This window comes from Lactuca serriola, chromosome 4, assembly GCF_051521515.1.
Source record: "Lactuca serriola cultivar US96UC23 chromosome 4, Lser_US96UC23_V15, whole genome shotgun sequence".
NCBI lineage: Eukaryota > Viridiplantae > Streptophyta > Magnoliopsida > Asterales > Asteraceae > Lactuca > Lactuca serriola.
The window spans coordinates 68,006,161-68,077,935 of NC_136411.1; the positions used below are offsets into that span (position 1 = coordinate 68,006,161).

Below are 71,775 nucleotides of genomic sequence, written 5' to 3' on the forward strand. Positions count from 1 at the left end.
GATCATAACTTCTTCATACGAAGTTAGATTTAGGCGTTCTTTATACCCATAAATTCATTATCACCACTACTACAACTTTCATCAAGGTTATTTATCCTAAATAATCTTTTATCAAAAACGTTATTTTTTTAAAGTTCTATATAGTCTGTAACACGTACGACTAACAATTATCCTAATTAATTATTCAATAAATGGATAATTATTTATTATAATCAATTAAATCATCTAGTCCTCATACATTACAATTATCTCCCACTTAGGATGATAAAATCAGAGAATAAGTATGATCATTGTCGCTCGCTTCCAGTTTTCCTAAGTAAGAATTGACATTATACTGTTCATCCACAGTACTAATTCGTCTCATTCTATTGTTTCGTACTAAACATAACATCCTAGGTTCTTTTATGAGAGCTTATCAGCATGTCGACATAATTTCATAATCGAATCATCAAATCTGTTGAGCCAAACACTCTTCATTATTGGATTTTCTCACACGATCAATCCCCTTATCAATAGGGATTAAATGACAAAGTTCACGAACCTACGTGTTTCGTGTTCCTTTTGGGTTTCGACTTTGTCGTACTATAACAATTTTTGCATTGTCACTAGTGTAAGTATTCTCAACAAATCAGAGAATAATCAAAACCCTTACTCATTTATGATAATAAGTCTTACGAAAAAGTTCTCTATAGACCAATTTTCATATATGTAATGCCAAGAAGACATACTTTATCACTTAGTCAACTATAACTCACAACACATCAGTACAACCTAATTCAGAAAAATTTACTGCGGTGGCATAATGGCATTGTAACCATGTTAGCCAAAATTTTGTCAATCTAGATCCCATATCCCGGTAATCATTTACCATTACCCCATGAGCCCTATCTCACCGCATCGATGTTTAGTCTATGAGGATGTTCTAATCGGTGGACAACTGTCACAATTAGACCGTGGGCCAAGACCACAACCCAAAAACTCCTCATCACACCTGAAAACTATAACAATCTTGCCATTAAGTGCCCGGATAACCTTATCGATTAGCATATTTCACAAATCTTATGTCCCACTTCCTTATCTGGTGAGGAAGACAATTTTGTTGCTGCTGATGATGATGAAGAAGAAGAAGACAAAGAAGAGGAACCATAAAACCTTCCTCCAATGGGTGGAGCCAGCTCTTCTCATATGATGTGGGATACCCACCATACCATCAGCAATATATGGACCAATTTCAAGCACTCAACACCCTCTTTGACACATATGATTAAAGGTTTCGAACCTTTGAGACTCACCATATGAGTTATGATCAACGTCTTAGCGCCTACGATCAATAAGATTATACATTTTCTAGTTAATTTTAGAAAAGAAAATATTATAATTTAATTAATGAAATGATTTTTTTTATATTACAATTTTTCATTCCATTCCATTAATAGATGTGAAATTAATAAAATTAAAGTAATAAGACTTCTTAAAGAATTGGCTATTTCTTTAATTTATGGCAAACCTATGAGATCTATTTTCATTTTTTTTAATTCCAATGGAATCAATATTCAATTATTTCATAATTCCATCATACCAAACAACCTTCATGAATCTCATCTTTTGTATATTTTCATTTAATATATATATATATATATATATATATATATATATATATATATATATATATATATATATATATATATATATATATATATGCATTTGATAGATGCATATATTATAGATCATCGACTGTGCATTTGATAATACAAATATTTTTTTTTATATGTAGTGTTATATTGATAGTGTGACATCGATTTGGATTCATCTTCATTTTGTAGTAATTTGAGTTAATATTAACTAAAACAAAATCGATTAATTTGATCGATTAAATTTAATCAACAACGAGTAACATATTCGAATCAAATCTTTTATGAATTCAAGGTTTTTTTATTATTTTAAATCGACTATGCATCTAATAGATGCATTACTATTTTTTTTCATGAGATATCGATTTGGATTCAACTTCATTTTTTCAGAAATTTGTTAATCAACATCAATTAACATATTTGAATCAAATCTTTCACGAATTCATTTTCATTTTATCGACTATGAAGACTATGCATTTGATAAATGCATAACTTGTTTCTATAAGATATAAATATTGATTTAAATAATCGATTAATTAAAATCGATTTAGTATATTGTGTTTCCTGATTCACCCCGAATTGAAATTAAAACGTTTTTTATTTAATCTATTGGAATTTGATATTATTAAAATCTTAGCGCTATTAATCGGTTCATTGAATTCGGTCCCTAAAGGTGGTTCGTCAAAGATCTTCTTTGCGCAGAAGCATTTATATAGCTAAAATCTTTACAAATATATGTTGTTTTAAATATAACAATAATGTTGTTGTTAAATTTGATATAATAATTCATATACTAAGTTGATATAATATATTGATTATTTTGAATTATATAATAATATATACATCTATTAATAATGCATAATCTCAATCCTTTAAATGGTCTCTATCTGTGGGTTACTCATGAATAAAATTAAATATAATATATGGTTTAATGTTATTTATAGTTGTTGTTATTGTTAATTAATTGTTTAAAATTTATTTGCTTAAAGTTTAAATTTCTATCATTATCTTTACTATCTTATAAAAGAAATCTCACTATTTCTAAAAATAGATTGAATATAATAATATTATTTTTTTAAGACGTTCAAATCATTAAACTAATAGTACAAGTAGTCATCAATAAAATAATATTAAATTTTAGCCTGTGTTTTGAATCCTTATATTTCTCAACAAATTCTATCTCCTTCCCTGAATTTTGAATAATTCAAAATTTGAAACCACCAGAAAATACATGTTGATTTAAATATCCCTTCTGCAGATGGCTCTTTCTTACATCCCCTACTATAAAGTCTACCGTGAATCTATTGTTAATGGAGGTTTTACAACATTTTGCAAAGTATAGCATGTTATATTTTTGATGTTGAAGATCTGAAATTCTATCATAGTTAGGCAAGAATCCTCTTCTTGAATCCTTTTTTTCTCTCTAAACACAATGATGATCTCGAATCATTCAGGTTATCTTGCACCCCTATATTCTCACATGTCTTCACCAATAACATCAGCCACCATTGTATTCACAAGATCAACCATCATCGCTGTCAAAACCATCAGACACCACCGCATTAGGCGACTCCTTCCTATTACTTCTTATTTGTCTGTATCTTGAGTTGGAATCGCAAATTAAAACACCTAGATCTTATTTGGAGTTGTTATTTGCTACACATCAAATGATAGAGCTTCAAGATTTTGTTTACCTCTCCCCTTATTTAGACATATGATCAAATTGTATGTGATTTTTTGGTAACAGAAAGCTCGGATTTCTGTTGTTGCAGATATGTCAACAAAGTGTTTTCATTGCTCCGCTTTCAGGTGACATTTTTGACCTAGACATGCTTTGATTTCAAAAAACTTGATTTTTTTTTATCTTCTTATGGATGTGATGGTTCTGGGAATGGTAGAAAACCTCACTCTCAATCCACGAACCCTAATCTTCTCCATCTATCTGAGAATACCTTGCTTTCTATTTCCTCACTTCCTCACCCGCCTCAACTCATTGAAAATTGACCATTAGCCCATCAGAAAGTCTATACGACTCTTCTTCCCTTGATAATTAACTTTCAGACAAGTGAAACTGGTAAATCCCATTCTTAGTTTTTTTTTTTTTTTTTTTTTTTTTTTTTTTTTTTTTTTTTTTTTTTTGTCGCTTCAGTCTAAGAATTAGGGTTTTTATTACTTTATATTTGATCTTCTTTTATGATTAATGATATTAGGTCTTCATTGTTAAATTTATTATTATGTATGTAGAAGGCTTCTTGCTGAAGCTGCCCTAGGATGTCTAGAAACTTGAAAAAAAGGTCGTATAAACCATAGTGTTGGTCATTGAAGATGAATGGATTGGAAATTTGATTAGAACTTCTGAAAGGGTTGGGGCTAACCATGTAAGGTTGCTAGAAATTCATGTGTATCTTGATCTACATATTCTTTAGGTTCGGACAAACCATTTTGTACAAGAGGCTTTATCAATAACGATATCAATATGCATAAAAAATGGATCAAGAAAATGATTTTGAGATTGGATATGGCAAAGGCCTTATCTTAACAGGTTTATTATTTTAATCCTTACTTGTAATTGATTTCATCATTTTTAACTTTTTGTATTTTTATCTTATAAATATATTGGGTGAAGACTTTATTATATCAGGTTTGTTCCTAAAAAAGTTTTTATTATATTTCTTTAATGTGTTGGCTTTGCAGGTTCAAAGAACTCAACCAAGAGGGCCAGTTAGATCATTGTATTATCATTAGTTTGTATATTTTGGCATCTTACTTTTGCAATAAAGAACGGTTAAACACAAGATTTGACATGATTAAGGTAGTTTGTATATTTTTCATCTTGTTTAGTCTAAAAATGAAACATTTTTCATCATTGGTCCTTATAATATCAAGTTTCATCACATAGATTTCTTGATTACGGTGATTATTGTTCTTATAGATTTTGTTCAATATTTTAAGGTTTCGAGAACCTAAATCAATATGAATCCTTGAATTACATACCATCGTTAAAAATGTTTTAATTTGTGACAAAACTTGGTTTAAAATCACAATGAACAAGTTGACACTTGAGTATTTTGGCATTCTCAAAGGCCTATTTATCGACTTTTAAATCACAATGTCTGATATTTTAAAGGTTTATTTTTATAAACTATTATTTATATATTTTAGCATTTTACTTAGTAGGACATTAAATTAATAAAGGAATTAAGAAAAACGAAAAAAAAGAGGACGATAAACAGTACAAGTGGTTTGGGTATGTATAAATGGAAGTAATAACCATTTAGGGGGTGTTTGGCAAAAAAAACTTATTGCTTATTAGTTTATTAACTTATAAGTTAATAAGTAAGTGTAGGGTAACTTATGAAAAAATTACGTATTAGAGGTTCCCCACTGGAATAAGTTATTTTAATCCAAACACTTTTTTAACTTATAGTGATGTGGAACCTACTAAGTTATTTTAAAAAAACTTAGCCAAACACCCCCTTAATATGGTATGGTAATGCTGTTAAAAAATAGATGTCATTTAATATTCATTTCTCGAAAGTGAACGCAAAATGGTTTCAACTCTAAAGAGATCAAACTATTCGCCGCCCGCCGCTTTGCGCGGGTAGACGGCTAGTAATTATTTAAAACATCAAACAATTTTTTTTAAATGTAACAATATAATCATTTATATAGAATTATTTTTAACATTGTTATTGTAAGTTATTTTAAGCTACTTATTTGAAAATTTTAATAATTATAAAATATCTTTAGGAAATATTTTAGTTAAATAAATATTACAATTTAGTTTTTTCATTTAGCACTACAGTTTATCACATTTAACTATTCACAAAATATTTTGTGGGTTTTTTAAGTGGAACTGAAATTTATGTTGAAGTTGACCCTGTAATGTTATATTTAAATTAACAATTTAAGTATTTTGTCCAAACTATTCAAAAGTTGTAGCTTTAAACTGATAGTGGTTTACATATAACAACATATTAAATCTACTAAATTAAGTTTAATATGTCAAAAGTTAAAAACATAACATTATAAGTAGAAGTAAAAATATTATTTTGATATTGAAATTTAGTTTATTTATGATTACACTTTAGGTTTGATATTTATTTAACCTTATTAACCAACTTCTAATCATTATTTAAAAAACACTACAATTTATCACTTTTAACTATTTACAAAATGTTATTTAGGTTGTTTAAGTTGAACTAAAATCTATATTTAAGTTGATCCCGTAAGGTTATATTTAAATTAAAGATTTAAGTATTTTATACAAATTTTTTCAAAAGTTGTAGCTGTAAAATGTTGATGGTTATATACAACAACATGTTAGACCTAATAAGTTCAGTATAATATGTTGAAAGTTAAAAATATAACTTTATAAGTTGAAGAATATATATTCTTTTAATATTGAAATTTAGTTTATATATGATTACACTTTAGGTTTTATTTTTATTTAACCTTATTAATCAACTTATAATCATTATTATAAAGAAATTGAAAAGTCATGAGAGTTTCAAATAAATGCGGTGAAAGGAAAAATGAATGGGAGTTTCAAATGAATGTGATGAAAGGAAAAATGTTTCCTTTATAAGTATATAATGATATATATATATATATATATATATATATATATATATATATATATATATATATATATATATATATATATATATATATAGGAGTAGGATCAAATGAGAACACCAAAAATGTTGAGAACGCGAGAACAAAGTATATTCATTTGTGATTCCATTTATTTATTTGTGGAGAAACGATAAATTTTTACGCCTTTAATTTCAATTGAAGAGAAAAAACATATTCATGTTGATTGTGCGTAAAAATTTATCATTTCTCCACAAATGAATACATGTAATCACAAATGAATATACTTGTTGTCGCGTTCTCAACCTTTTAGGTGTTCTCATTTGATTTTTTTCTATATATATATATATATATATATATATATATATATATATATATATATATATATATATAGAGAGAGAGAGAGAGAGAGAGAGAGAGAGAGAGAGGTTCCGTTGAGATTAAAAATAAAATAGAGATCTCGAGATTCAACCTCAGCCACGTATTTCACATCTGCCGCAATAACCTTCCGACGTACTGGCGCGGCAGGTCTGGAATAATCATAAATGATTACACAGCACCGCCCATTCATTTATCTTCCGCCACCATCCCCATCACCATAACCGCCACCGCCACCACCCCTACCACCACCTCTGACACCAGCTGACTCCACCACTGTCACCTTCGTTACTTATACCACCGCTATCTTTGTCACCACCACATTTTCTGTCACCAACTGTCGTAATCATATATGATTACTCAGTCTGTGAACAGACATATATGTATAATCATTTATGATTAAACATATATATATATATATATATATATATATATATATATATATATATATAAACGTGCATAATCATATATGATTATACCTCTCTGCCATATAATCATTTATGATTAGGCATAGTCCGCTGCTGCCGGTACGCTGGAGCGTTAGAGCGCCAAGTAAGAAATACGTGACTGAGGTTCAATCTCAAGATCTCTAATTTTTTTTTTAATCTAAAGGGAACCGTCCCATATATATATATATATATATATATATATATATATATATATATATATATATATATATATATATATATATATAGAGAGAGAGAGAGAGAGAGAGAGAGAGAGAGAGGATATAGATCCGGTAAGAAATTTTTTTTGGTAGAAAGGTAAGAAGTTTTTTTTCTACATATTTTTTTGACGAACAAAAGAAATGAATCATTAGATGATTCATTTGTAAGATGATTCACAAGAAAAAATTCCTAACAAAACATCTTTATGATTTATTTTTAAGTAAATTAAGAAAAAAATTCACTTTTGTGACAATTTTAGTGAATAACAACAAAATCATTGTATAAATGAATCATCACGATGTTTTTTTGAGAATTTTTTCTTGTGAATCATTTTACAAATGAATCATCTAATGATTCATTTTGTTTGTTCGCGAAAAAAATATGTAGAAAAAAAACTTTTTACGTTCCAAAAATTTCCTTCTTATTTGATCTTGACTCTCTCTCTCTCTCTCTCTCTCTCTCTATATATATATATATATATATATATATATATATATATATATATATATATATATATATATATATATATATATATTTATTGGAAACACTAACCATCAAATATCTTTCTAAAAATATCCATTCATCTAATAAAAAGAATATACAACATTATTTCCCTAAAATTGCATGGATTATACTTTTCAACAACATTTCACCTAAAATTTAAACACTTTCATTTTGTATCTCTCACCTAACTTGTTAGGATATGGGACCCACGTTTTGCCTAATCCTATATTTTGTATAATTTTGTAACATTTGATTTTAAATAATAAAATTATTCCATTATTAATTAAGATCCAAAATGAAAAGATCCTGTAAAACATAATTCTTGTACTTAATAACTTGTAATACTCATCAAAAGACAAGCGTACATATTACATATATATTCTTATATTCTTATATAATAAAGGAGTCGGCCAAACGTACACGAGAAAGTGACACGGCTTGATGTTATGGTTGATCATAACAAATATATATGCAAAAAAAATAAATATATACCACAAGAATTAATGTGGTTCACAAGATTTGGGCAACGTGATCTATATATCTACATATGAAGTAACGATATTTCTACTGAATTCAGAACATTAGGGTTTACAAGATACACGAAATCTATGTAAATTGAGAAAAGGGGCATAAATATGTATGAGTCAAAACCCCAAAACCCAAGTCAACCTCAAGGAACTCCATAAGAAGGCAGAGTCATAGGCATGTACTTTCCCCTTTTCTATGGTTCAGAATCTATGGTCTCAAATATCTGGTCAATATCTCTAATTTCGAATCTCTTGAATCATTCTCTAATGTAAAATTTGAACATTTCTTAAGTTTCAGGTCCATGGACATATTATACTTCACAACTCAACATTTAAGACATTCACATAATGTTTGGTGAAACTATTATATGTCTTATAGTAGTATGGCAAAGTTGTGTGAATCCATAGCTCACTAGTCAGGTTAAAGTATTATGGACATCATCCTTTATACTCTAACAATATTTTGAGTTATCATAATTAAGTAGTTAGTGAGATCACCCTAATATATACAGCCCCAAGATGTAGTAAGTTTAGTTGACTTGGGCCCATTATGGCCTTAATTTATATAGATTTGTCTATATTCTTATTTGAGATATGCATTTTGGAAGTAAATTTCATATATCGTAAGTATCATACACGTCTTAAAACAACATGATGAACATCTGTTGCTTAGATTTTATATGGCGAACGCTCTCTACTAGCAACCTACTAAAAGATCAAAAGTAAAAACTATATAGTAAAATAATGCAAGCAAATAAAACTGTATGTTAAATTATGAGGTCAGATTGTTCTTTGACATTATTATTACTACTGAAACTCAGGAATGTGGTCCTGCTAGCCCGACCTATAACCAGTTTAGAGTTGAAATGAAAATCTAACAGTTTTGATTAGGGTCGAAATAATAATAATAATAAAAACTAGCTCTATATATTGACCTTGATAACTGTAAACCCCATTACAAAATTAATAAACATCCCTTAATTGTTCGTATGTGGAAAAAGAACAATTGCCCTAATGTTGTGAATCCGTAAATCTTGTGTGTTATTTAGTTTTCTTTCCATCTTATACATTTGTCTATATCTGTTTGTACGTAGATAACCCACATTTACCTAGTGTAAAACACCATCCATATGTGCGTGTACGGCTTAATTAACAAGATACAAATCACTACGCCATCATTAAATGGATTTTATCAAATCAAAGTATAAATACCTCAACAAACTACCTACTTAGAAGTTCATAAGTCAAAATAAACCGTAACAGTGGAAATGGAAATAATCTCAATGTTTGGTGTCTTGTCACTACAAAATATCCAAATTTAAGAACATTTACAGTTCTGTTTTACAATATACAAATTACTACTTGATCCATGAGATTCTATCGGTGTAAGTTATCTTAAACTTCGAACATCATCTTTGCATGTACACATGCCGTATAAATCACTACAACTTCGTTTTCTCACACTTGGACAATTTACCGGAAAAAAAACTTTATATATATATATATATATATATATATATATATATATATATATATATATATATATATATATATATATATATATATATATATTGAGTGAGTGAGTCCATATAAACCCTTTGGTTCTCCTTCTCTAGAACACACACTAAAAATGGAGTCAAGAAAAGAATCCAATCAGCTTCCATCAACAACAGATCACCTGTCAATGTTATGCAACAATGATTTCCAGGTACTGCATTTCTTTAGTAAATATAACTCAATTTTCATAAATCTTTTTAAAGTATTTGAATCAATTGATGAGTACTAAGATCGGATGCATGGATTTTGTTTAACTAATTAACGACAAGCAAACTTATCATACATCTCCAGATACATGCATATACATTAAACAACTCTGGATATAGCCACGAAATGTAATATATATACATTAATACATGTGTGTGCTTATGTGCAGTGTATGTATGTGTATAATAACTTGATATACATATTGTTAGAATTTATGCTTGGTTTTATGTTATTAATTAATATTTGTGTTTGTATGTGTGTTTTTCAAATGTCATTGAAGAACATGTGTGTTTCTAATGCTTTTGTTCTCTAAGAAGAAAATATAAAGTTGTTTTCAGAATTAAACAGCGGTGGTAAAATTCTTAATTACCATCGATGAAGATATCTTCTTTATCATTTTTTGGCATTGTTTTGAATACATGTGTTGATTTTGGGGTTTCCCCTACTAATTGTAATTTCTTTATCAAATGTTCGAGTTTAGTTTACATATTTATTCATATATATTTACTACATATGGTTATTTTTTGTAATTTGTTATTAATTATAAAATGGTATTTTTGGTATATAATTAGTAATTATATAATATTTATTGAATAATTGTTTCATTAAATATTAGAATTCTTTATGAAACACAATGAGTATATCTAGAAAATTGATAGCTATTGAAGCAAACTTTAATTATAAGTGATAGAAAGTTAATATAATTTTTATAATACAAAAAAGGAAGTAAACACCGAATAAAACAGATGTTATTACCTTGCTAAATCTTGCATTTAATAACTATATATTGTTGGTGTTTGTTAGTAAAACTATACTTTTTAAAAAATGAAGTTTCTTTTTTTTTTTTTTTTTTTTATCATTTTCACTCTTATTCAATTTGTCAAATGTAAATTCTATAGTTATTTTAAATTAATTTTTTTTCACATGTCATTTTATGAATTTTTTTATTTTATTAATTTCATGTAATATTTTAATATAATAATTACAATAAATATAATAATAAATAGATATCAATTTATTAATGAACTTACATTTTAATTTCAAAAATCTCAAAATTAAAGCATATTAATTTATTTAATTATTTAACTTAGCACTTGTTTAAATTTAAAAGAGAAAAAACATTTTTATTATAATAATTCAATATTTTTTTTTATTTTTTTATAAATTCAAAGTCAGAATGGTAATTATTTATGTAGTTGACTAACATTTTTGCTTAGACAACTTTAATTTTAGTATAGAAAAAAATAAACGAAAGTCAAAAAAAATTATATTAACTTTGTTTATGTATCAAAAAATGTAAATAAAACTTAAGCAGGTTCTATTCCATAAGAATTATATTATTATTTACTAATTAATTGTCACATTTTATAAGGTTTACAAAGTTATTATGGTTTCAAATATGAAAAAAAAAAGGAATTAACGTTTTTGTTTTTTGGATTGGAAAAATTGATTTCGTCAAAATTAAATGGTTGATGCATGTTTTTGCTCGAAGTCAATTTTGCATACCATGACAATATTGAAATCAAACTTAAAAAACATTAGTGATGCTTGCAAAAATCTATTAAAGTTGTTTTCAATTTTCAAAATTATAAACAATTGCTAATTTTATCATGTTTATGCTTATTTGAAAACATGATCATAGAAACATAAAACAAAAACGTCATCAATTAATTCTTTGACTTTGAGGAAAATTGCATAACTTTTTTTATTTATAAAACACATGAACCATGATGAAGTTCAGCAAGTCTTGAATTATATTGTATGCCCCAAATTGGGAACACACTTATAATTCTTATGATTTGAAAACACTTTTAAAGATTGTATATTCTAAAAAGCTGGCTTAGGATTTGATTGATATGAATATACAAATCCAAGTGGTACCCAAGTTATCATTCTCACTTTTACAATTCACAACGATTATTACTACTATCTAAAAAAGAATTAATATCCAATCAATTAATTGTGACAAAAGATAAAAATTAATGTCATCTAGCTACTTTAATATTATGTTCTATAATGCCCTTCTAAATCATGCATACCCCCATACATATATACCATTTCCGAAAACACTTAGATTTCAAGAAGTGGATGGCAAAAGTCTTTTGGTAAGACTGATATGAAGCACGACATGTTGTGAAAACAAACCTTTCTCGGCATGGCATTGCCAAAGAGAGAAAATCATTTGCATATATATATATATATATATATATATATATATATATATATATATATATATATATATATATATATATATATATATATATATATATATATATATATATAAACTGAAAACGTAAAATATATTATTTTTATTTTATTATTCTATAATGAATTTTATATCTCCAACTTTATGTCATTATTCAACAGTAAATAGATGAATGACCACACGTTAAAACTAATATTAGAATTTATTATAATAATGTACATTCACAAAATTTATAATAGAATAATAACATTCTAATGAATATATGAATATTAAGTATTAACATTAGAATTGCTTCAATAATATATATATATATATATATATATATATATATATATATATAGCATTCATTATAGAATAATAACATAAACATAATGTTTTTATGTTTTCATACTATTTAGTACTTTTATTTGAACTTTTATATATATATATATATATATATATATATATATATATATATATATATTCATTTTAGTGTGGTATTTAATTGTATTTGACCCACGAAAAATAAAGTGAGGAAAAGTGGAGTCAAATTATTTCTTGAGCTTCACACCAAAAAAGATTTTCACTTTCAACGAACACCATCATCGTCTTTTCCGTTTTTTTAATATTTTAAAGATTATCTTCAAAGTAATAAAAATTAAAAAAGAAAGTTTCATGGCTTTCAAAAGTAATCATACACAATTATTCACATGAAGAACATGCGTTACGCCATTGCAATTTGCAATTCTTTCACTGCAATTAGAAACGTACTTGCAATTCTTTCACTGCAATTATGGTAGGTTTAATTTATGTAAGTTATGTTAATGATATATTGGAAATAAAAAATGAAATAAATGACAAGTAGAAAATAAATATATCTCAAAATTATGACAAAATGACATGTGGCCAATTGAATGAGAGAATGACATGTGTCAAAATCATTTTTATTTATTAGGATAGAATACATAAAAATCAAATCTGAATTTAAAATCTTAAAATACAAAAGTATTTAATCTTGTTTAATTAAGAGTGGTGTTTATTCATTCTGATCCATTATATCATGCAGAGTGTTAAAAACAAACTCTTAAACGAGTGCACAAGAGACGGCTCCTTGGATTGGAATGGAAAACCGGCAGTAAAGCAAAAAACCGGAGGATGGAAATCCGGGATGCTCTTGCTTGGTATGTTTTTAAGTCACAAAATTCGAATTCAAACGTAAAATTAAATTTGTGCTTTATGAGCTGTACCTTATGCTGATTTGTTTGTGCAGTGAATGAAGGATTAGCAACACTTGCATTCACAGGAGTGGAAGTGAATATGGTTTTGTTTTCAAAGTCTGCTTTGAGACAATCGAATGCAGAATCAGCCACCATGTTTAGCACTTGGATGGGGAGTGTTTACTTGTTCTCACTTTTGGGTGCTTTCTTTAGTGACTCATATTTGGGAAGATACCTCACTTGTGTCATTTTTCAAGTTATTTTGACCATTGTAAGTCAACCCTTTACCCCATTTCTCCATAACTTCACGTAAACTTATTACAATCCAGTTCTAGTCTCAACCGTTACATCCTTAGAGTCTCAATTCCAATGAGGATTTGACTATTTATTGTCGTTTACTTTATTTACATTTCACATGATGTGATGCTCATGGCAGGAAGGAGACAAGACAGTGTAGGCCAACTCAGATGTTTTGAGACTGTGTTGACTTAAAACTTTTTATTTGGGCTTTTGTTGCAGGGTTTGGTTGCATTGTCATTGACAACTCAAGCGTTTATGTTACAGCCAAAAGGTTGTGGCAAAATAGGAGAAGTATGCAACGCTCATTCATCGGTGGAAAAAGCAATTTTCTATTTATCAATTTACTTAGTTGCCCTTGGAAACGGTGGCGCCGAGCCAGCCCTTGCTACATTTGGTGCTGATCAGTTTGATGAGGAAGATCCAGAAGAAAAGAGGGCGAAAACGACTTTTTTGAGCTACTTCTATGTTGCCCTAAACTTAGGATCTTTGATATCAGAGACGTTATTAGTTTATATTGAAACCATGGGAGAGTACGTGGTGGCTTTTTGGATATCTACAGCATGTGGTTTTATTGCTTTGATGTCGGTTTTGAGTGGGAGTTTTAGATATCGGCATTTTAAGCCTAGTGGTAATCCCATCTCGAGATTCTCTCAAGTTATTGTGGCTTCTATGAGGAAAATTAAGCTTGAGGTGCCATCTAATGGAGATGGGCTCTATGAAGATTATTCTAGAGATGAAGGCGGAACAAGGAGAATATATCACACTAATGACTTCAAGTAAGTTCGGTTTCAGATTAAACGCAATAGATAGCAACATGTTTTGTTAATTTGTTTATAATAGCATCCTACTTTCATTTTTCTATTACTATTTTGAAAAATAAAAATCTATTTCATTTTTCATTTTCCTACTTCCATTTTTCTGAGACTCGTGTATTTTACAGGTTTCTTGATCGCGCATCAATCATGACCCCAGATGACGCCCAAAACCCACACCCATGGAGACTATGCACCATCACCCAAGTCGAAGAAGTAAAATGCGTGCTAAGACTCCTCCCAATATGGCTATGCACCATACTATCATCCGTAGTATTCATACAAATGATTTCTCTATTTGTAGAACAAGGTGCTGCGATGAACAGAGAACTCTCAAACTTCCACATCCCACCCGCAAGCATGACAATCTTTGACATCATAAGCACATCCGCCTTCATCATATGCTATGACAAACTCATCCTCCCTCTATACACCAAAGTAACAAAAACAAAACCAAACCCTCCAACCGAGTTACAAAGAATGGGAATTGGACTTGCTATAGCCACATTAGCCATTATCACAGCTGGTTTTGTCGAACATCACAGACTAAAAAGTAAAGGACCCAAGGAAACAAGCTCTTTGAGTATATTTTGGCAAACACCACAGTATGTGTTGGTGGGGGTTGCTGAGGCGTTTACTTATGTGGCTCAATGGGAGTTTTTTGCAGCTCAAGTTCCGGATAAGTTGAAGAGTATTGGGCTTGGATTGTCTATGTGCTCGTCCGCAATGGGGAGCTATACTAGCAGTATTATATTGTCGGTTGTCATGAAGATTACTTCGAAAGATGGGAAGCCTGGGTGGGTCCCGGCGAACTTGAATGACGGGCATTTGGATCGGTTTTTTTTCCTTTGTGCGGGTTTGACTGCGGTTAATCTTGTGTTGTTTGTTTCATGTGCTAAGAGGTATAAGAATATAGTTGTAGAGAGAAGAGATGAAGCACGTGAAATGGATTGAATTACCTTGTGGTTGTTGTTGTTGTTCTTGTTTAAATAAGATACAAAGAGAGAAAGAAATATAGCATGTTAAATTATAGAGTATATTACCGATTTGGTCTTTCTGGTTGGTGGTTTTAGATCCAAAAATGAATATTTTTTCATTTTTGGTCCCTGAGTTAACATAATGTCGTTTAGTTTGTTAACATTAGCTAAATTAGTAAAGATGGTTTTCACTATGATCAACTTGAGTTCTTCAGATATGATTTAAACAGGAAATAAACCAACGGAATAACTCAAATGAAGCTACATCATTAATATTTATTTTTAATGATAAACCAAGAAAAGTGGTTTCTTCATTTAGATATTTTTGCAGTCAACTCTCTGACCAATTTAGCAGCAACCATGCCAGTCATCCCATCAACAGTATCACGTTGTGGGTTGAACTCGACCACATCAGCACCAACAACATCGGCTTGAAGATTGTGGAGAATGTTGAGAACATCTCGGAATGAGAGACCTCCCGGCTCGATATGGGAAACACCAGGGGCAAATGCCGGATCAAGACAGTCAACGTCTATTGAGATATACACTCCCTTAACACCCTCTCCAAGTTTCTGGATAATAACAATAAACAGTGATTAGGATGAGAATGACATTTACGTCTTTTTGCACAGACAAGAAATCAAGAGCAAGTCCCACTACCAGATTCTCCAAAAAGGGTCGATCTTTTGAAAATGTGCGCATTTCATATTGCTCAACTCCAAATCTTTTCCCTTGTTCACGTCCTTCACTTGTTATTGATCGGATGCCAACCTGAAAAAGGAAACAAGAATTCATAAATAAAAAATAGAAAAGGAACCAAGTTTTGTACTAGTTATTAGTTTAATTTGTTATACTATTTCAAAAGGAATACCTGCAAGAGACGCCTAGCATAACCACCCTCCATAATTCTAGCAAAAGAAGATGCATGTGAATACTTATTTCCTTCAAAGCAATCATAGATATCAGGATGTGCATCAAGGTGAAGAACATCCACAGGTCCTCCAAGCTTCTCAGAAACAGCCCTCACTACAGGATATGATATCGAATGATCACCCCCTAAAACTAAAGGCCTCAATGGACTCTGCAAAAAGACCATATACTTTACCATCTTTTTCTTATTAGGACATATTATACTTTGAAAAATCTAACCAATTGTAACAAGGAAAATTGCTTTTAGATTTTTCACAGAAAAAATGCTGTAATATGAAGAAATGAATATAACAAACAAAGCAGTGAAAAGCAGCTTACTTCTTCCATCACTAGTTTGACAGACTCACTGATGATATTCATCAATCTGTCATCATCTATTCCACAATCTCGAAGCTCTTGAACAGGAACATCACCCACATCTGTTAAAATCCTAGGATCATTCAACTCTTTCCCTGAATCACACAACATGATTAATTCATGTTTTCAAATTACACACCATGACACATTGTAAATGTATTTAATTATCTATACCTTCCTCTGTGGTGGCATTTGTACTTCCACACCAAATGGCCTCTCGAATCCTTGGTGGAGCAAATGCGGGACCCTGAAGAAATGATGAATTGTGTCCAAGAGGAACTCCAAGAAGAGATGCTGAAGCTTTAGCACCACCTAATGCACGAACTAGCTCTCCCTTATAAAAAAATTACATATTGTCAAAACTTAAGTTATAAATGCATAATGAAGTATGGACATACCTTAAGTTTTGCCCTCTCACGAATGAGTGTAAGAGATGCCTCCATGACTCGGTTCTGTCCCTTCTCTATCACATCCTTAGGAACACTGTTTAATGTGTGTAGATAATGAATTCCTCTTCTCCCAATCTTCATCATGTTTGTTGGATAGATATCTGTTGCAGCTACAAGAGAGAACAAGTTAAGTAAAAAAATTTAAGCTGGGAACTATGCTATCTCATTTAGTTAGCCTTTGTATCTCAATTTTAACCAATTTTGGTAAGAAAAAGGGTGAATTTGCAGTTTTGCTATTACTATCTAACATACGGTTGAACTGGGCAGTAGGCCGGGCAAACAAATATTTTCCCCCAAAATGTTCCATTCAGATGTTGAGCAAATTCACCGATTGAACAAGTAATCAATAGTCTTTTAGATTACCTAATGTTCTAATCTCAACTATTTACAGATTAAGAATCACCACATCAAAATTATGGACAAAATTTCCCTTAAACTTTCAAAACGGATAAAGAGTTTAACTGGATCATATACACTACAAAAACAATTACACGCAATTCAAACATGAACGTATTACGTATATCTCGTCACGAAAAAAAATCGATGTTACTGATATACATATGAATCGGTTTCAAAGGTACAGTTCTGTCTCATCTCAAAGAATTTCAACTCGTGAAAGTTAAATTAATTCCACCAAAAGAAAGAAATAGATCAACACATACGAAAAAAAAAAAAAGAAACAGAGCAGACGTAAATCTAACGAAAACTGAAAGGATAAAGGCGTTACCAATAGATTAAAGCGTTATCTAGAGAGAAACTGAGATTCAGAACAGCAGCGGGCGGGTATACAGGTGAAATTTTGGAAAAAAGAAAATTGAGGATTGATTATCTGATATGAAGATGGTGTTTATACATGTGTGTGAGTGTATTGGGGTGTGTGTCTGCGTAAGTTATTGGCGCAATTAAAAAGAATTAGGAAAGTAGAGTGTTTGGTGATATTTTTTAAGGAAAGCAGAAAGAAACAACAAATGGATTAATTGTTGAGGTGGGCACCAAGGGGAATGTTTTTTTTTCTTCTTTTTCATATTAAAAAACTAAAATATAAAATTTAAATTTTGGAAATCAAATCCTTGAGTTTGTATTGAAAAATAAGTTGTATGAAATTATTCAAGTATCTAAATGAATTATTTGTGTTGTATTCTTTACCATCAGTGAAGATATCTAGTCGTATTAATATATCAATTAGTGAAGTCACAATGTCGAATCTTGTAACAAGTTCATTGGAGTAGTTGGTATTCGGACTTGCATTATATGAATAAAAATTTTGGGACTTAATTGCAACTTTCAATAGAAAGCGTTTGTGCGTTTACTATTGATTCTATTGCAAACAATTTTTTCTGAAAAAAAAATGAAAGTACTTTCTACAAAAGGTTGATATAATACGAACTTGTCAACCATGGGCAGAGCTTGATTATTTGGGGGCCGAAAGTATTGTAAACTAGAATTAACGTTTAGTCTCTTGATTTTCATCATGAATTTCTTCATTATCAACCTTTCTTTTGAAGAAAGAATGAATGATTTTCATATTTTCTATTATTGTATCTATAAAAAATCAAAATCAAAAAACAATACATTCAAAATCAATTAATCAGCTATTCAGTAATTTAACTTATATCACATATTAGATTAACATAAGCAAATAAGTAATGTTCATCATTCATCACTAATTAGTTGAACCAAGAAGGCAAGAAGAGAATATTTAACAATGTGTAATTAGTTGATTCCTAAAATTCCAACAACAATTCCAACTTTCTAATTCCAAGTATCTAACAGCCAAGCAAGTACAATAATAGAAATTAGAAAAGAGAGAATGTGAAACATGTAAGAACAATAACCGAAGACCGAAGTGAAAGCATACCTGATTACGTGATTTTCTTCACTTATGTGCTGTGAAACATGAAAGAACAAGCGAACAGCATAATTGCAGTTGCGCAAAACAGCTGAATAGCAGCAGGCAACAACAATGCAACAGGTGATGGTGGTGAATGGCGGAGCGTCGGAGCTGGCAGCTTAGATTTAAGGATTAGCGACTTGTGAAGAATTGAGGATGGGGCGAAAGCTTTACAGATTGAATGATGGTCGATGGAACAATTACTTCTCTATCTCTAGTGGATCGGCTTCTTAGCAAACGAACAATGGATCACAAGGGGCCACAACCCAACCTATAATTCTAAAAATTAAGCATCCGCACTCTATTTCTAGCCCAAAATCTAGGGGGCCACAACCCCTCCTGGCCCCATAAAAGGTAGAACTTACTCCCAAAAGAAGCTAACTTGAAAGAGAAGTGCACACCTAGACTTATAAGCCACCAACTTACAGTACTTTCGAAAAGCTAACTTAAAAGTGTAACGCCCCGACTCTCAGGTAGTACTTTAAATAAAATATTTTGGGTTTTGGCCCTACTCGATGAGTTGGTTGCCCTACTCGTCAAGTAGCAGCGGGTTGGATCGCGAATTGAGTGATCTACTCGGCGAGTCCTTTGTGGGACTCGGCAAGTAGGAGCTGGAAAGTGAAACCCTAATTCCCGGGGTTTGCACCCCTATTTAAAGAAGCTCAAGCCTCTTTCAGTTCCTTGGCAGCCCCCTTTGCATCTCTAACTCGTGTGTGTGTGTGTGCCCATTGTGTGTTGAAGCTTTGAGAGAATATTTTGGTGAAGGAGTTTGGGGAAAACAAGTGATTGAGGAAAGGAGATAGGAGGAGATCCGAATTCTACTTTTGTGGACATCTCTTGGGAAGGTATTAAACCATTACCCTCAGTTATTTCAGTCTAGACCTTATCTTTGAATGAGTTTTAGGGTTTTATAAGGGTATCAAGTTGGTATGACAATCTATGGGCTAGATCTAAAGTTGTAACTTCAGATCTGGATCCTCATTGGATTATATAAGCATAAAGTTCCAGCTTTAGTCAAGGTTCCCTTGGTCCATGAACACCCATTAAAAGTTTGGTTTTGGCATTAAGATCTTGTAAAGCCATGCATGCACGTAAAGTTTGCAACTTTACGTGATAAGCAGGCCTAAGGAAGTTGGATCTGCAATTTGGGGCCTTGCCATGGCTTAAAGACGTCTGCATGTTAAAATGACTGAAGGGACTCGGCGAGTCGCGAAGCCGACTCAGCGAGTCATATGAAGATGTGCATTAAACTCGACGAGTTGGATGAACAACTCGGCGAGTCAGATGAAGAAAGCCGTGAACTCAACGAGTTGTTTGAACAACTCGGCGAGTTAGATGAAGATGGCCATGAAACTCGACGAGTTGAAGAACAACTCGACGAGTCGGATGAGTTTTAGCCAAGGATATGGTTGCATGTATACCCGTCGAGTTGCAAGGAGGAAACTCGACGAGGGGCCTTAAGGTTTGATCGGGATTCGAAGGAACTCGACGAGTCACCCCGATGACTCGGCGAGTTGGAATGTGCTCTAAGGACTCGGCGAGTGGCCGAGTGTACTCGGCGAGTTGAGGTCAACATGGACTGTTGACCTTGACCGAGGACTTTGACCTTGATCAGGAATTTACTAAGGGGGGGTTTATGGAGTGCCTTATAAGGTTAAGGACTTATGAGTATATTGTGCTATGGTTATAGGTGGTGGAGCCTATGTCAAGTGATCCAATAGTTGGAGTTTACCTTTCGAGTCGACATCTGCAAGGTGAGTTATCCTCACTATATCGGTAGGGTCTATGGCACCAAGACCGACCCTTTGATTGTTATTGTTATGGTATGTTGCATGTGATTATGATCCGTTCGATTGGAATCAGGGTAGACAGTATGATACGCTCTTATGATCCTTAGGGATTGGTATGTTAGTGACCTGATTAGGTCAATACTCTAGTTACGAGTGAACTCTATGATTGATGGCCAGTGAGATAGATATGTTTGCTGTGTGTATATGCCAATACATGATAGTATGAGTATATGGTTATTTGCTTGTTGGTTGGGTTGAGGCGGTCCTGCTTTGTGCTGAAGGCTAACACACCCTCTGAGAGGTCCGGGGAGACTGTAGGCCCACGTGACAGACCAGTCATGTCGAAGGGCCGGGATAGATCCAGACAGACTGCAGGCCCAGTAGGGCGGACCAGTCTGGCCGATGGCCCAGTATGTATGTTGTTTGATTGATCGTTATTGTTATGGTTTCTGCTAATGTGGTATTGGTATTTTGAGGGTAGCTCACTAAGCCCTCGGGCTTACAATTTTCAGTTTATTGTTTCAGGTATTTCAGGAGATCGAGGGAAGACGAAGGCGTGACCGTACCGCTCCTCATCCTCATGATCTGTTTTGGGACACTGATGATAAATGAATTGGAAATGTTTTGTAAAAACAATTACTATTTGGTCATTTTGTTAATATTAAAAGTTTAAATTTGGCGTAAATTTTACGGATGTTACAGAAAGAGAAGTGGACACCTAGACTTATTAGCCACCAACTTAAAGTACTTTCGATCGATGTGGGATCATAACAAACTTTTTTATTTTGAATAAACATGAAACCTCCATTTTTCCTTATGTTAACTTGTCTCTTTCACAAGTTATTTTCAAAATTTTAAGATTGTATTCAACCTTCATTCTATAATCATATTCTATATATTTAGGTTTAACAATCCAGTCTATTGATGTAAATCCAATCATCAACTTTATTGTATAATAGTTTAATTTACTTATTTTTAGATCCAAATATAAGAGAAAATAACAAAAATAAGAATTGTTATTAAGTTTTTTTACAAGAACTAGACAAAAATTAAGAATATTCCCCCACCAACCATCAATTTCGTTGTGCCTCACTGTGAAATATTGAAAAAACACAACAAAACCCACAAAAAATCAACAACATGTAATGAGCCTTACAGAATGAACTGATATTTAATGATTTTCTTTTTCATTTGACATTAATTTTTATTGTAAAAACTCTCAACATAAGACTACATTTTTCTTCGATCTGAATCTTGATTTTTTTTCTTTTTTTGATCATCACCGCAAAAGAACTTCAAAAAATTGTTCTTTTAAAAATTGATTTCATAAAAATATGAATGAGTTCGGAGTACCTAAAATAAAAATTTTCTATGCTTTTTTGGTTTCCTACTATTTTTTTTAATTTTTTTGTGGGGACCATACAAAAATTTTGAGTTTTTTTTTAGGAAAAACATCATAAATGGTCCTTGTGTTTTTCCAGATTCTGAAGTTTAGTCCACGTGGTTTAAAAATCTCATAAATGGTCCATGTGCTTTCAAAACTTTTAACAGATGGTCCTTATTGCTAACTCCGTTAACTTTTGTCCGTTAATTGAGGGGCATTTTCGTCATTTCACACCACAGGGACCATTTATGATCTTTTCAGTTATTTTTTTTAAAAAGAAAAAACTAAATATAATTATTTAATATATAAAATCTCTCTCTCTCTCTCTCTCTCTCTCTCTCTCGCAACAACCAACTTCTGTGTTCGTATGCCTCTTTTTTTCTGATTCAAACACATCAACAAAACTCCCATTGTTCAATTGAAGAACTACCACAAGTCGCCTTTTTTTCAAGACCTACAAACCAAACAACAACTTCTCTACAAGGTTGTTAATGACGGTGTTCCAATGAAATTTATCAGTAAACTCGAATCAGAAGTCATTAATTTCTTTTCTTCTTCTCTTTCACGCCAAAATCGACCCAATCATAAAATCCTACGCTCTGCATTTTTAAAGAACACCCTGAGAAAGGGGGTTGGCGACATAGATCTGAGAGGGGCGAAGATTAATTAGCTGCACAAGGACTTGAAGAAAACACGAAGATTAATTAGGTCAAGAAAACACCAATTGAACTGCAATCGGAGGATACTATGATTTCTTTTTATACCTGTGGAGATCCCACAACTGAGGATGCAGACTTTGTCAAGAGGAGCAAGAGGGTTGATTTTGGCGAGACAGCCAACATGAACGACGGTGTATTCGCTGAATGTTGAAGTTCCTACGAAATCGAAAAGGGGTTTTCCGTTGATGGAAAATCGAGATTTTTGATCGTTAATCATGACTCCTCTATCGGTGTTGATTCTCAAAAGGTCGCACATGTTGCTCTCTTCGGATTTACAGTGGGCGCACTCTTTGCATTCTCCGGTGAAAACAGGGAGGACATGATTTCCGGGCTGAAGCTTAGTCACTCCTTCCCCAACACTCTCCACGAACCTGTTCATGTTTAAAAACTTATTAGATTATTTTCAGATCAAAGATTAGAATAAACCCTTTTCCAATTTTAACAAGAATCAAACATACCCTCCAGCTTCACGTCCAAAAATTCGAGGAACCAAAGCATTCTGACCCTGAAAAGTTCGAAAACAAAGATTTATGATTTTAATTTTGGGTTTTTACAAGATCGAAACAGGGAATAATAGGTTACCTTGGCTTCCCAGAAGTAAACATCGGTGTGACACAAGGAGGTAAAGAGGATTTTGATTGTTTGTATATGTGTTCTGAAAGAGAGAGAGAGAGAGAGATTTTATATATTAAATAATTATATTTAGTTTTTTCTTTTTTTTAAAAAAAATTGAAAATATCATAAATGGTCCCTATGGTGTGAAATGACGAAAATGCCCCTCAATTAACGGAGTTAGCAATAAGGACCATCTGTCAAAAGTTTTGAAAGCACAAGGACCATTTATGAGATTTTTAAACTACGGGGACTAAACTTCAGAATCTGGAAAAACACAAGGACCATTTATGATGTTTTTTTTTTTTTTTTTTTTTATAATTTTATAGTCCAAGTAAATTCATATATTTCATTTTATAATTTGCTAGGGTCCACAAACAATAAATTTTGTTTAATATATTAATCGAATTTCAAAACCATTAATACTCTTCCGTGTAAATAAATTCGATTCATTTAAACCACAAAAACACAAGGTATCTTAATTTCAACAAAATGTAGATGTTACATTTTGTGTTTAACGAAAAAACAAAGTTGGATTGCAAGTTTGAAATTTTGCAAGTCATTTTCTAATGTTTTGGAAGAACAAATTGGAACAACTATATGAAATCAATAAAATACAATTTTAAATTCAATTAAATACAATAATATTCTATTACATAGAAAGAAAGAGGCTTGCATATAATATAAGTGACACATAAAGAAAAACGTAGATCTTAAACTTTAAATTTACGATTAAAATAAATACTTCCAAATTTTGAAAATAGGTCAATATAATTTTAAATGGGTTGGATTAAAAGTTTAAACCAGTTGATTGAGACATTAAGTCATTGAGATAGGCCGAATAGGAAAAGCCCAATCGATTGTAAAATAGATTTAAAAAAAATATATGTGAATTTAATATAAAGCAACAATGATTCTTCTCTCTCCTAGGGTTCCATCCATTTCAATCAACCTCAAATCTCGTATTCTTCTCCATCTTCCTATATCTAGAACGTACTATAATCGGCAGAACACAGGCATGCACTCATCATCTCTCCGGCAGATATCCGGCGAAGTCTCCGATTAGGTATTTTCCGATCTACCTGGGCTTTATTCTCTTTACTACAACAAAATTAGCACTTTCTTTGCTGTTTTACCTTTTGGTGTCGGTACTTTAGAATAGAATTCGAAATTGGTACTTTTGATTAGCTTTAGAGTGGTGTAAACTTGTATAGTCGTAAATTGCATCGAGAGCATCATCAGTGATTAGTTGACAACTAGTGGTAATTATATGAATCTAGTCTCGTGTTTGGGATCGGAGGTGGATCTAGGAGTTTTCGCTACAAGTTATACTACTTAAGTAATTAGAAAAAAAGATAAGAAGTTTGAACTTTAAAAAACAATTGCACTACATTAAATGGTTAACCTAGTTCAGAGATTGAATCTAAAAAGAAATTGGCATTAAAACGCGAAAGACAACTACATTTTCACATTGCAATTTGAAAGTTCATCTTCTGTTTCTTCCCAGAATTCACCTGTTTGGTAATTTCCAAACATCGAGGAAAGGTGTTCAATTTAAAGAAGTTACTGACATTTTATCTAAGCTATTATAGGCTATTAGTCATATTTCTTTTTCATGCATGATCTTGCAACCTCCCACATTGTGACATAGATGTGCTGGGGTTTTGGGTTAGTGGTTTTGATGCAAAACTTGAAGGTTCTACTGTCTATGTTGACATGATTTGCGTCCAAAGTTGCTACTCTGTTCCTAAAGAAGATGCTGAATTCATTTTTTTAATTAGGAACTGGGCTTGTCTTCACCTTTTCATGTACTCTGTTAACTTTGATGTATGTATTTCATCCCCAATTTGAAATACTAGGTGAATTTTGAAGTTGAAAAGTAATCGACTTTCACCAAGGTTAAAAAGGCCATCTTAGTTTAGAAACAAAGGAAGCTATATTGAATTACATTGGTTAGAATAGATTAAAATGGAAGAATTTCGTTTCAACCCACATAAATGACTTTAATTCTGACTAACACCAATATCTTCAATCAGTTCAATGTCTTAATGTGACCAAAAGCACTTTTGTAGGTTGAAACTATTATGGTTGCTGGGGGAATCCAACTGCCATTTACCAGTTTCTTGATTTTGCAGGTATAAATAGATAGCTACTTTATTCCTACTTCTTTGGGGTGTTAGTGTTACTTTATATTTATTTATGTTAATGATTGATTATCATCTTTTAGGCGATTGGGTGGGGGACCCACATACCATCCCTTCCATAGGAAGTAACTATGCAACTTGGTGGAGCAAAAGACTCCCAAATCCGTGACAGCAGTAACCCGAAGGTCCACCCTCAACCTATGGAAGAAACTGCAAACCAAAACCCTGAAGCTGTTGAAGCTTTAGTCTCAAAAATATTCACAAACATTTCATCCTTAAAATCCGCTTACATCCGCCTTCAAGCTGCTCACACCCCATATGACCCTGACAAAATCCAAGCTGCAGACAAACTCGTAATTTCAGAACTCAAAAATCTCTCAGAACTCAAACACTTTTATCGCGAAAACAACCCCAGACCCACTTACATTTCCCCACAAGACTCCCGTTTGGCTGCAGAGATTCAAGAACAACAAAGCCTCTTAAAAACATATGAAGTCATGGTGAAGAAATTCCAATCCGAAATCCACAACAAAGATTCCGAGATTGTACAATTACAACAACATATCCAAGACGCGACTCTCAAAAGGGCTAAACTTGAAAAGAATCTAAAGCTGAGGGGGCTATCATCATCTTCGAAAGATTCTGAGGGGGGATCGGTCGATGGAAATGAAAATATTCCCGTTTTGTCCCCCGAGCTTTTTAAGTCGGCTGTTGAACTTGCTTCTAAAGCAATTCATGATTTTTCAAAACCGTTAATCAACATGATGAAGGCTGCGGGGTGGGACCTTGATGCTGCTGCGAATTCGATCGAACCGGATATTAAATACGCGAAACGGGCCCACAAGAAATACGCGTTTGAATACCATATTTGTCAAAAAATGTTCACCGGTTTTCAACAAGAAAATTTCGGTTTAAACAATGAAAACAAAGACAAAGACAAAGACACGTTCTTTCGTGAGTATCTCGCGTTACGTGACACGGATCCGCTTGATTCGGTGGGGCAAGACCCGGATTCGGAATTCGGGAAGTTTTGCAGGGGTAAATACGTAATTGTGGTGCATCCGAAAATGGAAGCGTCTTTTTTCGGGAATTTGGATCATAGGAATTATATAATGGGAGGAGGGCATCCGAGGACACCGTTTTATCAGGCGTTTTTGAAACTGGCGAAAGCAATTTGGGTTTTGCATTTGTTGAGTCATTCGTTTGAGCCTGTGATAAAGGTGTATCAGGTGAGTAAAGGGTGTGAGTTTTCAGAGGTTTATATGGAAAGTGTGGTGAAGAATTTTGTGGTGGATGAAAGTGGTGAGAAGCCGAAAGTTGGGTTGATGGTGATGCCAGGGTTTGGGATTGGTGGGAGTGTGATTCAGTGTCGGGTTTATTTGACTGGAATCAAGGAGATTGAATAGATGTGTTGTATTGTTTGAAGAAGATGTCTTGAAATTTGTAGTAAGATGAAATATGTAAAAGTGTATGTGGGTTGTGATGTGTTTGATGTTGTTTTTTCATAATATATATATTATGTGGTGCTGGTTATGAATGAGAATGAAAATAGTATGTGTTGTATTTGTAACAAGTTCTTGTGTAAAAATTGCTCTTTGTCGTGAGATTCCATTTGATGACTAACTTGCCCTTACGTTGATTATTGCAGTTTGAGAAACTATTACTGATATGAGATTAGGGGAGGAAGAAAACAAATGTTGAATGATCAAATTCTCATTAAAATCATTATCCTACTAGTAGGAATGTAGGATAATGTCATCTAAAGAATTACGCACTTGTTGTCTATACAGTTATGGAGTATAGAGTATATATAGAGTATAATAGGCTTGTTATTGGTAGAGCCGTAGAGCTATATTCTATGTGGGCCGAACGCTTGGATCAGATTGGGGTTGGTAAACAAGAAACATTTATAATCAAATTAATTTACTTAATAAATTTTAAATGTTAAGTATAATCACAAAAAATTGTTTCCTCGTCGCAGTAATCAGGTTATTAAAGAAACCAATATAACCTTTAAAATAAATAAGGGTCCACGATACAAATGTTAAAATGAACGTTTAGTTATTATTCTTAAAAATTAACTCGATCGGTCTCTCATTTGTTTTAAATTTATACGTTTCATCCCTATTGACATGAAATAACTATTTTGTCTTTAATAATTCCATTTTTCAAATTTCTTTTGTTTCTTAAGAGTTTTAAATTAATAAAAAACAAATAACCCCACCCCCCCCCTTCCATTTCCCTAGTTCATACAATAAGATTCTCAACATATTACCCGCCACCACCTATCATCGCCAGCACCTCCGACACAACCACCTATCACCACCAACTATTCCCCACCACTTGTCACCACCAACACCTCATCCGATCAAACCTTAATTTGAAAACCTTGTACATGCCTTCTTCCTTGTATATGAATATGTCCCTGCAATGTTCACCGTCTTCTCCACCTTGCACATGCTATCATCTCAGCCATGATGGAGGCATATTTATCTGGACATCTTTCAAAACCCAAACCGACGAAGATCGATGGCATCTGTCGAAACCCTAGCTGACGCCGATGACAGCACACATGTGATGAAACCCTACCTGACGAAGATTGATTGCAACGCAAAGGTGACAACGGAGATCGTTGGCAGCAGTCGAGAAGAAGTAGAAAAAAGAGGAGTATTCATATTGGAGCAGGAGAGAGAGAGAGCGAGATAACAAAAGAGTATTCTGATTAGAGAAGAGAGAGAGAGGAGCACTATGATCCATCGATGGTGGTGGGCGGTAGTTTGACAACTCTCTTCTTTGACGAGATAGTGTCTTTTCCGGTAAGACTCTCTTCTTTGGTAGTTGTGGTGATGATTGTTGGTGGATCATTATTGACTTATAGGAAAGTGAGTTTAAAAGGAAGAGGTTATGATAATGTAACATTCGAAAAACTAGAAGGTAAAATTTTCATTTTTAATTTATTTTAAAGCATCTAGTAACCATGTCAAAACAACCAAAAGTATATCATACCGAAGTAATATCAGAGTACAAATCCCAAAATCACATAATGCAGAAAACATGGGTAGACGCGGTGCGATCGAGTTCAGGATCGACCTGGTGCCAGGTACAACCCCTATCGCTAAGGTGTCGTACCGATTGGCACCACCAGAGATGCAGGAGCTGTCATCGCAGCTACAGGAACTGTTGGGCAAGCAGTTTATTCGACCTAGCAGTTCTCCATGGGGAGCGCCGATTCTTTTTGTCCAGAAGAATGACGGTTCACACCGGATGTGCCTTGATTACCGAGAGTTGAATAAGTTAACGGTGAAAAACCGTTACCCACTCCCGAGGATAGACGATCTCTTCAATCAGTTACAGGGCGCATCTTGGTTTTCCAAGATAAACTTGAGGTCTAGGTATCATCAGGTCAGGGTCAAAGAGGGGGACGTGGAGAAGACCGCGTTCCGAACTCGTTATGGACATTACGAGTTCATGGTGATGTCGTTTGGGCTCACCAACGCGCCAGCAGTGTTCATGGACCTGATGAATCGGGTCTGCAGACCGATGCTTGATTGCTCAATCATAGTGTTTATAGATGATATCTTGGTGTATTCCAAGACCCGAGAGCAGCATGAGGAGCATCTGCGAGAGCTGTTGGGAGTTCTGAGACGAGAACGATTGTACGCTAAGTTCTCGAAGTGTGAGTTTTGGTTACGAGAGGTCCAGTTCCTCGGACATCTCGTTAACCAGGAGGAGATTTTGGTCGATCCGGCCAAAATCAAGGCGGTTATGCAGTGGGAGATTTCGAAATCTCCCTCAGATATTAGGAGCTTTCTAGGATTGGCAGGGTACTATCGGAGGTTCATACGGGATTTCTCCAAGATTGTAGTACCCCTCACTCGTCTGACGAGGAAGGGGGTGGATTTCCGGTGGGGCCTCGAGCAGCAGAGGGCATTTGAGACCCTCTGTCATCGTTTGTGTGAGGCACCAATCTTGACACTCCAGGAGGGAGTTGAGGATTTTGTGGTGTTCTGTGATGCATCCATCACAAGTTTAGGGGCGGTCCTCATGCAGAGAGGACGAGTGATAGCCTACGCATCGCGGCAGCTGAAGCCGCATGAGACAAGATACCATACGCATGACTTGGAGCTGGGGGCGGTGGTGTTCGCCCTCAAGATATGGAGACATTATCTCTATGGGGTCCACTGTACCATTTACACGGATCACAAGAGCTTGAGATATATCATGGATCAGCTAAACCTGAACATGAGGCAACGCAGGTGGCTGGATGTAGTCAAGGACTACGATTGTGAGATCCTTTACCATCCTGGTAAAGCGAATGTAGTTGCGGATGCTTTGAGCCGCAAGTCAGCTCCACCCCAGTGGTATGTATGAGGATAGCGGTGGATTCTCCGCTTGTGAGTTTGATCAGGGATGCCCAGGTTGAGGGCATACGACCGGAAAATTGGAAGCTGGAGAGGATCAAGGGCGAGAATACCCGGTTCGTGCAGGATAGTCGGGGACTATTGATCCGATGCGGTTGGGTTTGGGTTCCAATGTCGGGTGGGGTTAGGCAGACGGTTATGGAGGAAGCTCATAAGTCTCATTTCTCTATTCACCCGGAGCCACCAAGATGTATCGGGATTTGAGTTTGAGCTATTGGTGGCCGTGCATGAAGCGAGAAATCGCTTGGTATGTCGAGAGGTGCTTGACCTGTAGGATGGTCAAGGCCGAGCATCAGAAGCCGCATGGCAAGCTGCAGCCCCTGGAGATATCTATGTGGAAATGGGAACATATCACGATGGATTTTATTACCAAGTTGCCGAGGACGGCGAAGGGGTTTGATGCTATATGGGTCATCTTGGATCGATTGACCAAGAGTGCCCATTTCTTGGCCATACGGGAGAGCTCATCGGCCGAGAAATTGGCCGAAGTGTATGTTCGCGAGATCATGTCTCGCCATGGGGTTCCCATTTCCATTGTCTCTGATCGGGATGTTAGGTTTACCTATCGCTTCTGGCAAAAGTTTCACGAGGAGCTGGCACACGGTTGCACTTCAGCACAACATTCCACCCGCAGACAGACGGCCAGAGCAAGCGGACTATTCAGACCCTCGAGGACATGTTGAGGGCGTGTGTCATTGATTTCGGTGGGAGTTGGGATTCTCACCTACCGCTTGCGGAGTTCGCCTACAACAACAACTATCATTCTAGCCTTGGCGCCCCACCATTCGAGCTGTTGTACGGGCGGAGGTGTCCCACCCCGGTTTGCTGGGGTGAGGTTGGTCATAGGGTGATGGGTCGGACGGAGGTGGTCTTGCAGACTACCAAGAAGATTTAGCAGATCAGGTAGCGACTGCAGACCACTCAAAGTCGACAAAAGAGTTACGTCGACCGGCGCCACTCCGAGTTAGAGTTTCAGGTCGATGATATGGTACTCCTGAAGGTCTCGCCGTGGAAGGGTGTGATTCGCTTCAGGAAGAGGGAAAAATTGGGTCCCCATTATATTGGGCCGTTCAGGATCATTGCCAGGGTTGGCAAGGTAGCTTACAGGATAGAGCTGTCGGAGGGGCTTAGTCGGATACACAGCATCTTCCACGTTTCGCAGCTGCGAAAGTGCATTATGGATCAAGAGGAGGTGGTGCCGCTGGATGATATTCAAGTTGATGAACGCTTGAATTACGTAGAGAGGCATGTGGCCATACTGGAGAAAAAGATGAAGATTCTGAGAAATAAGGAGATACCTTTGGTGAAGGTACAGTGAGAGCATCTGAGGGGGTCCGAGTGGACGTGGGAGCCGGAGGCTGAAATGCGGGAGCATTACCCGGAGTTATTCGCTGCAGCAGACTTCGAGGACGAAGTCTAGTTCAAGTGGGGGAGAATTGTAACGCCCCATTTCTCAGGTATTGATTTAATGTGTGAGTTTCTTGATTTCAAGGGCTACTCGACGAGTTGATTGCCCTACCCGTCGAGTAGCAGTGGGTTGGTCCACGTATTTTAATAACCTACTCGACGAGTAGGAGCTGGCAAATGAAACCATACATCTCAGGGTTTTGCACTCTATTTAAAGGATCATTGGCCTCCCCCAACCTCCCCTTTACTGCTTCTTTTCCTTCTCAAACCCTAATCGAGTGTGTGTGTTCCATTTGTGTATTTTTGAGCTTGGAAGAGGATTTTGTGGAGAAAGGAGCTTGGAGAGCAAGTATTCAAAAGCAAGGAGCTTGTGGGATCTGAAATCTACCTTAGTGGGCATCTTTTGGAAGGTATAAATCGTACCCTGACCTCATTTCATTCTAGATCCCCTCTTTGGACAAATCCTAGGGTTTTCATGGTATGATTGGAAGCTTTTCTTGTGTGCAAGTTAAGATCTGAAGTTGTAACTTCAGAACTAAGCTCCCTTGGGCTTCTTAGTCCATAAAGTTTCCAGCTTGTGCAAGGATGAGACTTTCCCAAGGTGTAAAGCTCCATTGGAAGCTTAAATTGGTCATTTAGGGCCTTTAGAGCCTTGCATGTGCGTAAAGTTTGCAACTTTACGTGATAAACGTGCCTTAGAAGCTTGGATCTGTAATCTGGAACCTTGCCATGGCTTAAAAAGCATCTGCATGGAAAAAGATGGTCATGAACTCGACGAGTTGATGAACAACTCGGCGAGTCCGTTGAAGATTGCCTTGAACTCGACGAGTCGGCTAAGGTTTCTCCCAATTCTTGGACACGTATGAACTCGACGAGTTAAAGGGGAACTCGACGAGCCAATCAAGGATTTCACAACTTCTCGAGTTCAGGAATGACTCGACGAGTCGGTGAATTGCACTCAACGAGTCGAGTCAACATGGACTAAGGGTTGACCAGTTGACTTCTACAGGTATTCTGGTAATTCGGAGATTTATGAAAAAGGGTTTTACGGTAACTATAGGTGGTGAAGTTCACGTTGGTGATCCACGAGTTGAGCTTTCTGGTTTCAGACGTCAGTTGCATGGTGAGTTATCCTCACCATATCAATAGGGTCTAAGGCACCAAGGCCGGCCCTTATGGATTTGTATTTTGATTATTATATAATATGTGCATTGTTTCGCATCCTGTTAGTTAGGATGGTGATATGCTTATGCTTAGTGATTGGGTTCGGTCGATATCCTAGTTATAGGATTATGCTATGATATGACATCGGTAGGTCGGTGTCCTGGTTTAGGACGTTGTTATGCTATTTTATCTGTTAGATCGGTTTGTCTGTTATGATGATAGCCTATGAATGTATGTGCACACGTTGTTTGATTTGGGTGTTGGGTTTAGGTGGTCCTGCTTTGTGCAGAAGGCCAACATACCCAGGGCGGCCCGGATAGACTACAAAACCCAAGAGGGTATGTTAGTCAGACCGAAGGCCCGGCGAGCGGTCTAGATAGGCTGAAGGCCCCGCTAGGCGGTCCAGACGTGCCGAAGTCTCGGAGAGCGGTCCAGATAGACTGAAGGCCTGCGAGGCGGACCAGTCAGGCTGAAGGCTCATTATGCTTGTTGTTTAGTTATATATTTATATGGCATGGTTATGTGGTTGGTATTTTGGGGGATAGATCAGTAAGCTTCAAGCTTACAGTTTAAGTTGTTGTTTCAGGTACCTCTGGTGATCGCGGGAAGGTGAATGTTTGATCGTACTAATCCTCTCGCTTTTACGACTTTTATGATTTGATACTGGGATACTTTGATAACTGTATTTTGAAAACAAACTATGTAATGACCTAATGGACGAAAATGTTTTAAAAGTTTAAATTGGCTTGAATTTTTGGGTGTCACAAAATTATACCTACAAAATATTTTGGATTAATTCCTAATATTTGAAAGTGTATAATTTTATCATATAATTAAAACAAAAATGAAAATAGGGATTCCCCAATCCTAAAGGATAAAGAAATTTGAATTCTAACGAATAGAACTATATCCGTTAATGTAGGCATAATTATTTGTCAAATTGTTTCTCTTTCTTCTGTGATCTTTGCATAAATAGGGCATTTAGGTTCCCGATTCCTCTTTACTTCTTATAGCTCTTTTTCATACGCTATCGATTATCCTAATGGTAAAGCTCTTGCTCATTTCTTCTGATTTTTCTTTTCCGTTGATCATGGGCAAGAAAGTGTTTCGTTCTCATGCTAGCATCATCGCTCTTCCCGACGATGATTTCATCGATCAAAAGATTATGTCTTATGATGAGATTTGTTCTTTTGATAATGAAGACATTGAATCCTGAAATCAAATGGGGATTTTCCTTTTGATGCTACTTTTAAGTCTTTCGATCAGCTAGACTTCATCTCCCCCACTTGGATTTTCTTCCTGGAGTACCCTTTTTCTCTAGGTTTGATGTACCCTGTTTCTGGTATCATCTCCAATTTTTTTAAGGTCACCCAATTCTCCTATATCCAGGCTATGGTAGGGATTTGGATGATTCTTTTTTGGATCGATCATCTGAACCATGCTATTGATCTTGACATTGGTCTATCTAAGTTATCCCATGTCTATGAGCTTTCAACCTTCAGAAATTCTCGTTTCCTGCTTAAAGTTAAAACCAACAAGTCTAATCTTATCATGAAAAAAAACAATGGTACTTGGAAAAAAAATATTTTTATTTTTACTTTTTAATATTTTATATGTTTTATTTTTAAGTTTTATGATCAAAGTTCGAGTTCAAGGTTTAGTTAGAGTTGTCGGTCTTACAATGTTTGATCGTTAAATTAAAAATATTCTGAAAATATCTGCTGGTGATTTATTATCAAGATATGAAAGGGTATATATTCATTTTATAGCCAATAACATATTGCTAATAAAACTTACTTTTTATAAATTTATTTAATTGTTGTTATTTACTATTTTTTTAGTTCGGAATACAAGTGAGTTTCCTATTGAGTTGAAGGGTATGCTCGATAAAGAAAAATGGTTTTCAAGATTGTTGTAAAGACATTTAATTTTGCAAGATTTGGTCGTACTTATAACATTTCCAAGTTAAGAGATGATATTGACATTATTTATGTTTTGGAAAAAATTAAGAAGAAGAGTAAGATTGAACATGTAAAAATACACAAGCTTAAATAATTTACTACATACATATTTTAAACATATTATTTTATTATTTCAATAGTTTTTTTCATTATTAAACATTAACTTACATATTTATTCATCATTTTGTTTTTATATATTTACCAGTTTTAATTAATTAATGTTTAATGTTTACAACATTATTGTCATCATCATTTTATGAATACGTGTGTTTTTATTTATTTGTTTATATATTAAAATAGTTAATTTATTTATTATAGATTTTTGTCTTTATGTAAAAATATTACTAAAAAAGCATGTAATGCTCACCAATATATATTATTTAAAAAAAAACTTTGTAATACACGGGTCTCACACATCTAGTAATAATAATAAAGAAATAAAATTAATGACCATATTATGCCAAAAGAAAGTAAGAAATAGAGTCGCACGCCTAGACCTGGCAAACGTATCGTGTCGTGTTGTGTCTGTTACGTGTCAAGACATTAAATGGGTTGAGAGTGTTTGACTCTAACCTGACTCATTTAATTATCGTGTCGTATCAACCCGTTTATTTTTGTGTCGAGATTCGGGTTAAGGTTTAAACCTTATAAATATGTTATGTCACGTAGGGTTGAAAAAGATTGAAAAGTAAGAGTCATGAAGGGAAAAAAAATGAAAAAGTGAAATGCTTGAGTTGGGAGGTGGAATGGAAAAAAAATTATGGTAAGTTTTAAAAGCAAAACGGAAAGAGTTTGGGAAACAAATGAGATAGGTAGTGAAAGAGAGTAAAATTAAGTCACTTTGAAAGTTTGAATTTTACTTTTAATTCTTGAGTTTGGGCTACTACAAATGTATGATATTTAAAATATTTATAAAAATATATATAATTAAACGGGTCATATTCGAATTGAAAGTCTTGACCCTAACCCTACTCATTTAATTATCGTGTTGTGTCGTGTCCATCTGTTTACATAACCGTGTCGAAATTTCTTACCCAAACCCGCTAATTTTGTATCGGGTTGTCGTGTTGTGCCAAGTTTTGTCAAGTCTACACACACCCACATGACATTTCATATATATGATCTTTCATTTGTTGGAATTATGGGTGACATTACCATAATTTGCAAGGGTGATTGAAGACACATCTAAAACCCCATTTGAGTATCAAGATAATAATGGAATGGGTTACAAAACAAAAGTATAGTATTTTCTTGTCATCAAAACGTCAACCCTATACATAAAAATATAAGCAAAAAGGAATGTTATCAAACCAAACGCGGATGTACATGGAACGAATCTCTTTAGTATTTGGGTTCCTCCAGAGAGGAAAAAGGAACAAACTCTTAAATTAAAGTATTCCTTTGTAGATTCAGAGAAATCACTATGTGTTAGCCAATGAGGCACCATGCTTTCTGATTATCTGAATTGACTGCAGAAGAAGATCCTGCTCTGTTGAAAATAACTTGTCTTTACTCTACACAATCAGACAAGACATTAGCTTCAAAAACCAAAAGAAAATATTACATCAACTTAATAGCATATTGTTGTAAGTTAAATATTAAGGTTACATTATTGCAGTGAATAGCATACAATTCATAAAAGAGTTAAATGCAAGGATGATTTGTTTATATTTGTACACATACCATCTGTTTTAGATTGCATCCAAGAGTAAGCTCCACAAAAGATCTTTCCACTCGAGACAAATAACAATACGGCTGCTCTTTTTCCAAGAAAACATTCAAATTTAATTTCATCATGTTCTTTATTTCCTCTGATATGGCAGGGATCTTCTCATACTCATCAATTTGAACAGGAATCTTGGACACCATTACACGCCATCCAGCCCGTGATTTGTTCACAATTGCCTACCAAAAACCAAAAAAAAAAATGTTACAAAATTAAACATTCAAAGATAGAGATGAATGAACTAATGCTCACCTGACTTGAAAACAAGGAATTCGGAACTACTATAGGAAACTTTTCTGCACTAAGCAATGAGGTGGTTGTGAGTCCCATCTCCATAACTTGACCTTCCACAGATCCAGCCTGCAACCAAATAAAAATTAAAATAAATAACATAATAACAAATTCATAAAATAAATAACATAAATTTTTTATTTAATTACTTTTATCGTATCTCCAATTGAAAAGGGTTGTGAAAGTTGTACAGACAACCCACTTAGGACATTCCCAAGAATGTCTTTAGCTGCAAAAGCAGTTGCAACCCCTACAAAGATATAAAATAACAAGTATTACTTTTCAAATACATGTTTTGAACAATTTATTAGGCGCTGTATTATTTAAAAAAAAATAAAAAAAATACTAACCTCCAATTCCTCCAACTGTTAAAATAGATTGCACAGCCACCCCACAGGCTTCAGCTAAAGCCATACCACCAAGAACAAACAACCCAACAGAAGAGATTTTGTCCAAAGTCAACAGCTTATCTCGGTCAACACCCACAACAGTCTTCATAACCAAAGCACGTGTTATCACACTTGTTTTCCATCTATGCAAAAACCACACCAAACAAATGATAACAGCACCCCTCCACACAGGTGCGATATACTGTGATGCAATTGTTGTTGGTGCCACCATTACGCCTCTATAAACCACAAATTAACATTATATATTGATATATTATTAATATTAAAGTTAAAAAAATTAATTTATACAAGTAAGCAAAAAAAAAAAAAAGTTACTGACATTTGAGAAAATGCCATGAAGGTTATGAGAGATTTGACTGGAGACTCTAATGCACCCCAAAAACTTTTCTCATAAGGTACTGCACCCCACAGTGATCCTACTGGTAAGATTGTACTTGACCCTTCTGTTGAGTACTTATGGAACCTTCTAAATATCCTTGGCAAGATTGCCCATGCTAAAATGGTTCCCATTATGGTGCCACTAACAGGAACAACAACATCACGAAGATATGGATAGGTATTGAGTAATTGTTCTACATGAGGAGTCACTTCATCTAAAGCTTCTTTTGCCTTTTCACCAGTTTGGGATGCAACATTTACACTTGAGGCCCAAACCTCCTTCGCTTTATGAAGCAAATCATTTCCATCGATTCCACTGGTATCGTTGATTCCTGATCCAGTAGAACTTGAAGCAGATACATCTTTACTTGTGGATGATGAGTATAGACGATGATTCAAGAGATGTGTAGTTACTAGAAGAGGAGAAGTGCTCCAAAGGTGCAGGTTTGATGATTTGGATGAGATTATGTCGACATTGTTGCTTGTGGTTCTTCGGGTTGTTGAGTAGTCTCGGCCTATGCAAGTAAAACACGGTCTTGCAGTTGCTTGAGCTTGATTCAAAAATCTGTTCCTTGCATACACCCGATGAGAAGATTTTGGGATCAAGGACTTAATTGAGGTCATGATTATGCATCCAATTGAAACCCTAACTTGTAAGAAGAATCCTATACCTAAATCAATCAATAGGAGACAGATGAGTAGCACATTCGTGAAAAGTAAACGAAACTGAATTCTAATATTCAAACTAGAGTTTAAGATCAACTAAAAAACAGAATTACACTAAATTGATATAAAAAATCAAAAATCTAGACCTAAAGTATGACGAACTCAATGGTTCAATTTTTGGTATGAACAGAACTGCAAGATTACTTGATAAACAAGATAAAATTGTATTCTGGTTTTATGTTTTAGAAAAGAGTAAATTACGATTCGTCCTGATGCAAGTGTCAAATTGCACAACACTAAACAAAACCCTTCTCGTATATTTACCGAGAGTTCATCAAGGAAAATCAAAGCCTTCGACAGCAAGGCGAGAAAAAGATATCCTTACCTGTATTCCCATTGCTTTACTCGGACTCACGTCGACGGCTAGATATGACTGCGGAAGACTCGAAAAGGGTGAAGACTATTATTGAAGAGGAAGAGATATTGTCCCAAAATGTAAAAATCATTATTTGGTTGCGAATATATACATATATATATATATATATATATATATATATATATATATATATATATATATATATATATATATATATATATATATATATATATATATATATATATATATATATATATATATATATATATATTAGTTTATAATCCGTACGAACCATAGTTATAAAATTAATTAAACTTTAATAATAAAAACTCAAAATTATTGATCATTTATTTTAAATAAATTATTAATTAAGAGATATTTTTAGTTATATAAAATTATAATCATTGCTTTAAATAAATTTGTAAAATTATATCACTTTATAATTTGTGTTAGTTTTATGTTAAATTGTATTCTAATGATATTAATTTAATGTAATTAGAATGAGAAATTTAAAATTTTAAAATTTGAAATGGAGAATCAATAGGTTGACAAGTGGCATGCATTAATTAAGATTAAGAGATATAATAGAATGATACATGACAAAAGAAAAAATAAAATATGCATTAATTATGAGGCCTAATATGGTGACACATGTCAAAATGAAAATAAAATTATTCTTTTATTACAATAGGGAAGGGATATATATATGAGAAATTAAATATCCTCCTACCTTTTAATCCTACAAATTTTCCTACCCATTTAATTGATGATACGTGTCATATTAGTATCCTAAAATATCATTAAATCTCATTAAATGAACATTAAATGTTACACGTGTCATCATTTGATTGGGTAGGAAGATATTTAGGAACAAAAAGTAGGAGGATATTTAATTTCTCTATATATATATATATGCATTAACAGTCCGGGAGTTGGAAGATAGAACCTCGGGGTACAAATCAATCATAGAGATTGAAAAATTCAAATCTTTTGATCTGAGACAAAAATCTCGAATTAAATGGGCAACTGATGGTGACGAAAACACGAGATTTTTTCATGGTCACATCAATAAAAACAATCAAAAAAATAAAATTGATGGCCTAACGATAAATGGTGATTGGTGCACGGACCCAGAAATTATAAAGCAAGAGATATATTCGTTCTTTGCTGATAAATTCAAAGAAAAATGGTCAGTCAGGCCAAAATTAGGGAGCAGGTATTTCAAAAAAATATCACACGATGACTCGCATCTAATAGAATCCCCTATCACCCTTAAGGAAATCAAGGAGGCGATTTGGTCTTGCGGGAATGAAAAATCTCCGGGGCCAGATGGTTTCACATTCAAATTCATCAAGAAATGTTGGGAGGTTCTTTTGGGTGACATTGCAGCGATTGTTAAATACTTTGAGAAATATGGAAAAATTGACTCTTCTTGCAACTCCTCATTTATTTCGTTAGTCCCCAAAGTTAAAGATCCCCTCACAATTCGAGATTACAGGCCAATTAGTCTTATTGGGTGTATCTACAAAATCATATCCAAGATACTATCACTCAGAATAAAGAAAGTCATGGGGAACTGTATTGACGAGGTGCAGTCTGCCTACGTGGAGGGCAGGAACATACTTGACGGGCCACTTATGGTGAACGAAATTTGCTCATGGGCAAAAAAAGAAAAAAAAAGATACTCCTATTTAAGGTCGATTTCGACAAGGCATTCGACTCAATCAACTGGGGCTTCCTTGATACCAATCTTATGCATATGGGTTTCGGAGTTAAAATGAGGTCATGGATAAAAGGATGTCTCGAAAGCTCCAAATCCTCGGTGCTAGTCAACGGCAGTCCAACCGATGAATTCCCTATATCCAAAGGCGTCAAACAAGGCGACCCGCTCTCCCCTTTTCTGTTCATCGCAGCTATGGAGGGACTAAGCGCAACAATGAGGGCTGCGTGCGACACCGGAATATTTCAAGGTATTCAGTTGCCAAATGGTGGTCCGTTAATTTCCCATCTATTATATGTGGACGATGCTTTATTTCTTGGAGAATGGTCGAAGCATAATATAAAAAACATGGCCCGTATTCTACATTGTTTTCATGCTGCATCGGGACTCAAAGTTAACTTCAATAAATCGAGAGTTTTTGGAGTTGGCTCTGATACACAAGAAATTTCAAACTAGGCTAGAACTTTAGGATATGAACCTTCCACTCTACCATTCACATACTTAGGGGTCCCAGTCGGCGCAAATATGAACTTGAAAAAAAAATTGGGCTCCAGTTCTGGATAGATTCCAATCCAAATTGTCAAAATGGAAGTAAAAAACCTTATCTTTTGGAGGTAGATTTACACTCATAAATTCGGTGTTAGGAAACCTTCCATCTTATTATCTTTCCTTATTCGTGGCACCTGAGGGCACTATTGACACATTGGAAAAACTGAGGAATCGGTTTCTGTGGGGAGGATCAGATGAAAAGAAAGTGATCCATTGGATATCGTGGGATAAGGTAACAACATCAAAGGAATCTGGTGGGTTAGGTGTCGGTACAATAAAAGCACTAAACGTCTCTCTAATAACAAAGTGGTGGTGGAGGTTGAGAATCAAGCAGGATTAGTTATGGGCTACTGTGATAACAAGTGTGCACAATCTAAGGTCGAAACCTGATGACTGTTACTCTAAAAAGTCGTTACTTGGGGTATGGAATAACATCGTTGGAATTGGAAATGATCTAAAGAAAAAGAATATCCAAGTTCAAACTGTGTTAGACAAACGAATAGTAAATAATGGTGTTATATGGAGATGTGGGCTAACCCCGGATGGCTCTTTCACAGTAAATGCCCTTAGATCAAGATGGGACTACCGGACTCCATTAACCAACAGAAATTTCCAATGGGTAAAAGAAATCCCACTCAAAGTCTCTTGCTTTATTTGGAGAGCACAATGGGGCAGAATCCCAACAGCTAAGGAGTTAGTAAAAAGAGGGGTTAACATGGAAAATTTAACTTGCCAGATGTGCAATGTGAAGGAAGAAACCGCTGATCATATTCTTGTAGATTTTGCTTATGCAAAGAAGGTCATGGAAGGAGTAATGAGATGGTGCAAGGTGCATACTCATATGGAAGATCTCCAAGCGATGTCGGATGTTCTGAACCTTGCCAATAAATGGGGAACGTGTACTAAAAAGCGGAAGATATTTCTGGCAATCTGTTATTCTACACTATGGAGAATCTGGATAGCAAGGAATGAAAACGTCTTCAAAAGGAACCGGCTACCACCCGAAAAAGTTATTGAATATGTCAAATCAGTAACCTTTCTTTGGGTAAAGAACAGGGGAACCAAGATGAATTTAATCTGGGAAAATTGGTCTCAATGCCCTTTTTTCTTTTAGTTGTTCGTCTTTTTTATTCTCTGTCTGTTTCTTTGTATTGCAACTGATCTGTGGCTGCAACTTTGTTTTCCATGTTTTCTTTTTCTTTTATATATAAATTTATTTGCCGGTTCCATATATATATATATATATATATATATATATATATATATATATATATATATATATATATATATATATATATATACTATCTTATAAAAGAAATCCCACTATTTCCAAAAATAGATTGAATATAATAATATTATTTTTTTAAGACGTTCAAATCATTAAGCTAATAGTACAAGTAGTCATCAATAAAATAATATTAAATTTTAACATGTGTTTTGAATCCTTATATTTCTCAACAAATTCTATCTCCTTCCTTGAATTTCAGATAATTCAAAATTTGAAACCATCAGAAAATACATGTTGATTCAAATATCCCTCCTGCAGTTAGCTCTTTCTTAATAGATTTTTATTTTAATCCTTACTTGTAATTGATTTCATCATTTTTAACTTTTTGTATTTTTATCTTATAAATATATTGGGTGAAGGCTTTATTATATCAGGTTTGTTCCTAAAAAGGTTTTTACTATGTTTCTTTAATGTGTTGGTTTTGCAAGTTCAAAGAACTCAACCAAGAGGGCCAGTTAGAGCATTGTATTATCATTAGTTTGTATATTTTGGCATCTTACTTTTGCAATAAAGAACGGTTAAACACAAGATTTGACATGATTAAGGTAGTTTGTATATTTTTCATCTTGTTTAGTCTAAAAATGAAACTTTTTTTTTATCATTGGTCCTTATAATATCAACTTTCATCACATGGACTTCCTGATTACGGTGATTATTGTCCTTATTATAAAGTTCTATATAGATTTTGTTCAATATTTTAAGGTTTCGAGAACCTAAATCAATATGAATCCTTGAATTACATACCATCGTTGAAAATGTTTTAATTTGTGACCAAACTTGGTTTAAAATCACAATAAACAAGTTGACACCTGAGTATTTTGGCCTTCTCAAAGGCCTATTTATCGACTTTTGAATCACAACACTTGATATTCTAAAGGTTTATTTTTATAAACTATTATTTATATATTTTAGCATTTTACTTAGTAGGACATTAAATTAATAAAGGAATTAAAGAAAACGAAAAAAAAGGACGATAAACAGTACAAGTGGTTTGGGTATGTATAAATGGAAGTAATAACCATTTAGGGGTTGTTTGGCAAAAAAAATTATTGCTTATTAGTTTTTTAGCTTATAAGTTAATAAGTAAGTGTAGGGTAACTTATGAAAAAATGACGTATTAGAGGTTCCCCACCGGAATAAGTTATTTTAATCCAAACACTTTTTTAATTTATAGTGATGCGGAACCTAATAAGTTGTTTTAAAAAAGCTTAGCCAAACACCCCCTTAATATGGTATGGTAATGTTCTTGAAAAATAGATGTCATTTAATATTTATTTCTCGAAGTGAACGCAAAATGGTTTTAACTTTAAAGAGATCAAATTATTCGCCGCCCGCCGCTTTGCGCGGGTAGACGGCTAGTGTATATATATATATATATATATATATATATATATATATATATATATATATATATATATATATATATATATATACACTAGCCGTTTACCCGTGCCAAACGACGGATGTAAATAGTTTTTCAAAAAATAGTTTCTATACCCATTTACCTTACACATGTAATCTATGCAGTCTAATCTATCGAAGCTATTAGTTTTATTTCGACGAATATTTTTGTTTCAGTGATTACAGTTTGCGTGGGGGATTATGTGAACAGTTTATATGCAATATTGTGATACCCATCAATACAGTGACAAGACAAATGATTAACAGAATTTTAACATACATAATGGAGATGCTTAAAACGTATGAATCCGAAAAACATATGAATGTACTCATGTGTTGGCTACCAAGCCATTTTCTTGTTTCCTTTAGGATTGAAGAACCGAACCGAGACAATCTTTTATGTATGTACTTTTAATTATTGATTTTTTGTTAATCAATTTGATAAAAATAAAAATTGTAAATGTTTGGAGAAGAAATCAACAAAATAATGAATGAAGACATAATCATGTGGGAATGAAAAACGGAAACTTCGTTAAAGTGATTTTCCGAAAAAATCTAAGGTCAAATCCATAAAAACCACTATGACTTGGTTTAACTATTGAAACCACTACGCCCTCTTCGTTGAAGACACCGACTATTTTTTTCCTTCAAAAAATCATTTTAAGTGTTTCCTAGTATTAAATTGGAAAAGTGGTAACTTTTGCTGTCAAACTGGTAATTTTTGTTGTCCATCTAGTAATTTTTTGTTGTCAAATTAGTATAAAAGTGGTCCACTTAAATATTTATTTTTCGACAAATTAGTAAAAAAGTGATCAAGTTATATGTTCAATTTTATGTCAAAATAATTATTTTTGTTGTTAAAAAGCTAAATATTTTTTTATAGTGGTATTATAAACAAATGAACTTTATACCATAAAATGTTAGCAAATATAACACAGATTGTCCAAACCTTGTTATAATATGAGTGTCCAATGTTATTTCAAAGAATGTGCCCTTGTTGAGCTGGAAGTGTACATTCAAACCATTTTTTTAATCGACAAAAAGAAAAATCCAAAACGGTTTTTAAAAACATGTTTTTCCAAAACATGTTAGTTAATAACCAAACAACCGGTTAGTAATAGGTTTGAATATATATATATATATATATATATATATATATATATATATATATATATATATATATATATATATATATAGGGAAAGGATCAAATGAGAATGCCTAAAAGGTTGAGAACGCGAAAACAAATCTGGTACATTAAATATTTATAATCTAAGGATCTAATTGATCATTAATTTACAGAAAATAGTAAATGATTTTAATTGTTTTTTTAATTAAAAAAAATATAAAAGGGTATTCAAGTAATTTTATGATGTCATCCAATTTGAATATATCGAGTAAGTTTGAAAATTAAAAGAAACCATTCCTATGTTTTAGTAATCACAGTTAACTTCTAATCTTTTGGATGATTCGATCATATCTTAATGAAAAATAGCGTCACAGCTAAACGATTATACCGAAGTCGATTAATACTGTTCATCCGTGAAGAGGTATTTTGCATTCAGAACTCCGTGAATCGTTGAAGGTGGAGGAATGTCATCGTTGATCAATCGAAGTGGAAGAAGTAAGCTTTCTAATCTTTTTTGAATGTCGATTGACTGGAAAACGGGTGTATTAATGTGTTTATTTTTTTGTTAATGTGTACATTTTAACGATTCTTAAAACCCTAGAAGTTGGGTTTTTCGTTTTTTCTTTATATCATCGATTATGAACTGTAGTGATTCTTCATCTTTGATGATTGTTGATTTAAATGTTGTGTTTAACAAGTAACACGTTGGTGTATTTGAATGTTTAAATGAAAATGGTAATTATAGATGAGTTTCGAAGTTATGGTATTCTGATATTGAATGTGCTTAAAAATCAATAGTTTATGATTGTGTTTGAAAGTTCTAAGATGCATATACATGTGTAATCGTAGTCGACTACTTTGAACTGAAGTAAGGTTACGTAAATCCAAAAATTAGGGCTTTTTTTTTACTTTTGTTTTAAGAGTCTTATTGTTGATCAATGGCAAAATAAATACATTATAAGTAGGACAAGAGGAGTAATTGATGTTAGTATTCGATTGTGAATGTTTTTTAGTAGAAAAATAATAACGAAGGGTATAACTGTCATTCATTACTAACGATTACTTGTAAAATCCGATTGTTTGTGCGACATAAGTATTTTTCTAGTATTAATCCTTGTTGTTGGTTGTATGTTTTGTCTATTGTTAAATTCATATTCAGTTGTGAATGGGTACTTTATTGAGTATGTATGTGGTTTTGATCCTGTACATGATTTTGTATGTAAAGAATAATGTTGTAGGAGTTCCAACTGTTTTATGTGAGTAAGTTAATTACACTGTTTGTTTATTGATGATTATTGTAAACATTCCTCTGATTTTGGGGACAAGAGGAGTAATTGATGTTAGTATTCGATTGTGAATGGTGTTTAGTAGAAAAATAATAACGAAGGGTATAAATGTCATTCATTACTAATGATTACTTGTAAAATCCGATTGTTTTTGAGACAGAAGTACTTTTTCTAGTATTAATCCTTGTTGTTGGTTGTATGTTTTGTATATTGTTAAAGTCATATTCAGTTGTGAATGGGTACTTTATTGAGTATGTATGTGGTTTTGATCCTGTACATGATTTTGTATGTAAAGAATAATGTTGTAGGAGTCCCAACTGTTTTATGTGATTAAGTTAATTACACTGTTTGTTCATTGATGATTATTGTAAAAATTCCTCTGTTTTTGGGTATGTGTTTAATTGTGTTTGTGTTTAGTAGGTATAATTTATGATTATTTGAGTTGTTAATGATTCAATTCTGAGTTATAAATGATTAAGGTATTTTAATTCTACTATTAGGTAGAAAGAAAAGCGAGAGGATATTACTAAAGACGGCATTCAGCAAATTCACTAATGAAGAATCCAATCCATTGCTTATTGATATTGAAGATGAAGACAATGAAGGAAACGAACTAGTACAACCTCATATTAGAAGAGAAAGACAAAAGAAGTGTTCAACACCTAAGAAGAAAACTAAAAAACAAATTGGTGGTGATGATGATTATATGAAATTTAAAATGTTAAATATCAAATGGAATCTATAGTGAGTATGTGTCTTATTTTTTGGACAGGTGTGGGGGAACGTGTTAATCGCACACCAGCTCATTCAATGCGAAGGGATCTTAAAGTTGTAGTTTTGAGCTCAGATTCAAGTAATGTACTTGTTTAGAAATAAATTTATTTAGAGTTTGATGTTGTAGTTAGTTTTAATAACTTGTGTTGTTTTGTATTTATTAATAGGAAATTCAAGGTTTTCAAAAGCTAAAAAAAATATATAGAAAAAAAAAGGTATGAATGATGATTTCATGTAATGTAACTTGTATATTAAAGTATATTCAGTTATGATTATGTTGTCTAATTATTGGCAGGTTTGATTGAAAGTTATGAGATGACAGAAGATAGTGGACTAAACAGGGAAAATGAATTGAGAACAAAAAGACGTTTTGATAGATGTAAAATAAAAGGTGATGAAGTTGTTGTTATAAACTCATTTTCAGGTAGTGTTTTTTTTAATAAATTTAGTATAGTATTGGTTTGGTAATTTATTTATAATCATTTATTGTGTTAAATATGTCTTAACAGGAAAAAATAATGTTACTGTCAAGAAGCTTGACGAAGATGAAGACTCTGATTTTGAAGTTGACAAACTTGTGGTAACAAGGAAAAAGAGAAGGCATCATACTTCATTCAAAGATGATGACAAAGAAAATGTGAAGAAATTTAAAAGACAAAGGAATAAAGAAGGAAATATATTGAAGCCAAGAAAACTGCCTAAAGTTGTAGCAAGTGGTGTAGAAGAAGCAAAGCGAATACAAGTACGGACATCTCCAAATGTTTTGTACAGTTGTCTGCATAACCTTAGCAAGGAACAGGAAGCTTATATTTCTTCTATTGGTCTGGGGCATTTGTTGAATATGAAAGTGGATGGGTGTGCATCAATTATGGGGCATTATATTGTCAGGAATTTTAATGCAGATAGGATGGTACTCAAACTTCATCATGGAGAGATACCAATCAATCACCAAGTTATTCACGAAATGTTAGGTCTGCCTCTGGGACATGTTACAATAAAGTCCATGCCTTATAGAGAAGTCACAGACGACAGGGTAACTGTTTGGAGAAAACAATTCGAAGATGAAGATAATATTATACCAAGGGCAGTTCAACAAGTTATTATGCAATCTGTAACAACGCAAATTTTCAAATAAATTTTTCATTTTATAAATATATTATTCCCATTCAAAACAAGGCATAAATAATTTAAGTGTCATATCAAATACAAATTGTCTAAACCCCAAGATCATAAAAACATTCTCCAGTGTGTACCGATCACGCCGGCGCCTTCCCACGGTCCTCGCTAGTACCTGAAACATATACGTAACAACTGTAAGCATAAATGCTTAGTGAGTTCCCCAATATACAACTTACGCACATACGCCTTTCCAGGCCCTGACCTTCCGGTCCATGTGTCTCAGGGGACTTCCGTCCCTGCTGGGTAAACCTTCCGGTCCTACCCACGCCGACCTTCCGGTCCATCACACAACATATTGCCTTCCGGCCCATAACATATTGCCTTCCGGCCCATAATATAATCGCCTTCCGGCCCATAACATACATAACACATATAACAAACAGCTTACCACATATAGCATACATATCACATATCATATCTGACCTTCCGGTCACACAGTCAAACCCTTCCGGGTACAGTATAGTGAGAAGACTCACCTCATGAAGACATCCCCAATTTCACGGCCATAAAAGACCGATTTGTTTATGCTTTGTTTTTTTTTTAAAATCAGAGTGATCGTTTAAAGAAAAACGGTTGCGGAATTTGTTCCCAAAATAAAATATGATAACCATTTTATCAAAACATTTCTCGAAAAGAATGTATTTTTATTAAATAATAAAACCTCGGGATGTCATGTTCGTTACAGACCAAAAGCATAAACAACATAAAATAGACCTTACAATAGTTATTCAACTACTGATCTATAATCCAAAATCTCTCGTCAAGTCCGCCGACTTATACTCTTGTGTCATTACCTGTAATGAAAAGAAAACTGAGTGGGTCAGGCTTGGGAGCCTGGTGAGCATATAGGGTTTTCAACCCACAATAATACATTTGTTATATTCAATTATCAAACAATCAACCCAAATACCCATCCCCATTATCTTCTTAAGGTTTTACCCTAAGAACCAACTATCCTTCATTCACTTATTCCTAAGGAATCGGCACGAAATCCATTGCTGCCAAAGTTTATCTATCGAGTACTAAATCCATAGTTATCAGACGCTAACTCCATAGTCGTCGGGGTTTACTCAAGCGATGCTAACTCCATAGTCACCAAGGTTCACTTAACAAGCGCTAACTCCATAGTCGCCAAGGTTTACTTAACAAGCGCTAACTCCATAGTCGCCAAGGTTCATCAAATAGGCACGAAGTCACATCGTCGCCAAGGTTTACACAATAGGCGCTAACTCCATAGTCACCAAGGTTTACTAATAATAGGCGCTAACTCCATAGTCGCCAAGGTTTATCTAATAATAGGCGCTAACTCCATAGTCGCCAAGGTTTATCTAACAGCAGGCGCTAACTCCATAGTCACCAACTATCCCATCTACCCTTGTTCTACCCAACAATTTTGTAGATATAAATACTTACACAGTTTAAATCATTTAACACCTGTATAAAACTCCAATTTCCATGTCCATCTCAAATAGACAAATAACATATAAACACATAGCACGTATTTCATAACAAATACTTCATATTGATGTGTTAGAAGAAAGCAACTACACACCCACACATATAAACAACAATATACTTAATACACTCAAACCATACTTGTATTATTATCGTGTTTATGAAAGGTAGTATACACTCACTTGATCAGAAGATGATCGGACAGCACTACGACTTGCAGAAGTAGTAATCCACCGCAGATCTGGAAGATCTCCACAAAAATCGAACTTCTCGCGGGCAGAGCTTCGGCTCGGGAACCGCACTTCTCGGGATCTTCGGGATCTCGGGACTTGCCTCGGGGCTAGAGAATAATACCGGGGCTTCGGGGTATTTCTGGCACGCAAAACGATGCAAAACGGGAGAGAGAGAAGAGAAGAAATTGGCAATTGGGTCGGCTGCCCTCGCATCCTATTTATAGGAGGCTGGAGCCTCGGAGTACGCGGGGCGTACGCCAGTACGCGAGGCGTACTGGTCCGAAAAACGTCACTGCGTTCGTCATCCAAAGCCACTTGCTGCGAATGTCGACACTTCGGAGTACGCGGGGCGTACTCGAGTACGCGACGCGTACCTCGGATCAGACCGGTGACTCCTTCGGATAATGCTTCCGAATTTCCTTTTAAATTTAAATACAAAATGATTAATAAACTTCGGAAATTCATATCTTCTTCATACGAACTCCGTTTTCGACGTTCTTTATATCCACGCGAAGGTGAGACTATGCTCTACAACTTTCGTTTAGATTCCGTCGGCTAATTTTGACTTTTATTTTTATTATTTATTTTTAATAGGCCGCGACAGAAAACTTCGTTATAAATTCATAACTTCTTCGTTTGACGTCCGTTCTCGCCTAACTTTTTATCGCTTCGATACCAACAACGAGATCTTCGATTCTCGTTTAGATTGCTAAGGCTAAATATCGCTCTAACGTAAATTCACTTTTTACGTCGCGCTGTGCCGTGCCGGTTCTGTCGCGAAACTTCGACAGGTCATAACTTCTTCGTTATAACTCGGATTTTGGCGTTCTTTATATGCACGGAAACCTTGTAACATATACTACAACTTAGTTAGGATTATTCATCCCAAATAATCTTCTATCAAAAAGTCATTTTTGACTCTTATTGTCTCTAAATTGACTAGCCCATATCTACGGGCGTTACAATACATAGCACATATAACAAACAGCTTACCACATATAGCATACATATCACATATCATATCTGACCTTCCGGTCACACAGTCAAACCCTTCCGGGTACAGTATAGTGAGAAGACTCACCTCGTGAATGCTGAAAGCTAGCAAATCCTGAAATCACTCGTGCACAATCCGTCGAGCTACAACCTCCCTATAACATCACATAACTCTCATTAACACTTATATCTTCTAAGTGTGACTATCCCTAAGAAGTCAGACTTAGGTCAACTCTGATCAACGGTCAACGGTCAACGGTCAACTCGACCGGACTCGGCGAGTGCCATGGCGACTCGGCGAGTCTAGACGTCCTCCGATTCTCTGAGATTCCCTTTCTACTCGTCGAGTATCCTCCTTGACCCGACGAGTTACTCCTGGAAGAATCGCGGGGCCACCCCGACTCAATTCGCCGAGTCTGAAGAACAACTCGACGAGTCCCAGTTAATCTTCAAGCTACTCGCCGAGTCTGTTCATCTAACTCGGCGAGTCCATGCCATGCAACCGCTCCAACTGCATCCTAAGGTCAGAACTGCTTCGACCATTCCTAGGTCTGGCCTTCCTAGGCTGATCCATCACGTAAAGTCCTCATTTCAGTGCTCATGATACACCCTATGATTCATAATTTACATTTTGACCTAAGGCATAAGGATTCCAATCCAAAACCCTCATCAATTCCCGAAATGCACAGACATGGGACATTCTGGACCTCCAAGGGTCCCAATACAAGGTTACAATCGTTTAGGGGACTAGGGTAACATTCAATCTATTCACAAAAGGGTTCCATAAACCCTAATTCCATAATCACATCAACATAGCAGAGTATATTCGAATTCTTACATGGATGATGTATTCTCTGTGTCCCCAATCCTCAGAATGTGACTCCCTTGCTGTTCCTTTAGCCAATCCCTTCTCTTTCTTGCACAACAACTCTTCTATAATCAACAATGGCCTATAATCCTTGCTCCAGATGCACACAATCGATTTAGGGTTCTTCTCAGAAGGCTAAAATGAACAATGACGGCCAATAAGTCTCTTTTATACGTCCCAAACCCGAACGGTTAGGGTTTTCGCTAAACAGCGTAGACTCGCCGAGTCCATATCTGGACTCGTTGAGTCCAGTCACGAACCCACGACCAAGTCTGCGATCCTACTCGGCGAGTCTAGGCTCCAACTCGCCGAGTCCCCTCTTAAAACACCCCAAAAACATAATTTAACAATACCTGAGATTCCGGGCTGTTACAACTCTCCCCCACTAGGATTAGACTTCGCCCTCGAAGTCTCACTCTGAAAATAGCTCCGGATGCAGCTCCCGCATCTCACGTTCCGGCTCCCAAGTCATTTCCGATCCCTTCCGGTGTTGCCACTGGACCAACACCAGAGGTACCTCCTTGTTCCTCAGAACCTTGATCTTCCGATCCCTGATGGCCACTGGTCTCTCCGCATAATTCAGGCTCGAATCCACCTGAATATCCTCTAATGGAACCACCGCCGACTCGTCGGCTATGCACTTCCTCAATTGCGACACATGAAAAGTGTCGTGGATCTGTCCCAACTCCGCTGGCAACTCCAACCGATAGGCTACCCGGCCTATCCTTGCAATCACACGAAATGGCCCAATATACCGGGGCCCTAACTTGCCCCTCTTCCTGAATCGAATCACTCGTTTCCAAGGAGAGACCTTCAGGAGAATGAAGTCGCCGACTTGAAACTCAAGCTCGGATCGGCGCCTGTCTGTATAACTCTTCTGTCGGCTCTGGGCGGTCAATAACCTCTGTCTAACTTGCTGAATCTGCTCTGTCGTCTGAAGCACGATCTCTGTGCTGCCCATCACTCTCTGTCCCACCTCTCCCCAGCAAATGGGGGTCCGACACCTTCTACCATACAACAGCTCAAAAGGTGGCATACCAATGCTCGAATGATGGCTGTTGTTGTAGGAAAACTCTGCCAAGGGTAAATACGCATCCCAGCTACCCCCGAAGTCTAACACACACGCTCGGAGCATGTCCTCCAGCGTCTGAATCGTCCGCTCGCTCTGACCGTCTGTCTGGGGATGGTATGCGGTACTAAAATGCAATTTAGTACCCAGCTCCTCATGGAATTTCTTCCAGAACCTGGAAGTGAAGCGCACATCACGGTCTGAAACAATCGAGATCGGCACTCCATGCCGAGATACCACTTCTCTCACATATATCTCCGCCAACTTCTCCGCTGAAGAACTCTCGCTGATGGCGAGGAAGTGTGCACTCTTCGTCAACCTATCCACAATCACCCAAATTGCATCAACTCCCCTGGCAGTCCTCGGCAATTTGGTGATGAAATCCATAGTGATCTGTTCCCACTTCCACTCGGGAATCTCCAATGGCTGTAACTTGCCATGCGGTCTCTGGTGCTCGGCCTTAACCCTACGGCAGGTCAAGCACCTCTCAACGAACCATGCAACGTCCCTCTTCATACAGGGCCACCAATACTCTTTCCTCAAATCCAAATACATCTTCGTAGCACCGGGATGGATCGAGAATTTCGATCTATGAGCCTCTTCCATCAAAGTAATACGCGTACCGCCCACGAACGGTACCCAAATCCGACCCTGAAACGTCATAAGCCCTCGTCCATCCTTAACGAACTCTGAAATTAACCCAACAACCCGCTCTTTCTTCTGCATCTCTGGTCGCACAGCCTCGGCCTGTGCCCCATGAATAGCATCCAATACTGGAGTCATCACAGTCAATCTCAAACATACATCTCGCAATGGAGTGCTCTTCGCCCTGCGGCTCAATGCATCGGCTACCACATTAGCCTTGCCTGGGTGGTACAGGATCTCACAATCATAATCCTTGACCACATCCAACCACCTCCTCTGACGCATATTTAGGTTGGGCTGATCCATCAAATACTTCAAGCTCTTATGGTCCGTGTATATCGTACATCGAACCCCATATAGGTAGTGACGCCAAATCTTGAGAGCGAACACTACTGCTCCCAACTCTAAATCATGCGTGGGATATCTCGCCTCATGAGGCTTCAGCTGCCTCGACGCATAAGCTATCACATGACCCCTCTGCATCAACACTGCACCCAGTCCCGAAATCGATGCGTCGCAATATACTACAAAATCTTCCATCCCTTCCGGGAGAGCTAATACCGGGGCTTCGCACAACCTCTGGCGAAGTGTCTCAAAGGAAGTCTGCTGCTCGGGTCCCCATGAGAATGCAACACCCTTCCGGGTCAATCTGGTGAGCGGCACTGCGATCTTGGAGAAATCCTTAATAAATCTCCGACAGTACCCTGCCAACCCAAGGAAACTCCTGATCTCAGAGGGTGACTTCGGCACCTCCCAACTCATCACCGCCTCAACCTTGGCCGGATCGACCAATATCCCTTCCTGATTAACAACGTGTCCTAGAAATTGGACCTCCCGCAACCAGAAGTCACATTTGGAGAACTTTGCATAAAGCTTCTCCGACCTCAATACCTCAAGGACCTCCCTCAAATGCTCCTCATGCTGCTCTCTAGATCTCGAATACACTAGAATGTCATCGATAAATACAATCACTGACCAGTCCAACATCGGTCTGCATACCCTGTTCATGAGATCCATGAACACAGCCGGGGCATTGGTGAGCCCGAAAGGCATCACCACAAACTCATAATGCCCATATCGCGTCCTAAACGCTGTCTTCTGGACGTCCTCATCCCGCACTCTCACCTGATGGTATCCTGACCTCAGATCGATCTTGGAGAACCAAGATGCTCCCTGCAACTGATCGAATAAATCATCGATCCTCGGTAATGGGTAACGGTTCTTTACCGTCAACTTGTTCAACTCCCGGTAATCAATGCACATCCGGTGTGAACCATCCTTCTTCTTAACGAGCAGAATAGGTGCTCCCCACAGCGAGCTGCTCGGCCGAATGAATCCCTTCCCCAGCAACTCCTGGAGCTGCGAGGACAACTCTTGCATCTCTGGAGGTGCAAGACGATAAGGCACCTTAGCAATAGGCACGGCCCCCAGAACCAGATCGATACCAAACTCCACTTGCCTCACAGGAGGTACTCCCGGCAGCTCCTCGGGGAAAACATCTGGAAACTCACGCACCACTGGTACCTCCTCAACTGACCTCGGTCTCTCGGAAACCTCCCGCGTATCCATCACATACGCCACAAAACCCTTACAGCCCTGCTGTAGACATTGCCTCGCCCTAGCGGCCGAACAAAAAGCTGATCCCGAACGGGTACCCTCGCCGTACACCGAAAGGACTCCCCCACTATGGTCTCGTATAGTCACCAGCTGATGCTCACAGTCGATGACAGCGCCGAATCGGCTCAACCAGTCCATGCCCACGATGACACAGACATCACCCATCGCAATAGGAATCAGGTCAATCGGGAACTCAACCCCGAAAATCTCTAGCACACACCCCCGAAGAACCTCCGTGGCACAAATCACTCTCTCATCAGCTATAGAAACTCTCACTGGCTGACTCAACGACTCACGACTAACGCTGATATGCTGACTAAAAGCTAAAGATACATAGGACCTACTCGCACCCGAGTCAAATAACACTAGGGCAGGCACAGAGTTCACAAGGAAAGTACCTACGCATATAATAACATAAGCATAACATCTCGACATTAAAATAATTACATGAATTACAGCATACCTGCCACAACATCGGGCGCAGCGCGGACCTCCTCCGCAGTCAGCTGAAAGGCTCTCCCCCGAGCCCTCGGGGCCTCGGCCTTCACCGGTCGAGTCGCAGTAGCTCTGGTAGCAGGTGTAGATCCCTGAAGAAGCTGAGGGCACTCGGCCTTCCGATGGCCTGTCTGGTTGCAATGAAAGCAAACCGTAAACCCCTTGGGGCACTCCCTAGCAATGTGCCCCTCCTTGCCACACTTGTAGCAAGCACCAGATCGACATGCCCCATCATGACCGTTGCCGCACTTTCCGCAAGTGCGGCCCTTCGAACCTCCTGTCCTCGAATCGGCGGACTTTATCCGCTTGGTTGCCGGCTGGGACTGAGCCAGTCGCCGGTCCACCCGCTGAGACTCGGCCTCCTCCCTGGCCTGGGTCTCCAACTCGATCTCACGCTTCCTGGCATTCGCCTGAAGCTCAGCAAAAGTATGGTAGGTGGAGTTTGACACAAACTCCCGGATATCCCTCCTCAACACACCCAAGTACCGGCTCATCCGAGCCTGATCAGTGGACACCAGCTCGGGGCAGAACATCGCCCTCTCATGAAACTTCCACGTGATCACCGCAACAGAATCTGTACCCTGCTTGAGGGTTAAGAACTCCTGAACCAATCGTTCCCTCTCTACCGAGGGAACGTACTCATCCCTGAACATAGCAGTAAACCCCTCCCATGCCACTGTTGTAATCTCTGCCAAAGTGAAGTTCGCCGTCACGAACTTCCACCAGTCCTTCGCTCCCAAACGGAGCTGGTTCAAAGCGAACCGTACCCTCAGGTGCTCCGGGCATGAACAAGTGTAGAAGCACCCTTCTATATCCGAGATCCATCTCATCGCAGCAATCGGATCCTGCGTCCCATCGAACTCAGGTGGCTTCATGTTGCTGAACTCTCGGAACAGCAACGAGTCACCCCCCTGTGGCCTGGCAGCGGCCACAGCTGCGGTAGCTGCAGCGGCTGCAGCTTCAGTCAATGCGGCGTATCGCTCCTCAAACGTCTCCATCAGGGTGGTCTTAATAGACCCAAACATCTCCGGGATCTCAGCCCGGATCGCCGCAGCTACCTCCTCGTGAATCATCTGACGAATCTCCTCGTCACTCACACCGCTCGAACTCGCTCCGTGGCGTGGTCTAACCATGATGTCTCTGAAATACAACATAAAACTATCAGAGACTCCATCGAGTATAATCGCACTCGATAACGCAACCCTACCCAGTCTCCGATATCTAGGGATTCTTACTTGGGTCTCCCACTGACCCGGTGTCTTCGGTAGTACGGGCCCAATACTACCGACCACACCGCATCAGCATTCATCCCAAGTCTTCCTCCCAAAACCCCGGATTGTGAGTACTCTACTTCTGTTATGCACTATCTACCCGCACACTAGCAAAGCATCTCATATCGGCAAACTTCCCTAGACTAAGGCATCACAAATCAGGCCACTCTAGTCCTATCATGAATACCTAGTCTTCTAGCATGCATAACAATTCATATCATATAATATTGTAAGGTATTTTGGGGATCTTTACCGTTCGGGCGCTGACTGATCGTACACACTGCTTCTTTCTTGCTTACCACAGAACCATTTACAAAAGTTTATGCCTTTATTTAAAAAGTTTCCTCAAATCCTCGGTTTGAGTTCAGTTACTCCCGAAGGTGCACCCGAATCCCTCAAACCAAGGCTCTGATACCAATTGTAACAACGCAAATTTTCAAATAAAATTTTCATTTTATAAATAAAGTATTCCCATTCAAAACAAGGCATAAATAATTTAAGTGTCATATCAAATACAAATTGTCTAAACCCCAAGATCATAAAAACATTCTCCAGTGTGTACCGATCACGCCGGCGCCTTCCCACGGTCCTCGCTAGTACCTGAAACATATACATAACAACTGTAAGCATAAATGCTTAGTGAGTTCCCCAATATACAACTTACGCACATACGCCTTTCCAGGCCCTGACCTTCCGGTCCATGTGTCTCAGGGGACTTCCGTCCCTGCTGGGTAAACCTTCCGGTCCTACCCACGCCGACCTTCCGGTCCATCACACAACATATTGCCTTCCGGCCCATAACATATTGCCTTCCGGCCCATAATATAATCGCCTTCCGGCCCATAACATACATAGCACATATAACAAACAGCTTACCACATATAGCATACATATCACATATCATATCTGACCTTCCGGTCACACAGTCAAACCCTTCCGGGTACAGTATAGTGAGAAGACTCACCTCGTGAATGCTGAAAGCTAGCAAATCCTGAAATCACTCGTGCACAATCCGTCGAGCTACAACCTCCCTATAACATCACATAACTCTCATTAACACTTATATCTTCTAAGTGTGACTATCCCTAAGAAGTCAGACTTAGGTCAACTCTGATCAACGGTCAACGGTCAACGGTCAATGGTCAAATCGACCGGACTCGGCGAGTGCCATGGCGACTCGGCGAGTCTAGACGTCCTCCGATTCTCTGAGATTCCCTTTCTACTCGTCGAGTATCCTCCTTGACCCGACGATTTACTCCTGGAAGAATCGCAGGGCCACCCCGACTCAACTCGCCGAGTCTGAAGAACAACTCGACGAGTCCCAGTTAATCTTCAAGCTACTCGCCGAGTCTGTTCATCTAACTCGGCGAGTCCATGCCATGCAACCGCTCCAACTGCATCCTAAGGTCAGAACTGCTTCGACCATTCCTAGGTCTGGCCTTCCTAGGCTGATCCATCACGTAAAGTCCTCATTTCAGTGCTCATGATACACCCTATGATTCATAATTTACATTTTGACCTAAGGCATAAGGATTCCAATCCAAAACCCTCATCAATTCCCGAAATGCACAGACATGGGACATTCTGGACCTCCAAGGGTCCCAATACAGGGTTACAATCGTTTAGGGGACCAGGGTAACATTCAATCTATTCACAAAAGGGTTCCATAAACCCTAATTCCATAATCACATCAACATAGCAGAGTATATTCGAATTCTTACCTGGATGATGTATTCTCTGTGTCCCCAATCCTCAGAATGTGACTCCCTTGCTGTTCCTTTAGCCAATCCCTTCTCCTTCTTGCACAACAACTCTTTTATAATCAACAATGGCCTATAATCCTTGCTCCAGATGCACACAATCGATTTAGGGTTCTTCTCAGAAGGCTAAAATGAACAATGACGGCCAATAAGTCTCTTTTATACGTCCCAAACCCGAACGGTTAGGGTTTTCGCTAAACAGCGTAGACTCGCCGAGTCCATATCTGGACTCGTCGAGTCCAGTCGCGAACTCGCGACCAAGTCTGCGATCCTACTCGGCGAGTCTAGGCTCCAACTCGCCGAGTCCCCTCTTAAAACACCCCAAAAACATAATTTAACAATACCTGAGATTCCGGGCTGTTACACAATCAACACGTGCAGATTTAATGTTTAAAGTAAACATCTTTGTCCTGTTGTGTAATACACTAGGTCAGTCGATGAGCATGGGAACATGTGACCTGTCGATGTTATCACAAGTGACGAAAGACCTGGATCTAAGTGACATTGATTGGTGTGGATATGTTTTTGATTGCCTTAAGGATACAAAAAGTGCATGGAATCCAAACAGCAAAAAAAGATTCTATGTTGGGCCAATTATATTACTGCTGGTAAGATTTGTTTTAAATTAAACTGTCATTCAATATTTGTAGCCTTATATGTGCAGATACATTAAAGTGTATTTAAGTAATACATTTTTTATTTGTCTTTGTTGTAGTTGCTATACGTAGAAAGTGTTCGATGCGATTCAGTGAAGATTGTACGATGCAGACCAGCAATATGTTGTTGGAATGTTGATAAACTACGTGAGCGAGAAAGAGTAGAGTGTAGGACAATTGGTCTGGGTATGGGTGAATTGCAAGATCCATTTCAAGTCATCAATGAAGCATCGGGAACTGGTAATGTAGGGCAAGAAAAAGTTCAGGTAATATTTTATTGTATTGAACAATGCATATGAAATTTATTATTTGTTATTTTGGTATAATGTAAATTAATTACATTCATACATTATTGACAGGGAAATGATGCAGGAGGTGTAAGGTGTAAGGTAGTAATATAATATAATCATTACTAAATAATAAGTTATTAGTACAACAACTAATATTGTGTTACTTTTCGTAGGGAAATCAAGGAGATGATATTTTTAGTGGTAGTGGGGAAAGTGTTGAGGTAGTTTACTACCTATTGACATTTGAATAATGAGTTACTAAAGTATTAATTAATACTAACAGACATATTAATGTTTTTATTTGGTTTGTAACGTAATTCTATTGTGGTGACCTAATTAGACAACTATTTCAACAATAAAGGAGATGTACGACATGATATTGCAGCAAAAGAAAGTGTTGGAAGACAAAATAAATGATGCTGTCAAGAAATATCCTGATAATCAGTTGGTCAAAGAATGGAAAAACAAAGTAAATGATTTGTTTACTGAAGTTTCCGCATCATAGGAACCAGAACAATCTCAATAGTGGTATGATAACGAGGTTGAAATTGAACGTACGCTGATTCTAGCTACAACTAACAAACAGTTTGACAACTCCTCGATAGCAAAATGTGGTATTCAAATGTCACAAGAATATGTAGACTTCGCGAATAGATCTGGAACAAAATCTTTTAATAATACACCACCATCTAAAATGGAAATGCCAATTCCTTTGTCTATAGTACCATTCAACAACGATGAACATTGGGTTAGTAGAAGAGGGTACATGCCTTGCATGAAATCCGAATATATGATGTGACATCCCCATTTTCACGGCCAAAAAAGACCGATGTTGTTTATGCTTTATAAAAATCAGAGTACTTCATTTTATAAAAATGTTGCGGAATTTGTTCCCAGAAAAACATGGTAAATACGTTATTAAAACATTTTCGAAGAAACGTATTTATTTCATTTTAAAACGTTTGGGATGTCATCGTTAATACAGAAACATAAGCATATACAGAACTTACAATTATTTACACTAGTGATCTACATCTCTTTAAATCTCTCAGTGTAATGTCACTTCATATCAACACCTGTGATATAAATAAACTGAGTGGGTCAGGTTGGGAAGCCTGGTGAGTACATAGGGTTTTCAACCCACAATAATATAATTATTATGTTTAAACAATCAAACAATCAACCCAATTACCCATCCCCATTATCTTCTTTATTCTTAAGGATCTACCCTAAGAATCAGCTATTTCTCATTCATTCATTCCTAAGGATCATCCTAAGGAAACAACATGAAGTCCATTGTTGCCAATGACACATTGGTCAAGCGCAGCTGCTAATATTGTCACTTAGGCTCAGCTGCCAGAATTAGGACATTTTCTATGAGGCGCTTCTGCCGGTATTGACCTTTAAACACTACTGTCATGGTCATAAGGCTCCCTATTAGGCGCAGCTGCCGATACTATCCTTAGAGCGCAGCTGCTAGGACGTTTACCGTAGATCTAAATCATCTACGGGTTGTGGCGCAGCTGCCAGTGCTTATCTATAGGGTACTAGGTCCACTGCTGCCAATGTATACCTATAGGGCACTAGGTCCGTACTACTAATGTTCCTCTATTTCAGCTTTTATCCATCATCATTCATCTACCCATGTTTTACCCAACATATTTTGTAGATATAAAATACTTTATACAGTTCACATCATTTAAAACATGTATAAAAATCTTTCACCAGCATAGACAACAAGTATTCAGACAATATGCACACATAACACGTAATTTATATTAAAATACTTCATATCTATGTGTAAGATGAAAGAGACCATGCACTCACCTGATTAGGTGGTGATTCCGAACTCAGACAGCACTTCGTTATCTCAAAACAATTTTCCTCGACAAAACCTAGTATCAATACCACCAGGGTTTAGTTTTTAACGTTAACCACGACTAATTAATAGTCTAGCTATTATTACTATTATATAAGCGTTAAATAACACTCAATATAACTCATAATAATAGCCCAAATAATTATTTTAAGGTCCTAATAATGTTACTATAATTAAATAAAATCTATATTAAATATAGTATAGGCGTAGCTCACTTACAGCGAGTTTTTATTAAAAACCGGGCTTCGCTGGAGCAGCGTTTCCAAGCCGAAAGCTTTTCTTCTCGGAGCCGTCGGGCGCTCTGGGGCTTTCTTCTCGTGCTAGGGAGGTTCCGTAGACTTGGGAGGGGTTTAGGGAGGCTAGAGAGAAGTTAGAGAGAGAAAGAGAGGCTTATGGTGTGAAGAAAATATGAGGAGTTCACCCTTGTATTTATAGGAGTTTTATAGTAAAGTATTCTCTAAGCTTCGTCCGTAACTTTTGCATACGAGCTCCGTTTTTGTATGTCTTTTTACCGCTGAGTTCCTATTAATGAGATCTTCAACTTTCATTTAGACCTCGTTGGCTAATTCTCATTCTATCTCGGATTTACAAAACTGTATCGAATTCGCCGCGCTTGAAAAGTAGGGACTAAGCTTCGTCCATAACTTTCGCATACGAGCTCCATTTTTGTCTGTCTTTTTACCGTTGAGTTCCTATTAATGAGATCTTCAAATCTCATTTAGACCTCGTTGGCTAATTCTCATTCTATCTCGTATTTACAAAACTGTATCGAATTCGCCGCGCTCGAAAAGTAGGGACTAAGCTTCGTCCATAACTTTTGCATACGAGCTCCGTTTTTGTATGTCTTTTTACCGCTGAGTTCCTATTAATGAGATCTTCAACTTTCATTTAGACCTCGTTGGCTAATTCTCATTCTATCTCGGATTTACAAAACTGTATCGAATTCGCCGCGCTCGAAAAGTAGGGACTAAGCTTCGTCCATATCTTTCGCATACGAGCTCTATTATCGACGTTCTTTATATCCACGCATTGGTATTTATGAGTACTACAACTTTTATTTAGATCCCGTCGGCTAAAAATCGACCAATCTAAAATGCAGATTTCGGGCTGTGCACTGATATGCTAAATCTTAGAAAAATCATAACTTCCTCATACGAAGTCAGATTTGGGCGTTCTTTTTATCGATGTTCTTAGTTTAACATATTCTACGACTTTTTTTTAGATCGCTAAGGCTAAATCTCGCTCTATCGTAAATTCACTATTTACGCTTCCCGGTATCGTGCCGGTTCCGTCGCGAAACTTCAACGGGTCATAACTTCTTCGTTATAACTCGGATTTCGGCGTTCTTTATATGTACGAAAACCTTGTAACATACTCTACAACTTGGTTATGATTATTTATTCTAAATAATCTTTTGTCGAAAAGTCATTTTCGACCCTTATTGCCTCTAATTTGACTAGCCTAGATTTACGGGCGTTACATCTGAAATCTCCTTACATTATACGGGCTGTTGATATCATCAAAGGAGTTCCACGGCAGGAAAAACGTGTAGCAGAATGGATATTCTCTCTCCAGGGAGATCCAAAGTAAGTTGCATTTAAAATATTTTTAAAATTACTTAATTTTGTTGGTTGCTTATTAAAAATATTATTAATTGTTCACGTCTTTTGCAGTGATATAGTTTTCCACACTTTGGATGGTTTTTCTGCTCAGAGGTTTCACATGGAAAGTTTTTTTCCAACATGTGAACTATTTGGCCATGTCACTGATTGTTGGAGTCAAGTGTTGAATCTTGATGAAAGTAAGCGTGCACCTGAATCGCCTCTGAGAGTTTATTGCAAGACAGATGTGACGGTATAATTTAATATTGTTCAATGTTGATTATACTATTTTTTAAATACAACATATAAAAAAGTTAATGAGTTTTTAAAAATCGATCACAGAATTCGTATCTTGAAAGTGATTTAACAGAAAGTCAACGTAAAGATAAATTCATTGAGAATTTGGTGCTTTCTATTGAAGATATGGACGCAAGCCTACGTTTTGTTGGATTGGTAAGAGATATATCTCGACAGTTTACTTACGTGTGTATTTATCATTGATCAAATATGAATATTAAATAAAGTGAATACAATTGTAATGAATAAACGTTGCAGCTTTTCCTACCAATCATCTGTTCCTTCCACATTTTCCTTTTTGTGATCAGTCTACAACAACCAAAGTTTGTAATCGTTGACAACAGCAAAGTTGATGATCCTGATGGTGAGAGATATAGTCAGTTGCCCCAAATCATTGTAAGTGATTAATAAAAATTACTTTACATAGTTAATAAAATTTCATATGTGTTGACAATGTTTTTACATTTTCAGAAAGAGTACATAGTTGATTACTTAAAATCTCAGAATCATCCAAAAGTTGAGATGTTTTCGCATGTGATGCCACATAGACTGGAAATGGCTTGGAGAACAATAAACAACAACATTGATTGTGGTGTGTTTACGATGCGTCACATGGAAACATATATGGGTGGAAGTATGAATGAGTTTAAAGTTGGGTTCAAGAACGAGTCTTCTGCACAAGATGATCAACTTGTTAAACTGAGGACAAAGTATTTATACAAAATCATCACTCATGAATATAATGTGCAAAAGGATTATGTGTTGCAAAAGGTTGATGAATTCCACAAGATTCCTTCAAAACAACGTTCTCAACTGTTGGTCATTGCAAAGGAAGAAATTCACAGGAGATTGGATGATTTAAGTTAATTATGTTAAAAAAAGTTATTTTAGTTATGACTTCAATGGTTTCTTTTGGATAGTTTAAAAACAATGCTCTTGTATGCTAAGGATATTAACTTGGGTTGCTGAACGTACAATAGTTACTTTTGGTTTGCTAATTTTAGTAATGGACTAGTGATATTTTAGTAGTTATAATTTTACATTAACATTTGAAAAATTAAGTTAAAAAATGATGATTAACATTGATGGTATAGTTTTAGTGTATATTCAGTAATGATTCTTACTAACAAACATTTGTTAATATGCTATATTACTATGACCATACAATCAGAATTTTTAATAATTAAAGTGAACATATCTATATTATATAATGATTGTTGGTGGGTTTTTATCTTAAAGTATGTTGTTATTTAAATATTGATTAATAGCATAAACACTTACTTGAATTATTCCTAACATATTATACTTTAAATGCAAATTATTTTATCTTAAACAGAAGAGTATTTAACAATTTTCATATCATCAATATGTTGAAAATAATTAATGTATTTATGATGTTATTCATTATTGACTAAACTTAAGGGTTTAAAGTCGACCATGGTTAAACTTATGACTAAAATTTACCCAAACGCAAACGTAAATCAATATATGATGTATAGGTGTTTTAAAAGTTAATCGTACAAACATTTGTTATTAAGATATACTATTAACAGCATATAATAAACTATGAATACTGCTTGGATTGTATATGACTATAGTATATAATGATTGATGGTTTTATAAGTTCAAGAAAGGAAAAGTATATCTATTGTAAGTGCGAACTTTTTTAATCTAATAAAAGAGGTTTAAATGTCAGATAATATCATTAATCTGTTAACATTACCAAATTTGGCATTGCTATTATTCATCGATGAATAAAACAAAACGTTAAAAATAATGAAAGTGTTTTAAGATAACATAACCTACTAAATCATAGAAACATATCCTTATTCATAAATGTAATAGAAAAGTAAAATCTATTGGGAAAACGACTGGGCAATTTTAAGCTGCTTTTGACTCTCGTGCAAGTCTTACTTTGCAAGTCCTCCAATTATGGTTAACATATTGATTGCAACCTGTGCACATTCTGGTTTTTTTCTTTGCAGCTGCAACGGCTTTCTCAATAGCACTAACCATTTTTTTCTTAGTTCCACTACCTTTGGTACGTATAGATGCAGGTGGATGGATATTTATTTCATCAGGAATGCTGCGTATTCCAAGCATCCGAATAATTTCTTCTTCAACGTTATCAGATGATGTTTGGTTTGAACTGCCAAACTCCATTGCTGCCTGCTTCAACGTACGTGTCTTTTCAACAAATTCCAACAATTTCTCTTTGCTTCTTTTGAAATGATCCAAGCAGTATTCAATATTGTTGTATGCCTCTGTTAGAAGTTTAAAGGTGTCATCTTCTGTTTGCATGGCAACATGTTTCATGGCAAGCAAATGGCTGGAAATTGCATCCCTTCTCCATCTTCTTAGAATATACTGCTCTGGAATCTCTTCAATATGCTTGTTCTTCAATACAGCAAAAATATGACGACACAAAATGCCAGTACGTATGAAGTGATTGCATGAACATTTAACTTCTTTTTCAGGCAACTTTAGTTCAACCTACATTGTATAATTAAAATAATGTATGTTAGTAACTGATTGAAGTAACATATTAGTTGGTGGTTATTGCATAATATTGAAAAAAATATATTTAATTTAAAAATAATGATATAATATACTTGTATGATGACTAATGAAAAATGTTTAAACAATGAATATAACCTTGCATTTTATCTTCAACTGTTTGCTCTTATCCGTTTGTGTAATCATAACAACTTGCCACCCATCAATCTTTTCAACACTATCGATAGAACAGTACCAGGCTGCTTTAAATATTTCCTTTTTGACCTGATAGAAAAAAAATTTAGTGTAAACCGCAGCTGCATGTTCTAGTAAACCACTTGGAAGCGTCATTTCATGCTTTGCATTTTTTGTATCATGTTCTAGTTTCTGTTGAGCATTTCGTTGCTTTCCAATTGTGGTGTCATAGTTCATCATGAAATAGATAAGCAAATTACCAGAGTTAGAGTATTTATTAAAAAATGAGTTCACGCTTTCAGACCTTGAAGTAGTTTTCATCAGACCGTGTAGTGGCATGTCTTTAAAATAGGCTGGAATCCAAAGTTTTCGATCCCTGTACATGTCTTTGAACCATCTTTTGTCCCGTAGTTTGAATTTTCTCATAAGGAGTTTCCACCATGATTCAAACACTTCAGGCTCGATATAGACATTCCAAACAAGCTTCGTAAAACGCTTTCGAAAATCAGAGTTTTTCAAAAAATCGGCTGAAACCTAAAAAAAATAGAAATTTATAAGATTAACTATGAATAAACAATATGTATGCTAATCGTTATTAAAAATATGTAAACTGTGTAAATCATTGATGAATAAAACATGCTGCGTGTTAACTTAGACCAAAATATACACACCTTGGCTTGTAGTTTTTTCATAATGTGCCACATACATAAACGATGATTAGAAGTAGGAAATATTGCTTCAACGGCCTGTAGAATTGTTGGATCTTAGTCTGTTAACACTAATTGAGGGTGTTTTACATGTGCTTTCAAAAAAGCTTCGAGCAACCAACAATAAGATTCTATTGACTCGTTGCTTAACAAACCTGCCCCAATGTTTATTGAACGTTTGTGGTTATCAATGGCTGTAAACGGCACAAAAATCATTCCATACCTGTATCAAAAAGGTAATTAAAAACAAATTCAACATTGATTACAAAGTCAAAAAACATCAATATTCATACTTAAATAAAAAAAATTGTGTAATGAGTATAAGAGCATACTTATTTGTTCGGAATGTAGCATCAAATGATATCACATCTCCAAACTCCTTGTAATATAACTTATCGGTTTCATCCGCCCAAAACATTGCGTTTAACACACTATCAACACATTTATACTCAAATGTGTAATTATGTAACTCATCTTTCCCCATGTTCATTTTGTCAACAACCAGCTGTGCATCCTTGTCACCTATAATGTTTCCTACCTTCCTTCTGAAATTTTTATAATCAATTGCTTCAGAGCCAACATTTTCATAACCTCCTTGCAAACTAGCTTGTAACTTATGTGCCTTTGTTGCACCAATGTTAGATGTTGAAGAACGCACTATAAACTCCTTGTCTTTATAACTAAGTCGTCGTGCACGTTTGGAATACCGTCTTTCTTCTTTAGTCTCTAGGGGGTGGTTGTGATTCTCTTCAAACTCATATATTTTACAAGCATTAGTTTGCATATGTAACCTTTCAAACTTTATCAATGTCTTGCAATCCGTAATTTTGAAGTTTGAGTTTCGTTTATTCCTTCCACTTCCCTCAGGATCCAAAGTGTCAGTTGATCTGTTAGGTATTTTACCCATTTTGTTGCACACTACATACCTTTTTTTAATGGTTTTGTCACCAAACCTCGTTACTGTATTTAACCTGACACCAAAACCTGCTTTATCTGCATATAATTTATACATTTCAACTGCCTCCTCTAATGATTGATATATAGCATCTACATCTAGCATAAAATCTTTAGGAACAATAGATTTCCACAACTTGGTTTTCCCACCAGGCGAGTCAACAACATTACTATTGAATGATTCCTCTTCAGAATCAGTTCGATTTGTACCTGTTTTTTAAGACAACAAAAAACAATAATGCGACATGCAAGACATGATATAAATTTCTATGAATTACGTATACATAAACTACAGAACTTTATAATCATAATAAACGTCTGTGAAACAGTAACCAGAGTTGAAGTGTTTACTTATTTGAGTCGTATTAACGCATAATCACCAATGATTATCAAACTTAATCAACATTGTATTAAACTTAAGAAAAAATCACCAACGAGGGACTCCTGTACAACGATATGTGATATAAACCAACATTACATAGTTAATACATGCAACGTATATGACTAATCATATACAAATATGTACTCCGGCCTTATTCAACATATACAAAAATTCAATAATTATTGAAAAACACGATCTGTATTTAAAAGATGTTGATATTGTTTTCATTTTTTACCTTCACTCGCATAATCAGATAATTTCTTCCGCTGTATTGATCATCCGAATTATAGAAATCGTCGTCATCATATTCATTACAGTTGATTTCTTCTTCGCCATATTGATCATCATCTTCTGTATCATCGCTACTGTAATCAAAACAGTCCGACATCGATATTGATTTGAATCACGAATGGTATACTGCGTTGTTATCTTCAACCGTAAATGATTAACAATATACAAAAGTCGACTGAAATCCCGATTGCTATACTGGAAATCATCCCTGGAAATCGTATCTTCAATTCAATATCTCCTTGAACGATAACTATGGAATATCCCTTAATTATAGGAAAATATTAATGGATAATATATTGATTATTAATTGTATTATATTAATTAAAAATTAGATTAAATACAAATTTACTTAAATACCCTAATAAAATGATTGGCTGATAAGTGTTCTCGCGTTCTCAAGCTTTTAGGCGTTCTCATTTGATCCTACTCCTATATATATATATATATATATATATATATATATATATATATATATATATATATATATATATATATATATATATATATATCTTACATACTTATAAAGCTTGCATTTTCCCTTGATTGTCATGCATTTGAAACCCCCCCACAATAATTTGCTAAAACCTCATGCATTTGAAACCCCCAAACCTTTTCACCTTTTTAATAATTAATCACACATAATCAATGGGAATTCATATGAGATAATAATTTGCTAAAACCTCATGCATTTGTATGGTACTAGAACATGTTTGAGTTTTTGGGTTTTAGACTTTAGTAAATGGGTAATCTGTTTGATACGTTGGATTTGAAGCTATCTTATTCGAATTACCCAAAACAAGAGATAAATTAATAATATATGCTCATGCATGTTTTGTACAAGCCCCAATCAAAATACAAAAGTTTGTTTATGTGGCGAAGAAAGAAAACTTGAAGATGAATATTTAGGTTGGATGTTTATATCAGATTTGTTTTAAATATATAATATAGATATAAATACACAAATGTGTGTCAAATACAGCCCATCACAAATTTAATGTTATAAACTACAATATAACTCAAAGTGGTTTTCCAAATATAATGTTTATACTATAATATAATATATTAGAAGAATATCATATAGTAGACGAATCCCACATGTTGTGCAGAAATTTAGTTGCATAGATAATATATTATAATTATATTTGATATAAAATATGTTAGGGTCATTTGGTTATTATATTGTTGTATTAGGCACTATAGTGTCATATATTTTGAATGACTCTTACAAAAATGATGTTTGTAATTTGAATATAACGTAATATCTTATGATGTTTATTGAATGATATTATCTTCGATTGAGCACTTTTTAATTGGAATCAACTTTATTATAGTTAAAAATTTTGGCTCCGTTTTTTCTTTTCATTAGTTCTAGAATGTGATTTTTTATATTAACTTAAAATATGTCACTATCTTAAAATAGATTGAGAATGATATTTTTTATATTTACTTAAAATACGGCACCATTTTCTATTCAATAGTAAAACTAACAAAAGTCGTTAAATATGTATTTTTATGAGGTTCAACATAAATAGACGACCACATATGAGAATACATATATAATCAATCATCAACTAATTACATTAGATACTAATGTGTACATAAAAATTACATTTAAAATTTTAAACTAATAGTAAAAAATTTCATTATTTATTATGATAAAAAATCTATAAATCAAAAAATATACATGTTATTTAATCGCATACAAGTTTTATGTATGGCTTATTCATAATACATTAAACCATATATAACCATATTAAACTACATAATTATCCCATTGCGCAACGCGCGGGCATTCGCCTAGTATATATATATATATATATATATATATATATATATATATATATATATATATATATATATATATATATAAACAGTTTTTATACTATAACCGAACTGAAGCATTTTTTTTATCGAAAAAACTGATTTTTAAATCAGTTTCACTTCAAAAAAAACCCAAAAACCAAAACCAATCTAGAAAAAACATGTTAGAAAATCGAATCGGTTTTAAAAAAAAAAAAAAATCGATAAATGTGCATCTCTAGCTGCAGCAAGGACCATTTCAGTAAATAAGGGTTGAATTACTATTCTATATGATCAGGTATCATTCCAGCTCATATTTGGTAGAAAATAACACATAAAGGACATATCAGTAATTAAATCATATTTGATAGTTTTATGTATAATATTATTAACCAGATAAAAGAGTAATACATTATGATGCACATAGTCTAAGCTTTTGTATCTTTTCAATTGCTCCTGTAATTGTAATACACGTAGCTAAAAGAAAGATATACAATGTATTCACAAATTTATAATTTTTCTTCTATCAACTAACAGGTATGACACCAAACGATCAGTTTGTTGCTGATTTTCGTAAAACTTTTCAATTTACAGTCAACTATACATAGGTAAATCTGAAAATTGTTGATCATACATACATATATTAGATCACACTTATATAGAGAGACCAGATAATAGACAAACTCCAATATTGGATTTGGGCCAATTTACTATAATTTGGTTAAGATTTGGAACTACAACACTATAATAGGAAGAAACAGAAAGCATGGTGCCAAAATATATAAACAAACAAATGTACATTGCTATATCTTGTAATTAACCCTTTTTTTTTAAAAGTAAAATGTAAAAATATACAAACCAACGAAATTACAATGTTACAATTGGTACTTCCTCAACTAAATGTATCATATCTTCAATATAATGCTTAAAATCATACTTTTTCCCCAACTAAAAATCAAGTGATTTTAAAACACACCTTTACCTATATGGTTTTACAATTTTACCTTCAACTCAATTGTTCCTTATAAACTGGTTCATGCCACCACTCATTCTACACTCCTCAAAACTCATACGTGCATACAAAAACATAAATTAATACCAATTTCAGTAAACTTTTAGTGATATGTATCATGGAAATGTGCAAATAAATGATTATACATAGAATATTTAATGAGAACAAAATTACCACGCCATTAGTATTCCAAACAAACTGGAACTTTTACAGACCAAAAAGTGTAAATGAGATGTGGGGTCAGGTCAATTTAGCAATAGGCTAAGAACAGAGCCTTGTTGCCAGATCAGGAAGGACAAATACCCTTATATTGTCTATTGTCGAGGTCTTTTCCTGTCATTAGCAATACATGTCAATAATGGATGCTTTAAACACACATATGGAACATTTGGGAAGTATGTTGATTAATTTTAGCAATAACAAAGGAAAGAATAATGCATGGTCAGTTGTGATTAAGAATCAAATACTGGAAGAAAGAACTTGTTTTAGAATCAAAAGAAGAAAAATTGAAACGAAAAACATTCACCTGAGTTAGTCAAAAGGTAATAGAGATCTGAATGTCAAACAACCGGAAAAAATTAGAAAAAAAATATTAATTCGGTTCAAAGAGAGATTAGACATTCTAGGAGTTGTGGTACTGCCACCTTGCATATTATGTTATAGGGTTGAAATTGGCATTGTTTTGCAAGAAACCTTAGACATGCTGTCAACATCTATCATTCTGTCATACATCATGCAAAATTTGGTTACATTTTTCAAAGTACAATGCTAAAGTAAGATAAAAATTGAAAATAAATGTTATAACTTACTAAATTTTACAAAGTATGCCACAACATCAAGGCTGGACACT

The 71,775-nt window shown here is 35.3% G+C and overlaps 7 protein-coding genes across 12 annotated transcripts; 3 read left to right on the forward strand and 4 right to left on the reverse strand.

The window, feature by feature from the left end:
• Positions 1-8,338: 8,338 nt before the first annotated feature.
• LOC145101810 (protein NRT1/ PTR FAMILY 7.3-like) lies at positions 8,339-15,619 on the forward strand. Of its 4 annotated transcripts, none has more exons than XM_079039073.1 (6): positions 8,339-8,531; positions 9,921-10,012; positions 13,320-13,434; positions 13,524-13,741; positions 13,990-14,546; positions 14,711-15,619. In XM_079039073.1, exons 1-6 carry the CDS (start codon positions 8,501-8,503, stop codon positions 15,534-15,536), a joined length of 1,839 nt encoding a protein of 612 aa, XP_078895199.1. In that variant the 5' UTR covers positions 8,339-8,500; the 3' UTR covers positions 15,537-15,619. The 4 variants fall into 4 exon arrangements, with proteins under 4 accessions (XP_078895199.1, XP_078895203.1, XP_078895200.1 ...); XM_079039077.1 differs by lacking the exon at positions 9,921-10,012 and adding an exon at positions 8,603-8,724 and having other exon boundaries at positions 8,339-8,479; XM_079039074.1 differs by having other exon boundaries at positions 8,339-8,479.
• A 112-nt stretch (positions 15,620-15,731) lies between these two features.
• Positions 15,732-18,207, reverse strand: ARGAH1 (arginase). Of its 2 annotated transcripts, none has more exons than XM_079039079.1 (7): positions 18,023-18,207; positions 17,245-17,396; positions 17,021-17,180; positions 16,808-16,941; positions 16,431-16,640; positions 16,220-16,330; positions 15,732-16,131 (listed from the first exon to the last, which is right to left on the reverse strand). In XM_079039079.1, the coding sequence occupies exons 2-7, from the start codon at positions 17,377-17,379 to the stop codon at positions 15,871-15,873; spliced, it is 1,011 nt and encodes a 336-aa protein (XP_078895205.1). In that variant the 5' UTR covers positions 17,380-17,396; positions 18,023-18,207; the 3' UTR covers positions 15,732-15,870. The 2 variants fall into 2 exon arrangements, with proteins under 2 accessions (XP_078895205.1, XP_078895204.1); XM_079039078.1 differs by having other exon boundaries at positions 17,245-17,405.
• Positions 18,208-18,739: 532 nt separating this feature from the next.
• Positions 18,740-25,227, reverse strand: LOC145098480 (alcohol dehydrogenase-like). The gene is made up of 5 exons (XM_079036115.1): positions 25,154-25,227; positions 23,662-23,734; positions 23,538-23,584; positions 23,125-23,450; positions 18,740-18,837 (listed from the first exon to the last, which is right to left on the reverse strand). The coding sequence occupies exons 1-5, from the start codon at positions 25,225-25,227 to the stop codon at positions 18,740-18,742; spliced, it is 618 nt and encodes a 205-aa protein (XP_078892241.1).
• Positions 24,601-27,408, forward strand: LOC145101812 (myosin-4 protein (DUF641)). Of its 2 annotated transcripts, none has more exons than XM_079039080.1 (3): positions 24,601-24,757; positions 25,764-25,826; positions 25,919-27,408. In XM_079039080.1, the coding sequence occupies exon 3, from the start codon at positions 25,967-25,969 to the stop codon at positions 27,239-27,241; it is 1,275 nt and encodes a 424-aa protein (XP_078895206.1). In that variant the 5' UTR covers positions 24,601-24,757; positions 25,764-25,826; positions 25,919-25,966; the 3' UTR covers positions 27,242-27,408. The 2 variants fall into 2 exon arrangements, with proteins under 2 accessions (XP_078895206.1, XP_078895207.1); XM_079039081.1 differs by having other exon boundaries at positions 24,604-24,757; positions 25,753-25,826.
• An 8,553-nt stretch (positions 27,409-35,961) lies between these two features.
• On the reverse strand, positions 35,962-38,777 carry LOC145101813 (Mechanosensitive ion channel protein). Its single transcript, XM_079039082.1, has 7 exons — positions 38,645-38,777; positions 37,535-38,264; positions 37,156-37,433; positions 36,955-37,055; positions 36,767-36,874; positions 36,472-36,693; positions 35,962-36,302 (listed from the first exon to the last, which is right to left on the reverse strand). The coding sequence occupies exons 2-7, from the start codon at positions 38,215-38,217 to the stop codon at positions 36,210-36,212; spliced, it is 1,485 nt and encodes a 494-aa protein (XP_078895208.1). The 5' UTR covers positions 38,218-38,264; positions 38,645-38,777; the 3' UTR covers positions 35,962-36,209.
• A 6,098-nt stretch (positions 38,778-44,875) lies between these two features.
• On the forward strand, positions 44,876-46,876 carry LOC145098481 (uncharacterized). The gene is made up of 3 exons (XM_079036116.1): positions 44,876-45,215; positions 46,507-46,695; positions 46,779-46,876. The coding sequence occupies exons 1-3, from the start codon at positions 45,185-45,187 to the stop codon at positions 46,874-46,876; spliced, it is 318 nt and encodes a 105-aa protein (XP_078892242.1). The 5' UTR covers positions 44,876-45,184.
• An 18,093-nt stretch (positions 46,877-64,969) lies between these two features.
• LOC145098482 (protein FAR1-RELATED SEQUENCE 5-like) lies at positions 64,970-66,402 on the reverse strand. Its single transcript, XM_079036117.1, has 3 exons — positions 66,391-66,402; positions 65,744-66,313; positions 64,970-65,581 (listed from the first exon to the last, which is right to left on the reverse strand). Exons 1-3 carry the CDS (start codon positions 66,400-66,402, stop codon positions 64,970-64,972), a joined length of 1,194 nt encoding a protein of 397 aa, XP_078892243.1.
• Between the last annotated feature and the right edge of the window lie 5,373 nt (positions 66,403-71,775).

Excerpts from the sequence above, each read along its gene's own strand:
- LOC145101813 (XM_079039082.1), bottom strand. The coding sequence starts at position 38,217 with ATGACCTCAATTAAGTCCTTGATCCCAAAATCTTCTCATCGGGTGTAT. Across the intron at positions 36,694-36,766 it reads ATTCCTTGTTTTCAAGTCAG|GCAATTGTGAACAAATCACG; the intron begins GTGAGCATTAGT and ends GGTTTTTGGTAG. Across the intron at positions 36,303-36,471 it reads GATGCAATCTAAAACAGATG|AGTAAAGACAAGTTATTTTC; the intron begins GTATGTGTACAA and ends CTGATTGTGTAG.
- LOC145098481 (XM_079036116.1), top strand. The coding sequence starts at position 45,185 with ATGTCATCGTTGATCAATCGAAGTGGAAGAA. Across the intron at positions 45,216-46,506 it reads GATCAATCGAAGTGGAAGAA|GTAGAAAGAAAAGCGAGAGG; the intron begins GTAAGCTTTCTA and ends TTCTACTATTAG. Across the intron at positions 46,696-46,778 it reads GAAAACTAAAAAACAAATTG|GTGTGGGGGAACGTGTTAAT; the intron begins GTGGTGATGATG and ends TTTTTTGGACAG.
- LOC145101812 (XM_079039080.1), top strand. The coding sequence starts at position 25,967 with ATGCAACTTGGTGGAGCAAAAGACTCCCAAATCCGTGACAGCAGTAAC.
- LOC145098482 (XM_079036117.1), bottom strand. Across the intron at positions 65,582-65,743 it reads AGTTGAAGATAAAATGCAAG|GTTGAACTAAAGTTGCCTGA; the intron begins GTTATATTCATT and ends TATACAATGTAG.
- LOC145101810 (XM_079039073.1), top strand. The coding sequence starts at position 8,501 with ATGGTTCAGAATCTATGGTCTCAAATATCTG. Across the intron at positions 10,013-13,319 it reads TATGCAACAATGATTTCCAG|AGTGTTAAAAACAAACTCTT; the intron begins GTACTGCATTTC and ends TATATCATGCAG. Across the intron at positions 13,435-13,523 it reads ATCCGGGATGCTCTTGCTTG|TGAATGAAGGATTAGCAACA; the intron begins GTATGTTTTTAA and ends TTGTTTGTGCAG.
- LOC145098480 (XM_079036115.1), bottom strand. The coding sequence starts at position 25,227 with ATGTTTGGAAATTACCAAACAGGTGAATTCTGGGAAGAAACAGAAGAT. Across the intron at positions 23,585-23,661 it reads TTTACTTCTGGGAAGCCAAG|GGTCAGAATGCTTTGGTTCC; the intron begins GTAACCTATTAT and ends CGAACTTTTCAG. Across the intron at positions 18,838-23,124 it reads CAGTTGTGGGATCTCCACAG|ATACAATAATAGAAAATATG; the intron begins GTATAAAAAGAA and ends GATTTTTTATAG.
- ARGAH1 (XM_079039079.1), bottom strand. The coding sequence starts at position 17,379 with ATGATGAAGATTGGGAGAAGAGGAATTCATTATCTACACACATTAAAC. Across the intron at positions 16,331-16,430 it reads ATGCTAGGCGTCTCTTGCAG|GTTGGCATCCGATCAATAAC; the intron begins GTATTCCTTTTG and ends TTCCTTTTTCAG. Across the intron at positions 16,132-16,219 it reads GACCCTTTTTGGAGAATCTG|AAACTTGGAGAGGGTGTTAA; the intron begins GTAGTGGGACTT and ends GTTATTATCCAG.